Source organism: Carassius gibelio, chromosome B4 (assembly GCF_023724105.1).
Source record: "Carassius gibelio isolate Cgi1373 ecotype wild population from Czech Republic chromosome B4, carGib1.2-hapl.c, whole genome shotgun sequence".
In the NCBI taxonomy this organism is placed as follows: Eukaryota; Metazoa; Chordata; class Actinopteri; order Cypriniformes; family Cyprinidae; genus Carassius; species Carassius gibelio.
Window position 1 is genome coordinate 3,541,648 of NC_068399.1, and position 72,089 is coordinate 3,613,736.

The 72,089-nt window shown below is 38.6% G+C and overlaps 2 protein-coding genes across 2 annotated transcripts; one reads left to right on the plus strand and one right to left on the minus strand.

The window, feature by feature from the left end:
- Positions 1-15,085: 15,085 nt before the first annotated feature.
- Positions 15,086-32,744, minus strand: LOC127956323 (zinc finger protein 91). Its single transcript, XM_052554163.1, has 6 exons — positions 32,668-32,744; positions 31,758-31,909; positions 27,914-28,553; positions 24,822-24,846; positions 16,767-16,929; positions 15,086-16,510 (listed from the first exon to the last, which is right to left on the minus strand). The coding sequence occupies exons 2-6, from the start codon at positions 31,840-31,842 to the stop codon at positions 15,408-15,410; spliced, it is 2,016 nt and encodes a 671-aa protein (XP_052410123.1). The 5' UTR covers positions 31,843-31,909; positions 32,668-32,744; the 3' UTR covers positions 15,086-15,407.
- Positions 32,745-39,614: 6,870 nt separating this feature from the next.
- On the plus strand, positions 39,615-45,042 carry LOC127956036 (gastrula zinc finger protein XlCGF8.2DB). Its single transcript, XM_052553791.1, has 2 exons — positions 39,615-39,981; positions 43,269-45,042. Exons 1-2 carry the CDS (start codon positions 39,813-39,815, stop codon positions 44,006-44,008), a joined length of 909 nt encoding a protein of 302 aa, XP_052409751.1. The 5' UTR covers positions 39,615-39,812; the 3' UTR covers positions 44,009-45,042.
- Positions 45,043-72,089: the final 27,047 nt, after the last annotated feature.

Genomic DNA, 72,089 nt, shown 5'->3' on the forward strand with positions numbered 1-72,089 from the left:
TTAGGCAAATCAGGAAATTGTGATCTTAAGATTGACAGTAGTGCTGCTAGAGCTTCTAGAGACATGCAAAAGGATGTTGCCCATGTTTGCAAGTGATTAAGTTAATTGTTGCTACTACTTTCAGATTCTGAGATTCAGATTCATTTGGTTGGTCTGAATCAGAGAAACCACCAGGATCAGAGGGAGCTTCCAAATCACTTTAAAAAAAAATCAAAGTTTTTTTCGAGAACAGAGTTCTCACGTGTGGGCTCAAGACAGTCAACTATATTACAAAAAGATGAGAGATCACTATTTCCAGAGTTTTGATTCTTGTTATCAAGAAAACTAGATTCATCAGTGTTTTCAGTTTGTGTTTGGTATAAAAATAAAACGACGACACTAAGTGGAACTTAGTCATTTTCCAAAACCGCTAAGCAAATATACAGTATTGTTCAAAATAATAGCAGTACAATGTGACTAACCAGAATAATCAAGGTTTTTAGTATATTTTTTATTGCTACGTGGCAAACAAGTTACCAGTAGGTTCAGTAGATTGTCAGAAAACAAACAAGACCCAGCATTCATGATATGCACGCTCTTAAGGCTGTGCAATTGGGCAATTAGTTGAAAGGGGTGTGTTCAAAAAAATAGCAGTGTCTACCTTTGAGTGTACAAACTCAAAACTATTTTGTACAAACATTTTTTTTTTCTGGGATTTAGCAATCCTGTGAATCACTAAACTAATATTTAGTTGTATGACCACAGTTTTTTAAAACTGCTTGACATCTGTGTGGCATGGAGTCAACCAACTTGTGGCACCTCTCAGCTGTTATTCCACTCCATGATTCTTTAACAACATTCCACAATTCATTCACATTTCTTGGTTTTGCTTCAGAAACAGCATTTTTGATATCACCCCACAAGTTCTCAATTGGATTAAGGTCTGGAGATTGGGCTGGCCACTCCGTAACATTAATTTTGTTGGTTTGGAACCAATACTTTGCCCGTTTACTAGTGTGTTTTGGGTCATTGTCTTGTTGAAACAACCATTTCAAGGGCATGTCCTCTTCAGCATAGGGCAACATGACCTCTTCAAGTATTTTAACATATGCAAACTGATCCATGATCCCTGGTATGCGATAAATAGGTCCAACACCATAGTAGGAGAAACATGCCCATATCATGATGCTTGCACCTCCATGCTTCACTGTCTTCACTGTGTACTGTGGCTTGAATTCAGAGTTTGGGGGTCGTCTCACAAACTGCCTGTGGCCCTTGGACCCAAAAAGAACAATTTTACTCTCATCAGTCCACAAAATGTTCCTCCATTTCTCTTTAGGCCAGTTGATGTGTTCTTTGGCAAATTGTAACCTCTTCTGCACATGCCTTTTTTTTTAACAGAGGGACTTTGTGGGGGATTCTTGAAAATAGATTAGCTTCACACAGACGTCTTCTAACTGTCACAGTACTTACAGGTAACTCCAGACTGTCTTTGATCATCCTGGAGGCCAACAAGTGTTGGCTTCATCCTTAAATAGGGGCCACCTGATTCACACCTGTTTCTTCACAAAATTGATGACCTCAGTGATTGAATGCCACACTGCTATTTTTTGAACACACCCCTTTCAACTAATTCAACTAATTGCCCAATTGCACAGCCTTAAGAGCGTGCATATCATGAATGCTGGGAGAATCTACTGAACCTACTGGTAACTTGTTTGCCACGTAGCAATAAAAAAATATACGAAAAACCTTGATTATTCTGGTTAGTCACATTGTACTGCTATTATTTTGAACAATACTGTATACAGTTTCAGTACATACCACATAGAGACGTCGTTGCTGATGCTGCTCTTGTTAAAGGAACACTCCACCGTTTTTTGAAAGTGAAGTGAAGTGAAGTGACATTCAGCCAAGTATGGTGACCCATACTCAGAATTTGTGCTCTGCATTTAACCCATCCGAAATGCACACACACAGAGCAGTGAACACACACACACACACACACTGTGAGCACACACCCGGAGCAGTGGGCAGCCATTTATGCTGCAGCGCCCGGGGAGCATTGGGGGTTCGATGCCTTGCTCAAGGGCACCTAAGTCAGGACTTACTGAGAGGACTTATTCACATTATTTTCTACATTTAGATAGGTGGGCAAATGCATTTTTGTGTCAGTGCATGCATTGTTTTAGTTTGACTGGGTCGGCGTTAGCTTAGCTTAGCACAATGAATGGAATCCTTTGTTGCCAGCTAGCATGGCCTGAGTAAAAGTGATCAAAAAAATAAAAAAAACCCCACCTAATTACTTCTTGTGGCCTGCGTATTCACAGCGAGTACAAATAGCGATCCAGATTAACACTAGGCGATTTCCTAGGATTTTGAGAGAGACGAAGAGGGTGACTTCTCAGACAGTCAAGAACCAGAACCATACCTATTTGAACCAGAGTTTACAGAAGACGACCTGCGTGCTTTGGAAATAGAACGACAGGAGGAAGAGGTTGCGTTCGCTCAACAGCCTGAGGACGTGAGGATGAGAGCCAACATGAACTGGTGGTGTGAATGTGGGGGAATATACCAATCTATGCCGACGGAAATAGAGTGTCTGTGCTGTAGAGAGTGGGACATGTTTTTGCCATTGATGACCAGGCTCAACACGTCAGATCAAGATGAGCGTGCCCGAAGTTGTGTCACATCTACAGAGGATTTCACGGCGCTGATCCATTCTGCAGTACTCGATTTTTTTTTCCGGTGTGACAAAGTGAACTGGAAAAAACGCCCCACGCCGAATGGACCAAATGGACAGCTGTCCACAGAGTAAGTGATTATTTTAATCATGACGCATGTATAGATCGACCCATATTATACCTGTATTCACATAGAGGTGATGTTTTCATGTGTTGCGTGATATCTCTGCGCCGAAGTAGCAGTGCTTCGCCTGTGCTTCCCCATAATATAGTCCCAAGTCAATATCAGCCTAGGCAATCGCCTAGTGTTAATCTGGATCGCTATTTGTACTCGTTGTGAATACGCAGGCCACAAGAAGTAATTAGGTGGGTTTTTTTTAATTTTTTGATCAATTTTACTCAGGCCATGCTAGCTGGCAAAAAAGGATTCCATTCATTGTGCTAAGCTAAGCTAACGCCGACCCAGTCAAACTAAAACACTGCATGCACTGACACAAAAATGCATTTGCCCACCTATCTAAATGCAGGAAATAATGTGAATAAGCCCTATTTAAAAAAAACGATGGAGTGTTCCTTTAAATTTGAGCCTCTGGATCTGATTCTGGATCATAAATATACGTTGAATCTGACTGTTAGCCATGGTTTGTTTTGGATGTTTTTTTCCTCACGGTAATGTCACAGCTTCCAAACGCTCTCAACGCAAAAGCTTACTCGCGCTCGTGATTCTTTAGCTCCGCCCACACGTCACGCCTCCAGCCGGTCTTGTTTTTCCGGGAAAAATCGGTACAGACTATCTTTCTCTTATGAATATAATAAAACTAAAGACTTTTTGGAGTTATGAAGGATGCAGTACTACTCTATAGGTACTCAAGATTAACAGGATATTGAGTGAAAACGAGCATTTCACCCCCCTCTTTAAGTTAAGTTATGTGATGTTTTGTGTTTGTAATTATTACTTGCACCTAGTGGATGTTTTTTCTTTGGAAATGCAACTGAAAGACAATAATAAGAAAAATGAAGAACACATACACACACACAAAAATTGGTTTGTTAACAACACACAACTTCTTTTAAATCTTCTTAAAGCAATAGTCAACCCAAAAATGTAAATAGTAATAAAGTTGCTCCAATTCTAATTGGAAATGTTTAGGAATATATGAATGAATTTTTTTTTACAATTTGTGTTCTTTTGTGGAACATTACATGTGATTGTCCCACCTTGCATGAAATTTATGTTAAATCTTTCAGTTGGTGAAACTTCTACGTTTTATCATCACTTTTCGGGGCCATTTATCTTAATTTAAAACTTTTAAAGTCAAGTCAGCTTTATTTATATAGCACTCTAAACAAAAAATATTGTGTCAAAGCAACTGAACAACATTCATTAGGAAAACAGTGTGTCAATAATGCAAAATGACAGTTAAAGGCAGTTCATCATTGAATTCATTGATGTCATCATCTCAGTTCAGTTTAAATAATATCTGTGCAATCAAGTCAATGATATCGCTGTAAATGTGTCCCCAACTAAGCAAGCCAGAGCAGACATCGGCAAGGAACTGAAACTCCATCTGTGACAGAATGGAGAAAAAGCCTTGGGAGAAACCAGGCTCAGTTGGGGGCCAGTTCTCCTCTGACCAGACGAAACCAGTAGTTCAATTCCAGGCTGCAGCAAAGTCAGATTGTGCAGAAGAATCATCTGTTTCCTGTGGTCTTGTCCTGGTGGTCCTCTGAGACAAGGTCTTTACGGGGGATCTGTATCTGGGGCTCTAGTTGTCCTGGTCTCCGCTGTCTTTCAGGGCAGTAGAGGTCCTTTCTAGGTGCTGATCCACCATCATGTCTGGATACATACTGGATCCGGGTGACTGCAGTGACCCTCTGATCTGGACACAGACTGGATCTGGTGGCCACGGTGACCTCGGAACAAGAGAGAAACAGACAAATATTAGCGTAGATGCCATTCTTCTAATGATGTAGCAAGTACATAGGGTGCTATGGGAAGTGTTTCCGGTTCCAGTTCACCTAATTAATGCAGCCTAAAAATCCGTTAACGGATTTGGATATTAGAAGCGTATTAGTGTGTTATGTGTAAGCCAGGTTAAAGAGATGGGTCTTTAATCTAGATTTAAACTGCAAGAATGTGTCTGCCTCCTGAACAATGTTAGGTAGGTTATTCCAGAGCGGATCTGCCGCCCGCAGTTGATTTTGATATTCTAGGTATTATCAAATTGCCCGAGTTTTGAGAATGCAGCGGACATGGAGGATTATAATGTAACAAGAGCTTGTTCAAATACTAAGGTGAAAAAATAATTGAGAGCTTTATAAGTAAATAAGCAATATTTTAAAGGTTTTAACAACTGAAAATGAATCATAATAATTAATGCCCTTCATTGACCAGCTTGGCACTTATTTATCAGTAAATAAGAAATTAGTCTTTTACTGTAAAATGCAGTTGTGTTGAAAAGTGGAGCTTGAAAATAATGACATGGGTTTTTCAAAGATGCAGGATGATAGTCTTCAGAAGACTATATGCCAAAACTATTTTTATCAAGACATCTCTGTTGATTAGATTGCCGTATGATGTAGCTTTATATAGCTTTAATAAATATTTTAGTAATAATCAGTAAAAAAATATACTTGTGTTTGGATGGCTATTGTAAGAGTCTTTGCTGTTGACAGACAAAGGGGAGAAAAAGAAGAATCATCAATAAAAATGAGTTGGATGTTGCTTTATAAACTACAAACCATATTCCAAAAAAGTTGTGAATAAAAACAGAATGCAATGTTGTGGAAGTTTCAAATGTCAATATTTTATTCAAAATACATAGATTACATATCAAATGTTTAAACTGAGAAAATGTATCATTTTAAGGGGAAAAATACGTTGATTTTTAATTTCATGGCATCAACACATCTCAAAAAAGTTGGGACAATGCTGGCAGCCATATCACCCTGGAGCCCAAGTCCGGTTGCCCACTGAAGCTAAGCAGGGCTGAGCCTGGTCAGTACCTGGATGGGAGACCTCCTGAGAAAACCATGTTGCTGCCGGAAGAGGTACTAGTGAGGCCAGCAGGGGTGCTCACCCTGTGGTCTGTGTGGGTCCTAGCGCCCCAGTGTAGTGACGGGGACTCTATACTGTCAACGAGCACCGTCCTTTGGATGAGACATTAAACCGAGGTCCTGACTCTCTGTGGTCATTAAAAATCTCAGGATGTCTTTCGAAAAGAGTAGAGGTGTGACCTCGCCATCCTGGCTAAAATTCTCCCATTGGCCTCTGACCATCATGGCCTCCTAACAATCCCCATCTTCCAGTTTATAATGTCAAATGTTATCTATGGGTGAAAGATCTGGACTGCAGGCTGGCCATTTCAGTACCCGGATCATTCTTCTACACAGTAATTGATGCAGTATGTGGTTTGGCATACTCATGTTCGAAAGTGTAAGGGCTTCCTTGAAAGAGACAATGTCTGGATGGGAGCATATGTTGTTCTAGAACTTTGATATACCTTTCAGCATTGATTATGCCTCTCCAGATGTGTAAGTTTCCCATGCCACATGCACTCATGCAACCCCATACCATCAGAGATGCAGGATGGTATACAACTGAGCGCTGATAACAACTTGGGTTGGCCATTTCCTCTTTAGTCCAGATGACACGGTGTCACAGTTTTCCAAAAAGAGCTTCAAATTTTGATTTGTTTGACCACAGAACAGTTTTCCACTTTGCCACAGTCCATTTTAAATGAGCCTAGGCCCAGAGAAAACTCTTGTTCTTCTGGATCATGTTTATATATGGCTTCTTTTTTGACCTAGAGTTTTAGCCGGCAACGGTGAATGGCATGGTGGATTGTCTTCACGACAATGTTTTCTGGAAGTATTCCTGAGCCCATGTTGTGATTTCCATTACAGTAGCATTCCTGTATGTGATGCAGTGCTGTTTAAGGGCCTGAAGATCATGGGCATCCAGTATGGTTTTCCAGCATTGACCCTTACGCACAGAGATTATTACAAATTCTCTGAATCTTTGGATGGTATTATGCACTGTAGATGATGATAACTTCAAACTCTTTGCAATTTTTCTCTGAGAATCTCCTTTCGGATATTGCTCCACTATTTTTCACTGCAGCATTTGGGGAATTGGTGATCCTCTGCCCATCTTGACTTCTTGGAGACACTGCCACTCTTAGAGGCTCTTTTTATACCCAATCATGTTACCAATTGACCTAATAAGTTGCAAATTGGTGCTCCAGCTGTTCCTTATATGTAGATTTAACTTTTCTGGCCTCTTATTGCTACCAGTAAAACTTTTTTAGAATGTGTAGCTCTCATGAAATCCGAAATTAGCCAATATTTGGCATGACATTTCAAAATCTCTCACTTTGAACATTTGATATGTTATCTATATTCTATTGTGAATAAAATATAAGTTTATGAGATTTGTAAATTATTCCATTCCTTTTTAATCTCAATTTGTACAATGTCCCAACTTCTTTGGAATTCTGTTTGTAGTTATTAAATTCAGTGTAAACAATGTATTGTAGAATTTAAATTGTAAAATTAATACAGACCAAAGATTACCTGTTAGATTTATCCAAAACAAACTATATTTTATTTTTTACCACTAAAGAGACATCAGAGATTTTTTTTTACCCTGAACTTTCTCTAGTTCCTGGTTCCTGTGGTGGAAACACACAGAGTACCAGCCCAAAGTCCCTAGTTCCTGGTTAAAGTTCCAGCGGTAGAAATTTGGCTATTGTTAGCTAACTACAGTCATTAGTTCCATTTAACTCTATTGGTAATGACGGAAAGCATGACCATAGTTGCTTTTGGGAATCACACCCCTGATTGGTGCCCCCGTGGCATAAAAGTGGAGAGCAGACACCACTCACAAGGTGGTGGCCATGGGTCCCTGGTAGCAGCATGGAGTTTGTAAGTCACCCCCCACATTTTATAAATATTAGCAACACCCAAAAAATATTCACAATGTTCTCCTCTAGACTCTCCTCTCTCCACCTATTCTGAAGATAAATGCGATGGCAACCATCAGCTCAAGTTATGATGCAGCTGATCTGATTTACTGAGCCACAGCCAACACTCATTCCACGCTTCTCTTCCTCAAGCGGGATCAAGAGGTTATTGTATTGTTTAACACAGAAAACCTAATTTAGAAACAGCTGATGTATTTGATCATTATTACGATTTACTGAGCCACAGCCAACACTCATTCCACGCTTCTCTTCCTCAAGAGGGATCAAGAGGTTATTGTATTGTTTAACACAGAAAACCTAATTTAGAAACTGCTGATGTATTTGATCATTATTACAAGTGCATCTAAATAAATTACGATGTCATGGAAAGTTCATTAAAGTAATTAAACTCAAATTGTGAAACTCGTGTATTAAATTCAATGCACACAGACTGAAGTAGTTTAAGTCTTTAGTTCTTTTAACCCTTGTGCGGCCCTCATTTGGGAGTCACACTCAGGGTCTTCACGGTCATAAGTGACCGGACACCTAAAATGTAACTTTTTTGCCCCCCAGTAAAATCAGTGGAATATATTTTTATTCAATAATATTTTTTCTTTTGTATTTTGAGAAAATTTTAAGGTATTAATTCATATTTATGCAATAATTATGAACAATTTTTCTCATAGAAAATAGTACATAATTTTTTTTTTCTAATTTTTCTAAATTATTTTCGAATTAATGTTGTATTTCAGATTAAACCAGAGACTAGGCCTTTCAAATACATTTTTTTTTAAGATTTTTTAGCGCCACCTGGTCAGAGCAAAGAAAGAAAAACATGTAAGTGCATGGTGCAACCACTTATTACCAGTATAGGAATCTATAGAGAGGCTTGTGAATTCCCTTATTGTTTTTAGACATAATTGCTTACTCATATTAAGTAGTGGACTTGAATATATATTAATACATTCTAAAGAGTACTTTTTGTATATTTTTTTATATTTCTTCTGTTATAAATAATGATTTCATGCATTATTTGCATTAAAGTTTTTGCATTATGATTGCAATCAAACCTGAACATATTGTTCAGTGGCACAGAGCTCCTGCAAAAAAAAAAAAAAATAAGAATCCTCAGAATGGTGCAGAGGACCAAGTCTGAGTTTCTAAGTGCACTGACAAACCCAAGAGGCAGCGCTTGCTTCTCAACGCTGTTTTACAGACAGCAGGTCATAGGTGTGTGCGTGCGCGTGTGTGTGTGTATGTGATTATTTAGAGTGTCATACCTTCACTGCTGTTAGATTTTCTCTGCATTATGACTGAATTATTGAATGGATTTCACATTCTCAAAACTTTGCTCTGTGTTACAGACACAGTAGTTCATAGGTGTCTATGTGTAAGTATGTGTGTGTGTGTGTGTTTGTGTGTGTGTGTGTGCATCTGTGTGTGATTGGATGTGTCAATATCACACTCTTGATGTTTTATAGTGTTATCCCTTCACTGCTGTGCACTTTTTTTCAGTTTTGTGATCGATTTGTAGATTGTGTACACAAATATTCTCTGAATTGTTGTATTTTTGTCTATTTCCCATTCATTTCCTATGGACGGTCATTTTTGACCGAAGACCATGAGTGTTACTATTTTTTTTACGCCCACTTAGACTGTTCGAATCATGCCCTCAATTTTTTTGTGTGTTCACACCCCAAATGCCATGAAGGTCACCGCATTTCATATCATTCCGATGAAGCTGTGATTTTTAACATTTCAAAACGTAAAATATTCCGGTCAGAAATGACAGAAGACCGCACAATTGTGATGATTTTGGATCACACTAAACAAAAACCCAACAAATTAGAATATGGTGACATGCTAATCAGCTAATCAATTCAAAACACCCTCAGGTTTCCTGATCCTTCAAAATGGTCTCTCAGTTTGGTTCACTAGGCTACACAATCATGGGGAAGACTGCTGATATGACACCCTTCACAAGGAGTCACAAACATTCATTGCCAAAGAAGCTGGATGTTCACAGAGTGCTGTTTCTAAGCATGTTAACAGAAAGTTGAGTGGAAGAAAAAGTGTGGAAGAAAAAAAAAGCACAACTGAAAGAAATGCAGCCTTATGAGGACTTTCAAGGAAAATAAATATCTTTACCTGTTGAACCATAGACTAGAGCTGTAATCAGACCTTAAAAGTTAGGCCCGACAAGTACATTTTAATTGACAGCTTTTTAAAAGCCCGAACCCGTTTACACCCCGACATTATTCAAATGTGCACACAGCTCTTTGGCCTTTGTCAAAAATGAGTCATTCATTCATGTTTTAACATAATTTATTAATAACTAACGTAGACTACACCACTTGGAAGTTGAAATAAAGAAATAAAATAAGTCCTCTGTGACATCTTAACATCTCAGCACTCTAAATAATAAAAACTAGTCTTTTTTAACAAATTAAATTCATATAAATTTTAAATTAAGATGGGTATTTGGCAATAACGAAATTAAGATAAAGGCTCCGGATTTGCTTCATCACTAGCAGCTGACATTTAATAAAAGAATAATGCCAACATTAGCGTATATACTCTGTCCACATTATGCATTTAAGGCTCAATGAATATTAAGTTTTCATTTTAAAAACTTGATTACTCACTGCGATTAGGCTAAGCCTACATGTTTTTGGAAAATTATTGAATCCACTGTAGATGGCTTCAGCGCGTTCACTGATGGTACATCATTATTCTCATTATAAACATGATCAAAATTTTTCCACACCTCAGACTTTGGCGATTACGATTACGTTGCAACTAAAGCAGAGGCAAGCCTCCGTTACACCTACTGAGCATCCATTTTCGCATCTTTCTCGTGCTAATCGAAACACATCACATGACCACTCGTTTACCGTGCAAACTGGAGCGCAAGCCCGAGCCGGACCCGAGCCCATGTAAGATGATATACAGTATTGTTCAAAATAATAGCAGTACAATGTGACTAACCAGAATAATCAAGGTTTTTAGTATATTTTTTATTGCTACGTGGCAAACAAGTTACCAGTAGGTTCAGTAGATTGTCAGAAAACAAACAAGACCCAGCATTCATGATATGCACGCTCTTAAGGCTGTGCAATTGGGCAATTAGTTGAAAGGGGTGTGTTCAAAAAATAGCAGTGTCTACCTTTGACTGTACAAACTCAAAACTATTTTGTACAAACATTTTTTTTTTCTGGGATTTAGCAATCCTGTGAATCACTAAACTAATATTTAGTTGTATGACCACAGTTTTTTAAAACTGCTTGACATCTGTGTGGCATGGAGTCAACCAACTTGTGGCACCTCTCAGCTGTTATTCCACTCCATGATTCTTTAACAACATTCCACAATTCATTCACATTTCTTGGTTTTGCTTCAGAAACAGCATTTTTGATATCACCCCACAAGTTCTCAATTGGATTAAGGTCTGGAGATTGGGCTGGCCACTCCATAACATTAATTTTGTTGGTTTGGAACCAAGACTTTGCCCGTTTACTAGTGTGTTTTGGGTCATTGTCTTGTTGAAACAACCATTTCAAGGGCATGTCCTCTTCAGCATAGGGCAACATGACCTCTTCAAGTATTTTAACATATGCAAACTGATCCATGATCCCTGGTATGCGATAAATAGGCCCAACACCATAGTAGGAGAAACATGCCCATATCATGATGCTTGCACCTCCATGCTTCACTGTCTTCACTGTGTACTGTGGCTTGAATTCAGAGTTTGGGGGTCGTCTCACAAACTGCCTGTGGCCCTTGGACCCAAAAAGAACAATTTTACTCTCATCAGTCCACAAAATGTTCCTCCATTTCTCTTTAGGCCAGTTGATGTGTTCTTTGGCAAATTGTAACCTCTTCTGCACATGCCTTTTTTTTAACAGAGGGACTTTGCGGGGGATTCTTGAAAATAGATTAGCTTCACACAGACGTCTTCTAACTGTCACAGTACTTACAGGTAACTCCAGACTGTCTTTGATCATCCTGGAGGTGATCATTGGCTGAGCCTTTGCCATTCTGGTTATTCTTCTATCCATTTTGATGGTTGTCTTCCGTTTTCTTCCACGTCTCTCTGGTTTTGCTCTCCATTTTAAGGCATTGGAGATCATTTTAGCTGAACAGCCCATCATTTTTTGCACCTCTTTATAGGTTTTCCCCTCTCTAATCAACTTTTTAATCAAAGTACGCTGTTCTTCTGAACAATGTCTTGAACGACCCATTTTCCTCAGCTTTCAAATGCATGTTCAACAAGTGTTGGCTTCATCCTTAAATAGGGGCCACCTGATTCACACCTGTTTCTTCACAAAATTGATGACCTCAGTGATTGAATGCCACACTGCTATTTTTTTGAACACACCCCTTTCAACTAATTCAACTAATTGCACAGCCTTAAGAGCGTGCATATCATGAATGCTGGGTCTTGTTTGTTTTCTGACAATCTACTGAACCTACTGGTAACTTGTTTGCCACGTAGCAATAAAAAAATATACGAAAAACCTTGATTATTCTGGTTAGTCACATTGTACTGCTATTATTTTGAACAATACTGTAAATTAAGCCCGAACCCGTCAGATCCCATCGGGTTCGGGCAAAGATCTTAAGCTCTACCATAGACATTACATGCGGTGTTCATCTAATAAAAATCTTCATAACTATCAAACAGTAGCCTTTGCAGATTTGCTTTCAATTGACTGTAGATCCAAAACCACATCTTCAAGGCTCTTGGGTAAGTCATGGCCTAATGGTTAGAGGGTTGGACTCCCAATCGAAGGGTTGTGGGTTCTAGTCTCGGGCCAGACGGAATTGTGGGTGGGGTAGTGCATGAACAGTTCTCTCTCCACCTTCAATACCACGACTTAGGTGCCCTTGAGCAAGGCATCGAACCCCTAACTGCTCCCCGGGCGCCGCAGCATAAATGGCTGCCCACTGCTCCGGGTGTGTGCTCACAGTGTGTGTGTGTGTGTGTGTTCACTGCTCTGTGTGTGTGCATTTCGGATGGGTTAAATGCAGAGCACAAATTCTGAGTATGGGTCACCATACTTGGCTGAATGTCACTTCACTTTCACTTGATGTCCTTAAACTTTCTATTACAACTCTTACTTTCACTTCTTCCTCGAGTTCAAAGTCAATGTAACCCGTTACTACCCACCTCTAAGTAATATTCTAAAAGGTAACTTCTACTCAAGTCATTTTCTGGTAAGACATCTGTACTTTTACTTGAGAATGGCTTTCAGGTATTTTATACACCACTGCAAGGCAGAGCAGACATTTCAGGAGGCCATGGCAGAGAGCTGCTACCACCGGGACCGAGAGTGAAGTGGCTAGCGGTCTTTAGAGTGATGCGGCCGGTGAGCTTGAGTGCATAGCGGGTGGCAGGCCCAGGAACTAAGCGGCCAGCAGGTTAGAATGCATAGTGGCTGGTGGGCTTGACTGAAGAGCGGCCTTTTTGGAATCCAACTCCACCTCCCCCACGGTGAAGATCCTCCAAGTTGAAGGATCTATCTCCACATACTCACAAAATTCAAATTTATTTGTTTAGCGCTTTTTTAATGTATAATAATACATTTAATGTATTTTAAATACTGAATAATTGTATATAATACTTAATAGTAGTAAGTAACATTTTAAACAACACCAAAGATCATAAAAGTTGCTAGGCAGTTCAGTCAAAAGTACAAAGACATCACTCTGATATGCAGTATTCAATTTATATAAAATAAGTCATGAGGCTCAACCAATCTGGAATAATAGATTAATGAGACCAAAGACTGGCCATTAGATTTACGCAAAATAGTGTCATGTTTAGTCACTATAGAGACATCACAGACAGCGGCTCCTCTCGATGGTTTATGAGCGCTGACTGATACCTTAGTCTCGCGTAGACTGAAAGTCTGGAATCTTTGGCAGCTTTCATTGGGCAAGGTCCGCCCACGAGTCCGAAATATCGAACAACCAATCACAGTTAGTTTCATTCATCACCACATTTCAAGGTGTGGAAATGTCTCCACAATAACAAACCGGTGTGTAAAATTTTCTAACATATTTTAAAGATTCTATGCCACAAACTTTAAACATTTCACATACTTCTGAAAATCCAGTGTTTAGTTGATAAGCTGATAAGCACTCGTCATCACAGTTGTAAACATGATGGCTTTCTTCTTTCATGGGGGGGTATGGCTCCACGGTATCTGTTTCCAGACAGAACATTTAAAAACATGACACACACATCTCGTGGAAATCCTGTATAACTCAACCCATCTGATGATGACTTGGACACTCCTGAATTGTTTCCACGTTTGTGTCCCATATGCATCAGACGTTTAGCCAACGGTCCGAGGGCGTGACGACTGAGACTACTGATGCCCTGGATCTCACATCTATCACAAATGTTGAAGCAAATTTTCAGTTCAATTAGTAGGCTTTATCTTCATCGTTCTGTGACACAAAACAATCATATTTATAGTAGTAATATTAATTTGTTACATTTATATATCACTTTTCTGAGTACTCAAAGCACTTTAAATAGAAGGTGTGGGGGGGGTCTTCTTATCCACCACCAATGTGCAGCATCCACCTACATGATGCGACGTCAGCCATATTGCACCAGAAGGCCCACTACACACCAGCTTACTAGTGGAGAGAAGACAGAGTGATGAAGCCAATCAGTGTATTTATAAAATAACAATGGATTTGGGTGATACCTACTGTGAGAAACGCTCCAAGCAGAGTGATACAAATGGTTCTCAGATATAAAGAAAACAAAATACTCTGTTTAAAGTAAATCAGTTACACAGCTGATTTGTTATAAGCCACTTTCTAAAGTATGATAAGTGGAACATTGTTTTTAATCATGTTAATCTGTATGGCACCTCACAATCTCCTCTAATTATAGACCTGATACCAACACCATAAACTGTTTTATGAGGTCTGGCAATATCACAACATACTTAATACATATTTCAGGCATATTTGGATTTTTTTTTTAAAATAAATTGTGTGTTTTTAAGAATGTTACAATAGTTAAAAGAAAAGGGTTTATTGTCTAGCAACTTTAATAATTACCACAAAGCCAAACTGCAAAGGAGATCAAGAAGTCACTTAGCTACTTTTCTGCAACCTTAGATAAAATCGGAATTATTTGCAATAGTCAACGATAATTGCTGTAAATGAAGTGTCCCCAACTAAGCGAGCCAGAGGCGACAATGGCAAGGAACCACAACTCCATCGCTGATAGAACATAACATAACATGTATTTAATAGGACATACAAAGAATCATTATGTAAGGAATAATTGACGATGGGTCATTAAATTATTTTTAAAATAATGCACACCCGAGGTGGTGATGCAGCCACGATGAACTGTAATGCAGTCAAGAGAGCTGCCTGGAACAACGTTCACCATGCATTTCCCTGAAAATAACTGCACACCTCAGAACATTCTCAGCCAATCAGATTTATGCATTTAATGGCCCTGTAGTATGATAGATTATAAAACATTTGTTTCAATCACATAGACATCCTTTGCATTAGAGCTAGCTATTTAAAACACCTCAAAAATATTATATACTTCTAATTCACTTCCTCTTTGAAAACATTTTGGGAAAAAAAAAACATGACCCCAAAATAGGAACAGAAGTGGTCAAAAGTGGACAAAAGAGACTGTGCTACGAAGACTGCCTACTTGTGATCCAATCAGTCATTTTATCTGGGTTGCTTCTGTGAACCTCAAGATTGTTTCTCTCTGGTGTCATTACATGATTCATGAGATGTTTCTTGTCTGTGAATATATCCACAATGATGACATGTGCTTATTAAGGGATACTTTATATTTGAAACTCTTTCCGCAGTGACCACATGTAAACGGCTTTTCTAAAGTGTGAACGCTGATGTGCCGGCTAAGGTTTCCTTTTCGGCTGAAACATTTTCCACATTGTTGGCAGGTGAAAGGCTTCTCCCCAGTGTGAATTCTCATGTGGTCGTTAAAGTGATTTTTTTGACGGAAACTCTTTCCACACAGATCACATGGGTAAGGCAGCTCTTCATTGTGAATTCTCATGTGTTTGTTAAAGGTTCCTTTTTGAGTGAAACTTCTTCCACACTGTTGGCAGGTGAAAATTCTCTCTCCAGTGTGTATTGCCATGTGGTAGTTGAGATTTCCTTTTTGACTGAAACCCTTTCCACACTGTTGGCAGGCATAAGGCTTCAGTCCAGTGTGAACACTAATGTGGCTTGCAAGGTTTCCAGGATGAGTAAAACTCTTTCCACACTGAGGGCATACGTAACGTCTCTCTCCAGTGTGAATACTAATATGTCGTTTAAGAGTTGCTCTTTGACTGAAACTCTTTCCACAGTGTTGGCAGTCAAAAGGCTTCTCTCCAGTGTGAACACTAATGTGGCTTGCAAGGTTTGCAGGATGAGTGAAACTCTTTCCACACTGAGGGCATACGTAAGGCTTCTCTACAGTGTGAATTCTACTGTGGTTTCTAAGACTTGCTTTTTGACTGAAACCCTTTCCACAGTGTTGGCAGGTATAAGGCTTCTCTCCAGTGTGAACCGTCATGTGGTCTCCAAGGTTTGAAGGACGACTGAAACTCTTTCCACACTGAGGGCATACATAATTTTTTTCTCCTTTGTGAACTCTCAAGTGTTTTTTGTAACCTGTTTTACTGAAACGCTTTCCGCACTGTTGGCAGGTGCAATAACTACTCCTTCTTGTCTTTTGATCCATTTTTCTTGATGTTATTTCTGCCTGTGAGCAACTAAAAGATTTTTCTTCAGTTTTAAAATCATGTTCATTCTTATATTGATTTTTATCTTCCATTTCCTTCAGTTCTTGACTCTCCTCTTTCAGCACCATCAGGTCTAAAGGCAAAAAAAAAAAAAGACAGCACAAAGCAAAAGATGTCATTCAGCGTCAAATACAACATACTACTAGATCCTATACACATTAAGCAACTAAAAGAAGTATTACATGTGATCCGAGAACCCCTTCTAAACATACTTTCTTTAGGATATCTCTCAAAAATAGTGTTTGTATTTTTTATTATTCTTTCCCCAAATCTCCCTCCTTTTTTACTTTCACTATCCTAGTAACATCCCATTGGTCCACTGTGCACACCTGATCCCTGTGTTCCTGTGACATCATTGGCCAGACCTCCAATCTGCGGTGCGTTTCCCAAAAGCATTTGCCTCGTTTCCACCAGAACAAGTGAACCAGGAACTTTTTCCCCCAGACCTGTTTTCTGCGCCAAAAAACGCTGAAAATTAACGTGATTTGCGCATCTTCTCTATTAACAACGGCTCTGTGTAGTAACAGCTGCTCTATGTGAAATCACGCACCTGATGGAATTAACCGCTGATTAGAAAACCGGCTTTACTGACGAGATGCGCATAACGATCGGCCGATCGTGATCGGAGCACCCCTATTGTTAGCTAAACTACAGTCGTTAGTTCCAGTTAACTCTGGAAGCTACGGAAAGCATGACCATAGTTGCTTTTAGTAAACACACCCCTGATCGGTGCCCCTATGGCATAAAAGTGGAGAGCAGACACCACTCGCAAGGCCCTGGACCAGTGGTCTCCAACATGGTGGCCATGGGTCCATGGTAGCAGCATGGAGTTTGTAAGTCTTTGGTTATTTTAATTGTGATGATTTTGGCTAACATTAAACAAAAACCCAACAATTCACTAGCTCAACCAACAAATTAGAATATGGTGACAAGCCAATCAGCTAATCAACTCAAAACACCTGCAAAGGTTTCCTGAGCCTTCAAAATGGTCTCTCAGTTTGGTTCACTACGCTACACAATCATGGGGAAGATTGCTGATCTGACAGTTGTCCAGAAGACAATCATCGATACCTTTCACAAGGAGGGTAAGCCACAAACATTAATTGCCAAAGAAGCTGGCCTTTCACAGAGTGCTGTATCCAAGCATGTTAACAGAAAGTTGAGTGGAAGGGAAAAAGTGTGGAAGAAAAAGATGCACAACCAACCGAGAGAACCACAGCCTTATGAGGACTGTTAATGCAAAAAAAATTGATTCAAGAATTTGAGTGAACATCTCAAGGAATGGACTGAGGTTGGAGTCAAGGCATGAAGAACCACCACACACAGACGTGTCGAGGAATTTGCTGAAACACAGACAAAGTCAGAGGCGTCTTACCTGGGCTAAGCAGAAGAAGAACTGGACTGTTGCCTAGTGTTCCAAAGTCCTCTTTTTCAGATGAGAGCAAGTTCTGTATTTCATTTGGAAACTAAGGTACTAGAGTCTGGAGGAAGGGTGGAGAAGCTCATAGCCCAAGTTGCTTGAAGTCCAGTGTTAAGTTTCCACAGTTTGTGATGATTTGGGGTGCAATGTCATCTGCTGGTGTTGGTCCATTGTGTTTTAGGAAAACCAAAGTCACTGCACCCATTACCAAGAAATTTTGGAGGACTTCATGCTTCTGCTGAGCAGCTTTTTGAAGAAACTGATTTCATTTTTCCAGCTGGAATTGGCACCCGACCACACTGCCAAAACCACCAAAATTTGGTTAATGACCATGGTGTGCTTGACTGGCCAGCAAACTCACCAGACCTGAACCCCAGAGAGAATCAATGGGGTATTGTCAAGAGGAAGATGAGAAACAAGAGACCAAAAAATGCAGATGAGCTGAAAGCCCCTGTCAAAAAGACCTGGGCTTCCAGACCACCTCAGCAGTGCCACAAACTGATCACCTCCATGCCACGCTGTCATTGTAATTAAAGCAAAAGGAGCCCCTACCAAGTATTGAGTACATGTACAGTGAATTTATATAATTTCCAGAAGGCCAACCATTTTTATTGGTCTTATGAAGTATTCTAATTTGTTGAGCTAGTGAATTGATGGGTTTTTCTTAAATGTGAGCCAAAATCATCACAATTAAAATAACCAAAGACTTAAACTACTTCAGTCTGTGTGCATTTAATTTATTTAATACACAAGTTTCACAATTTGAGTTAAATTACTGAAATAAATAAACTCTACATTTAGATACGAAGTGACAATGTCATGGAAAAGTTCAAGTGAGAGTAGCTACTAGAGTAGCTTTCTAGAAAATGGCCTTTTATGAGAACACGAGGACAAAAAAAAAATCCAACCCGTTTGTTCCTCAGTATCTTCATGTTGGACTCTGAATGTTTCTTCAATCTTCATGTCTTCACTCTCCTCTTTAATAAATGCCATCTTTATAATCCTGCGTCATGTGTATCTCAGCTGCTTCAGGAGTTTTTCCTGTGTGTTTAAACTCTGTCTTGTTTAAGAACAGAATAATTAACAGATTGAAAAACACATGTAAACTAAGTCTCTGGGTGCGTCTCAATCAGCTCCCGAGTTCAGTAGTCAGTGCACTGAGAAAAGAGTCAGAGAGAGTGTTAATGGACTTAAATGATCAGATGAAAACTTATACAAGTCAATATTAGAGATTTAAGATTTATATTTGCTATTCAACTATTTGTATACATAATATTTGATGATAGATTACATTTCATGAAAACATTTGAAGCTGGTTTGTAAAAGTTTTTCTGAAAGATAATGAAACAATACAGAATGTAAAGAAAATATTAATGAAGCAACAATAAGAAAAAATAAGTTCTGCCAGAGGAAAAAAAAGAAGAGGAACAAAATTTAACCAAGTAAAAAAATAAATAAATTGATCAATAAAAAGCATTATTTAGCATAAAATGAACACAAAGAGATAATGTTTTCATTGCTTTGACATTTTTTGATACAGAAAGTGTTTTAAGGGATTGGTGAAAATTCGCTAAGAAAAACTTTGAATAACGGCTTATGATTAGAGAATTGACATTTATGAATATGACATTCCGCTATTAGTAGTAAAATAATAGTAGTAGGAACCAAACAAAACATATTTATGTGCAATCGTGTTTGTTGCGCTCCTTTATCGTCATCATGAGCTGATTCAAACGCTTCGAATCACTGAATCATTTTGCGAATGGCTCGGTTCAGATGATTCGGATTATCAGTTTCTTTCACCTCTGTCCAGCACTTGGACAATGTATTGATACACGATATACTTGTTTAAATTGTCAGAACATTTTGCACTGATTTGAAAACAAAATCACAAACCTTTCTTCAGGTGAAGCGCAACAGACGCAGGAGCGCAGCGCAGCTTTGTGACGTCACCGAGTCAGACCAAAATAAAGGTCTCTTCTTTTTCCTTCTTCTTCTTCTTCTTTTTTTAAATTGGCGGTTGGCAAACAACTTGTAAGTGTACATTACCGCCACCTTCTGAAATGGAGTGTGGATCCTAATAGCCTTCACTCACTACTCTTTAAATAAAGAAATAGATAAATACATAAATAGATAAATCCAATAAAAAACTTCATAAACATCTAATATCCAATAAAAATATTAATTTTAATACCTTACCATTCACATATTATTAACTCCAATATTTTAAGACAACTAAATTCATATCTTACTAATGAGCCCTGTTTTATTCAAATAATCAAATATTGCACTATACCCCACATGCCCTGAATTCAGTTGTAAAATTCATTCATTCATTTCAAATCTAATTTTTTCTTTACTTAACCTTTCTATCAGCCTCAACCTTTCCTCCTTAAACCTATCACAATTAATAATTACATGTTCTATGGTTTCACTAATATTACAGACCTCACACATCCCACTTTCATGTTTCCCTATTATTTTAAGCGTACTATTTAATCCAGTATGTCCAAATCTCATTCTCGATATAATGTCCTCTTCCTTTTTATTCCTATTATTTTCTCTCATTCCTCCTACCTTCTTCTGGATATTGTAGTACATTCTCGCTTTTGTTTCCATATTCCACTCTTCCTGCCACTTCTTCCTCATTTCTTCTTTGATTATACTTTTAACCTCCGCCTTACCATAACTTATTACCATATCTATCTCTGTTTTTTTCAGTTGCTTTTTTGCATATGTGTCTGCCAACTCATTTCCGTCTACCCCTATATGAACTGGAATCCATATGAATTTTACTATTACTCCTACTCTTTTAATTCTGTAAATAGTTTGGGCTATTTCCAACATAATGTCCTGTCTCACGTCCGATTGCATGTTCTTAAAACTATTTAATGCACTGCTTGAATCTGATCCAATCAACACTTTGCTTGTTTTACTATTTTCTACCCACTCAAGTGCTAAGTCTCTTCTTCTTCTTCTTCTTATACGATTTAATGGCGGTGGCAAGCCAACTAATGGGTGTGTTACCGCCACCAACTGGACTGGAGTATGAAGCATTAACAGGTAGGGAAAAAAACACATATAAATAAATAAATAATTAATTACATAAATAAAACAACTGATAGTATTCATATGAAATTTATATTCCACTTTCTAATCCTGTTAATACCTAAGAATTTCTCTCATAGTACTTGTCTGCCCTGAGGCACAACTTAAAAGATTTGATTTGGTAAAATTAATTATTCCTATGTTTCTCAGTTTCTTAAATACCTCCTCTCTTTCTTTGTAATATACTGCACAATGTAGAAATACATGCTCAATAGTCTTTGCTTCACTGCATATAGTACATAAGCCTGATTGCCCATACAGAAGTCACATAGAACAAAATATATTTAAAAGAAATACATTTTTATACATTGAAATATATTACACAAATATATTAAAATATTTGATTTTGATCGCTTTTTTACATTTTCCACATATATTAAACATATGTAAATATATTTTTATTGGAAATATTCACATATATTTATTTCCCATATATGTAAATACATTTAGATATCAGACTATGTAAATATACTCATTTGGAATATATGTCTATGTATTAATTTCTAATATTTGTTAACATATTACATTTCACTACATGTGTGTGTGTGTGTGTGTGTGTATATATATATATATATATATATATATATATATATATATATATATATATATATATATATATATATATATATAACATTCAAATACTGAAGAGAAATTGGAGACTGAAAAATGTAAATGCCCAGACAATGCAACATTCAGATGACATAACACCTACTATAGAAAAACAAGACTTTTATTGATATTGACAAAAGAACAGAGGGCACATAAACTGCACAATTAAAACAAATCAAACCAGCAACTTTACTGAAATTGCTATTATTAATACTAAAGGATGATGCTAAAACCTTAAAAGTAATTCTTGAAGAGAAGTTTTTTAAAAAATGTTATTAATGAAAAAGTCTGTAAAAAAAAAAAAAACTCTTTCATTTGTCTTTTTATGGATTTATATAATGTTTTTTTTCATATAGTAAAGGCAGTGGCAAAATTAACATGACAAGACTTTGATTTTTTTTCTTGCAAATTCAAACTGTATCAAAATTGTTGTTTGCTGGAGTGTGTGTGTAGTTTAATTTGTAGAACAAAATAGTATTGTCATGTTAATTTTGCCACTGCCTTTACTTTATGAAAAAAAAAAAAACACCATTATATAAATCCATAAAAAATCTTGAAGGGAGCAGGGGCAGGGTTTTGGTGTTACCAGATTTCTTTAAGTTCTTTAAAAACTGAGTACCTGCTCAACTTCTTGAAGCATACAGCGCTATGATTTCCACGATGCAAAAAACGCGGATGGAATCTCAAAATCCAGTCATGAAAATTAAACAAAAATTTGTAAAGTTAGCATAAATTAATCAAATCAAATCTCCACATGGACCAGTATCTGTAAATGTTAAGCCACAAAAGTTGGTTGAAATCTGAATCCTGCATGTTCTGCGCATCTCTGAGTGAATGAATGAAGACGTGCGGATTTGTTTACTACATAGACTGAAGCGTGTGAAGCTTGCAGTAATTTCAGCATCTGCTGTCTCAATGAGGACATAAACACATAAACAACATCACCAGAACTGTTCTGAGTCACTTCACAAGCATTTTAACGTTTCATTTGAGTAAAACCAGTGTCAGAATAAAAGTTAATTTTTAGATAAAGGCATTGTGCTAGAAATATTACTATTATTTAGTACAATGTATGTGATACTGATACTACAACTTTATTTTTTAAAGAAATAAATAACAACATTTTGTTTGCATATTTTTGTGTTTTGCTTTGGTACCGAAATTGGTACCGAGAACCATGGATTTTCACTTGTATCTTGTATCGAATACCGATACTCTGGTTGTAGTGTCCTCATTGCAGTGTTAAACAGGATGGCCTTGTAAGACATACAGAAAACATTTTTGATATTTATTTGAAATATTTTTTAAATATCTGATAAACTTTTGAATCTTTGCGGTTTTTCTTACTAGTCAGATGGTTCATTGTGTCTGGAGAAGTTCTTCAACAAGAGGTCCACTCCAAACTCTGCTGCACGGTCTTCAACATGGAAGAATATAGGAACATAATTTGTCACAGAGCCAACAATGCATAGTATACAATGTCAGATTGATTAGAAATAAACTACAGAAGAGGTGAAATGCAGACAAGAGAAAGAAAAATCTACAGAACATCCTACGAAAAATATTAAGAAAACAGAATTTACGTTTTTAGGTTTTAAAGTTTGCCTAGGAAAAGCAATTATTATACCAGCAAACTCAAAATTGGTTTAAAAATGAACAAAATAGGCTATAAATTCTTTGTATTGTAGGCTTGGATTATTATATTATTATATAGCCTAGTGTTTATTTACTGATAGAAAGTCAAAAAGACAAATGAATCAATATTTTATTTAAAGCAGGATTTTATTTATTTATAAAATAATAACACACCACAGAACCTGAAGAAATGGTAACAAAAACACAGTGACAGAAATGTCAGAAATAGCGTATGGGGCTGTCACGTGATTAAGGAACGACTCGACCCGAAAGACTCATGAGATGAACTAATCAATTTTCTTTCCGGCTCGGACTGCATGGTTTAGCGTATCGGTCTGTCACGTGATTAAGGAATGACTTGAACCCGAAGACTTGTCAGACAAGAGATGAGGTGAGCTAATCACAGATTGAAGACCCAGGTAAAAAATTAATTTCTGTATCTTATAGCATTTTAGCTTTGTATTGTTTTTAGTGTGATCAACATTTGCGTAAGTACTAGATGTGTTGGGGAAGTAACACGTAACATTTTAATTACATTTTGCTAAAATGAATGAAATTAATGAAATAATTTGAAAAAAGATTAGTTCATTTTGCTGAACGTGACTCAAAAGTCAGAGTCGGTAAAATGATCCGAACTTCGCATCACTACTGTATAATTTAGTATGGAAAAAATAAAACGAGGATGGGAAATCAATTTTTATTTTATGTAGCAATGGTTATCTTATCCTTTGTGCAGTGTTCAGATTATTTCAGGACCCCAAATTAAATTAAGGGGAAAAAAAGTGTTCCCTTCATCTAAATGACATGACACTTAATGACTTTATCAGGATGTCTGATTGTATATTAGTGTAATAAAGTCACTCAAAAATGTTCATAAGGTGCTTTTGTTTAAAATTGTCATTTTAAATGTGTTTTCCATTAAATGGCAGAAATCTGCTACTAAAGTACGGCACATTTTTCATATGACATATCTGCATGCATTGTGAGCGTTTTTTCAATGGAAAAAGCTCCGCTCTCGTTCGTCTCTCTTCTGAAAGAAAAAAATAAGGCAGCCATCTGCTTCCCGCGGTTCAGGACCTGTCCGCGCTGAGGCGTGGAAGTGAATGAGCTCGTGAGAATACAGGTGGATCTGTCTGAATGGTTTAACGAGGGACTTTCCCTTTCGCGCTCATATCTACTCGTTCCCTTTGGGGATTTTTAACCCTCTGGAGTCTAAGAGGTTATCAGGAGAAAATAGCCTCATACCGCGTGTGTTTTTATGGTTCTATGTTCATAGCAACCACCTGACTGATGGTCCAGACTAAAAAGAGGCGCCCCTTGAGCGGGGCTCCAGCGCAGGAGGGTGGGTGAGTAAATGTAACCCTCTCTGTATATACTTGTATGTATTTAATTGCTGGTGGTTACATGTCTACTAATAAACTCTGAGTTTCCTTAGCAGTGCTCATTTACAGTGTTTACTAAACACTCACCAGCACCAGCCATCCGGCATCATGTTCCAGTATTAGGCGGCTGAGATCACAGGTTTCTGAGGGAGCCTCCTTGATCATCAGGCCTGGCACAGCACTGCAGGGAATTTCATAGATGTCTGGCCAGGTCACCCCGAGGGGTCTACTGGCCGCTTAGGGGTGCTGTCGCATCTAGTGGGAAGTGGAGGTGACAGTTACAGAAGTCTTCTTGTATATGCTGCTTCAGGTGATGCTCCCCTCGCCCCGAGGTTTGTAAAATTGAGTCTGCCTTTCCCGTGAGATTCAGCGCCTCTGCAATGCTTATGAACCTTTAAGTACACACGCTTAGCTTTGTGTACTTTCTCAAAGCCTGATGGTGGTCAGTGTGCATGTGAACACTTTGCGCACTTTCTAAAAATCCACAAGTGGTAAGTTTGCACGCAAGACTCTGCAAACTTTCTGAAATCCTGTACGATAAGGGTTATGCGCTCCGCTTTGTTCCCTTTCTTGAGATGATTAGACCTTGGTTCCTAGGGCTCCATTCAGCCAGTGTGTATTTGTTTATACACCTCAAGCATCACTTCCCTCAACATGAGGGGCTATTTGGATGATTCTCATGGTAATTTAGCAGCGCTCCCCTTTTTCCAAAAAAGGGTCACCTATGAGCGCGCTACTCTGAGCTCTGAGTTCTCTTCTCATATGAGACTGAGTTCTCAGTTTTTTCCCCAGAGCGCTCCAGTATTGTTTCCATAGATCGAGCTGATGACTCTCAATCATACTGTTTTGAGATGCAACATTTCATCCATGAGCTGCTCTATCAGAGTGCCTCGAGAGCCCCTTCTTAGAACAGTATTTGAAAGTCCATGCTATGCTAAGTGTGCACGTGAAATCTTTGCACACTTTCTGAAATCCACACTGTGGTAAGTTCGCACGCTAGTATTCTGTGTTCTTTCTAAAATCATATATGGTGAGGGTTTTGCACGGTTGCTTCGTGCCCTTACTTGAGTTGGTAAAAGCCCAGTTCATCTTGGGCACCAGTCCACCTATGTATCCTCAGATACCTATCTAAACAGGGTGTGCTACTAGAGAACTGTCGAGACAGCTCTTTCAGCAAGCTTATGCGTTAGCTAGCAGTAGCCCCTCTGAGACAGGCAAGACTTGGCTTTTTAGCTTTTTAGGTACTTTATACACCACTGCATGGTGGAGTAGACAGTTCAGGAGGCCATGGCGTAGCAAATGACCACCACAGCAGAGTAGATAGGAGCAGAGATCCCCATGGTGGAGCAGATGACCACCAAGGCGGATCAGGTGTGACAGAAGCAGATATCACAGAGGGGTTAACAACGGTCCTTTCGACTATTACAAGTCAAGCAGGGAGTTCACAGATGGTCTCCATAGCTGTGATAGGAAAGTAAGAGAGTTCACATAGGGCCTCTATGGCCATTACGGTATAATCAGAGAGCTTAGAGGTCTACTTGGCCGTGGCTGGACCGGCAGAGAATTCACAGACAGCCTTCTTGGCCGAGACATGGCAGACAGAGGGTTCAGAAACAGGCAAGGTGTGCAGAGCCCAAATGCACCAAATGGAGAACAAAACGTCTACCTCCAAGACAGATGGTGCTGTGGCCGCTGAACTACAGAGAGCTGCTACCAGCGTGCCAGAGAATGACATTGCTGGCGGTCTTGAGAGTGATGCAGCCGGTGGGCTTGAGTGCATAGTGGGTGGCGGGCCCAAGAACAAAGCGGCCAGCAGGTTAGAATGCATAGTGGCTGGTGGGCTTGAGTCCATAGTGGGTGGAGGGCTTGTCTGCTGAGCAGCTGGTGAGCTTGACTGAGGAGCAACCTTTTTTGGAATCCTAGTCCACCTCCCCCACGTTGAAGTAAGATCCACCGAATTGAAGGTCTAGCTCCACATAATCAAAAAATTTAAGTTTATATGTTTAGCACTTTTTAATGTATAATGTATATTACATATAATGTATTTTACATACTATACTATAATTTTGTTTTACTATAAATGAGTAAAATGTTACTTACTAAATCATTTTATTTAATAAACAACACCACCCATCATAAAAGTTGCTAGGCAAATCAGTAAAAAGTACAAAGGCAGCACTCAGAGACTTATTTGCTCTGGAACAAATAATAGATTAATGAGACCAAAGACCAGCCATTAGATTTACCCCTAATTGTCAAATTTTTTGTCATTATAGAGATCACAGTCAGCGGCAAATTCCAGAAGATCTGGCCAAGGTAAGACTCCTCTCAATGGTTTATGAGCACTGAATGGTCACTGATGGCCAAAGTATCTTTGTTTCCAGACAGAACATTAAAGAACGCAACCAACTCATCTCGCGAAAATCCTGTATAATTCAACCAATCCGATGATGACTTGGACACTCCTGAAGTGTTTCCACTTTTGTGTCCCATATGCATCAGACGTTAAGCCAACGGTCCGTTGAGTGATTTAGCCAATCAGTGTATTAGTTTATAAATTTATAATCAGTTTATAAAATTGTAATGGATTTGTTTATCATGAGACCTACTGTGAGAAATTTTCCAAGCAGAGTGATACAAACATTTTGTTTGCTTTTTATTTATTTGATATAGACAATGTATGCTAATGAACATTTGTATAAAATAAAGAATGCAAGAAAGCTGGAATATGGCAACATTGCTAATTTATATTCACAGACCTTAGGCAGCCACACACAAACACATTCTCAAATATACATACAAACATCATTAAAGAAAACCAAATACTCTGGATAAAGTAAAACAATTACACAGCTGATTTGTTATAAGATGCTTTCCAAAGTATGATAAGTGGAACATGGCACCTCATAATCTCCTCTAATTATAGACCTGGTACCAATACACTGTTTTATGAGGTCTGGCAATTCCACAACATACTTAATACATATTTCATATGCATATCATGTATTTAATTGGGCATGCTGAAGAATCATTATGTAAGGAATAATTGACGATGGGCCATTGAATTATTCAAAAAAGAATGCAAACCCGAGGTGCTGATGCAGCCACGATCAACATTAATGCGATCAAGAGAGCTGCCTGGAACAACGTTCGCGGTTCATTTTCCTAAAAATAACTGCACACCTCAGAACATTCTCAGCCAATCAGATTTATTCATTCAACGGCCCTGTAGTATAATAGATAATAAAACATTTGTATTTTTAACTCCATCTTGGTTGCTTCTGTGAACCTCAAGATTGCTTCTCTAAAATAGTTATTTCACATGTGAAACCTCATGTGCTTATTAAGGGCTCCTTTATATTTGAAACTCTTTCTGCAGTGACCACATGTAAACACCTTCTCTCCAGTGTGGACTTTCATGTGCCGGTTAAGGCTTGATTTTCGGTTGAAACATTTTCCACATTGTTGGCAGGTGAAAGGCTTCTCTCCAGTGTGAACTCTCATGTGGTCGTTTAAGTTATCTTTTTGACTGAAACACTTTCCACAGTGTTGGCAGGGAAAAGGCTTCTCTCCAGTGTGAACTCTCATGTGACCTCCAAGGTTTGCAAAATGAGTGAAACTCTTTCCACACTGAGGGCACACATAAGGCCTCTCTCCAGTGTGAATTCTAATGTGGTTTCTAAGAGTTTCTTTTTGACTGAAACACTTTCCGCACTGTTGGCAGGCATAAGGCTTCTCTCCTGTGTGAACTCTCATGTGTTTTTTGATACCGGTTCTATTGAAACGCTTTCCACACTGTTGACAGGTGCAATAACTACTCCTCCTCGTCTTTTTATCCATTTTTCTTGATGTTATTTCTGCCTGTGAGCAACTAAAAGATTTTTCTCCAGTTTTAAAATCATGTTCATTCTTATATTTCATTTCCTTCAGTTCTTGACTCTCCTCTTTCAGCACCAACAGGTCTAAGGCAAAATAAAATAAAAGACAGCACAAAGCAAAAGATGTCATTCAGCGTCAAATCCAACATACTACTAGATCCTATACACATTAAGCAACTAAAAGAAGTATTACATGTGATCCGAGAACCCCTTCTAAACATACTTTCTTTAGGATATCTCTCAAAAATAGTGTTTGTATTTTTTATTATTCTTTCCCCAAATCTACCTTCTTTTTTTACTTTTGCTATCATAGTAACATCCCATTGGTCCACTCTGCACACCTGTTCCCTGTGTTCCTGTGACATCATTGGCCAGTCCTCCAATCTGCGGCACGTTTCCCAAAAGCATTTGCCTCGTTTCCACCAGAACAAGTGAACCAGGAACTTTTTCCCCCAGGAGCTAGTTTTCCCCCAGACCTGTTTTCTGTGTTTCCACCACGGTCTAACGTACTGTGAAGATTAGAAAAATAGTCTGGTGATGTAGGTCTGTGCGTGTTTCTCATTACAAAGTAGGCATATTTCAGACTTGCATCCTCGGTAGTTCGGACTTAGCGCATTCGACTCGGGAGTGTGATGTCTGCGATGACGCAAATCCGGTAATTCTGCAAACAGCAGCGTGCTTCATAACATCAGTCAACTCACCTTGGCTAGGGCTTTACACATATAGTCATTACAATGAAACAAAACATTATATCAATTGCCTATTTTTATTTTCATTTTAACATTTAGATAAGTTTAATACAGACCAACGATTACCTGTTAGATTCAAAATAAATTATATTTTATGTTTTACACACTAAAAAAGACATCAGAGCCAGCGGCACACATCAGAAGGTCTAGCCGAGTTGATACTTTTCTCGATGATAATAAGCATTTCTTGAAACAATAACAGTAATATTTTGAAAATGATCCAAATAAATGGTGGTTGAAATCAATCACTACCTCGCCAGCAGGGACTTTCAGCGTGGAATTTCTTTTTACCCTGAACTTTCTTTAGATCCTGGTTCCTATGGTGGAAACACACTGATTACCAGGCCAGAGTGCCTAGTTCCTGGGTAAAGTTGCGGTGGCCATTTTTAGCTAACTACAGGTGCTGGTCATATAATTAGAATATCATCAAAAAGTTTACTTATTTCACTAATTCCATTCAAAAAGTGAAACTTGTATATTATATTCATTAATTACACACAGACTGATATATTTCAAATGTTTCTTTCTTTTAATTTTGATGATTATAACTGACAACTAAGGAAAATGGAAAATGAAAATGTTGTTAGTTCCATTTAACTTTATTGGTAATGGTGAAAAGCATGACCATAGTTGCTTTTGGGAATCACACCCCTGATCGGTGCCCCCGTGGCATAAAAGTGGAGAGCAGACACCACTCACAAGGCCCTGGACCAGTGGTGGCCACGGGTCCCTGGTAGCAGCATGGAGTTTGTTAGTCGCCCCCTACTTTTTATAAATATTAGCAACACCCAGAAAATATTCACAATGTTCTCCTCTCTCCACCTACGCTGAAGACAAATACAATGGCAACCATCAGCTCAAGTTATGATGCAGCGGATCTGATTTACTGACCCACAGCCAACCTTCACCTACACTTATTCCACTCTTCTCTTCCTAAAGAGAGATCAGGAAGTTAAAGTAATGTTTAACACAGAAAATCCAAATTTGACTCTAGTAGCAGCTCATGGATTTGATCATTATTACAAGTGCATCTAAATAAATTACAATGTCATGGAAAAGTTTATCAATTTCAGTAATTCAACTCAAATTGTGAAACTTGTGTATTAAATTCAATGCACAATGACTGAAGTAGTTTAAGTCTTTGGTTATTTTAATTGTGATGATTTTGGCTCACATTTAACAAAAACCCAACAAATTAGAATATGGTGACATGCTAATCAGCTAATCAACTCAAAACACCTGCAAAGGTTTTCTGATCCTTCAAAATGGTCTCTCAGTTTGGTTCAGTAGGCTACACAATCATGGGGAAGATTGCTGATCTGACAGTTGTCCAGAAGACAATCATTGACACCCTTCACAAGGAGGGTAAGCCACAAACATTCAATGCCAAAGAAGCTGGCTGTATCCAAGCATGTTAACTGAAAGTTGAGTGAAAGGGAAATAGTGTGGTAGAAAAAGATGCACAACCAACCAAGACAACCACAGCCTTATGAGGATTGTCAAGCAAAAAAATTGATTCAAGAATTTCAAGGAATGGACTGAGGCTGGAGTCAAGGCATCAAGAGCCACACACAGACATGTCAAGGAATTTGCTGAATCACAGATAACATCAGAGGCATCTTACCTGGGCTAAGGAGAAGAAGAACTGGACTGTTGCCCAGTGGTCCAAAGTCCTCTTTTCTGATGAGAGCAAGTTTTGAATTTATTTGGAAACCAAGGTCCTAGAGTCTGGAGGAAGGGTGGAGAAGCTCATAGCCCAAGTTGCTTGAAGTCCAGTGTTAAGTTTCCTCAGTCTGTGATGATTTGGGGTGCAATGTCATCTGCTGGTGTTGGTCCATTGTGTTTTAGGAAAACCAAAGTCACTGCACCCATTACCAAGAAATTTTGGAGCACTTCATGCTTCCTTCTGCTGACCAGCTTTTTAAAGAAGCTGATTTCATTTTTCCAGCAGGATTTGGCACCTGCCCACACTGCCAAAAGCACCAAAAGTTGGTTAAATGACCATGGTGTTGGTGTGCTTGACTGGCCAGCAAACTCACCAGACCTGAACCCCAGAGAGAATCAATGGGGTATTGTCAAGAGGATAATGAAAAACAAGAGACCAAAAAATGCAGATGAGCTGAAGGCCACTGTCAAAAAGACCTGGGCTTCCAGACCACCTCAGCAGAGCCACAAACTGATCACCTCCACGCCACGTAGAATTGAGTAATTAAAGAAAAAGGAGCCCCTACCAAGTATTGAGTAAATGTAACTCAACAATTCAGAAGATTAACAATTCACTAAAAATGTTTTTTTCTATTAAAAGAACCAAAGACTTTATTTATTTAATACACAAGTTTCACAATCTGAGTTGAATAACTGAAATAAATGAACATTTCCATTACATTGTAATTTATTGAGATGCACCTGTAGATTCGTCACTTTGTATCTAAATGTAGAGTTTAAGTGAGAGTAGAAAATGGCCTTTTATGAGAACACATGAAAAATCTTTGAGAAAATACAGGACAAAATAATTCAGCTTTGAAAAAAAAAAACCAACCTGTTTGTTCCTCAGTATCTTCAAGTTTGACTTTGAATGTTTCTTCAATCTTTATGTCTTCACTCTCCACTTTAATAAATGCCATCTTTATATTCGTCTGTCACGTGTATCAAAGCCACTTCAGGAGTTTTTCTGTGTTTGAACTGTCTGTCCTGTTTAAGAACCGAATAATTAACAGATTGAAAAACACATGTAAACTAAGTGCATTGGGAAGAGAATCAGAGAGAGTATTAACAAAGTTAATATTACATATTTAAGATTTATATTTGTATTTCAACTTTTTGTACATAATATTTGATGATAGATTACATTTTCATGAAAACATTTGCAGCTGAATTGTAAAGTTTTTAAGATAATGAAACAGTAGAAAATGTAAAGAAAATATTCATTAAAGAAGTAACAGAAAGAGAAAATAAGATCTGCCAGAGGAAAAAAAGAAGAGGAACACAAGTTAACCCAGTAAAAAAAAAATTATCAATAAAAGCATTATTTAGTATAGATTCATGTTTTCCTTGCTTTGACATTCTTTGATACAGAAAGTATTTTGAGATTTTGGTGAATTCAGGTTTTGGAGAAAAACTTATTCTTAAATGTGAATTATCTAATCATAATATGAAATTTTGCTAGTAGTAGTAAAAATTTTATAAGATAAAATAATTTTTCACGCTTTTTCTCAATATTAACGAAACCAAACAGAACATATTTATGTACAATCGTGTTTGTTGTGCTTCTTTGTCGTCATCATGAGGTGATTCAAACGCTTCGAATCACTGAATCATTTTAAGAATGGCTCGGTTCAGATGACTCGGATTCTCAGTTTCTCTCACTTATTTCCAGCACTTGGACGATGTATTAATACACGATATAATTGTTTAAATTGTCAACAGTTTGCACTGTTTTAAAAACGAACCTTTCTTCAGACGAAGCACAACAAATGCAGGAGCGCAGCGCAGCGTCAAAGCGCCAGATCAAAATAAAAGTCTCTTCTTCTTCTTTGGTGTTTTATTTCGGGTGGCAAACCAGCTTATATGTACATTACCGCCACCGACTGGACTGGACTGTGAATCAAGCTGTATGCCTTATCTATAATGGGGAGAGAGGAGAAGGGGACAAAAAAAAACTTCCTCTCTCTCTCTCTCTCTCTCTCTCTCTCTCTCTCACACACACACACACACACACACACTTTGTAATGATATTTCCTTCTCTTTGATTCCTATTCTACCAACATAATACAAATGTCTACCTGGTCATCCCAATATATCTGTCATACTGACTGTGTATATGTTCTAATGTATACTTTGGCTTCTGCTTTACTTAATGGAATATGTAGATCTACTTGCTTATTCTTAGAGTTTGTTTAGCCAGCATATCCACCTTCTCATTTCCCTCCACTCCAACATGAGCAGGAACCCAAATGAATTGTGTAGACATACCCTTAGCTTTTATTGCATACAACCTGCAGAATATTTCATTAATAATATAAAAATACTTCTGGACTATATACTATATCGGAAGCTGATTATAATTCTCTTTCAGTTCCTGCTGTATACTAAGGTCAACATTTGGCAAGGGAATAACCAAGGAGGGATTGAGGAAATTGACAGTGTATTACTCTTCTGTAATTGATGTTTCATTGTGTTCCCAGCATTCTTTTAATATGCTTTTGACAGGTTGTTTTTCATTTTGTCCTTGGAGATTGACGCAGTATGCCATCATTAATTTTATCCTTCTAATCTTTAATGCCATTTCTCCCATTTCCAAGTGCATTTATAATACTGGAGATACTCCACTTTTCCTCTTCATTAATTCCAGCTTGCATTTTTGTCATGATGAGGAAAAAAAGTATATATAAGTCACACTGGACTATAAGTCGCATTTATTTAGAACTAAGAACCAAGAGAAAACATTACCTTCTCCAGCCGCCCTCTAACAGCTGTAGATGGTAATGTTTTCTATTGGTTCATTTCTCTTGGTTCATTTCTCTCGGTTTATGTCAAATTATTTTTGATAAATAAATCGCACCTGACTATAAGTCGCAGGACCAGCCAAACTATGAAAAAAAGTTTGACTTATAGTCCGGAAAATACGGTATGTTGAACAATAATGAACTAGACATGCTAATTGTGGAGTACCATTCTCCGTATTGTATAATCTGGAGTATTCATGACCTATCCTCACTTGTATTTACCTGTTAAATAAAAAGTCCAAAACCCAGTTATATGTTCCACCGTCAATTTCTTATGCTTTTAATTTGATCAGTAATCCTTCTCTCCAGAGCATATCATATGCATTCTCCATGTCAAAAAAGACTGCTATTACTACTTCTTTGTTGGTCTGTGCTTTCCTTATGTCTGACTCTAGGCACAATATAGAATCCAATGTATTCCGACCCCTTTGAAACCCAATTTGACATGGAGATAAAAGAGTTAAAAAAGATAAAAGATGTTATTTGTGTGATCATTTGTTCCATGATTTTGCATAAATGTGAAGTCAAAGCAATATGTTTCAACAGGAAGCGTGTAGATGTCGTGCCGACAAAAACAATCTGCATCTACCCCAACCAAAAACCATGGATTAATAGCGAAGTCCGGGTAGCCTTGACAGCGCGGACATCCGTTTTTAAATAAGGGAATGCTTAAGATCACAAACAAGCCAGTTGTGATCTCAGAAAATTCATCAAAGCCGCATAAAGACAATATAAAGACAAAGTATACCAACGATGCAAGAAGCATGTGGCAGGGCATCAATAACATCACAAACTTTAAAGGGAATAAACCAGCTACTGTGAACATCGCCACCTCTCTTCCGGATGAGCTTAATAACTTTAATGCTTATTTTGAGGCTCACAACCCCACCACACAGAGAGCACTCCCACGGCTGCTTCAGAAGAAGACTCTACGTCTCTGTCGCGGATGTAACCCGATCCTTCTGACAGGTAAATATCCGTAAGGCTGCGGGTCCCAATGGAATCCCAGGCTGTGTGCTCTGAGCATGCACATTCCAACTAGCCAGTGTTTTCACAGACATTTTGAACCTCTCCCTCTGTCTGTCTGTGGTTCCTTCGTGCTTCAAAAAATCTACCATTGTGCCCATAACAAAGAAAAACTAAATTACAGTATACTGCCTGCCACACTTGTTGCGAAGCTCCAGACTCTGGGGATAAACAGATCTCTGTGCAGCTGGATCCTGGACTTCCTGACAGGCAGAAATCAGTTGGTGAGAATGGGAAACAACACTTCATCCCCGCTTACCCTCAACACTGGTGCTCCTCAGGGCTGTGTCCTCAGCCCACTCCTGTACTCCCTGTACACACATGACTGTACAGCCACACACAGCTCCAGCGTCATCGTCAAATTCGCTGATGACACAACGGTGAAAGGCCTGATCACCGACAATGATGAGACGGCCTACAGAGAGGAGGTGGACACCCTGATTAAATGTTGTCAGGAGACCCACCTCTCACTCAGCATCAACAAGACCAAGGAGCTGGTGGTGGATTTCAGGAGACAGAGCAGAGAACACACACCCATTACCATCGACAAGACACCTGTTGAGCGGGTAAGCAGCTTCAAGTTCCTTGGCGTTAACATCAGTGAGGATGTCACCTGGTCTACACACACTGATACAGTGCTGAAGAAGGCACACCAGCGCCTCTTCTTCCTGAGACGGCTGAGGAAGTTTAGAATGAGCCCCAGCATCCTCAGACCATTCTACACATGCACTATAGAGAGCATCCTAACGGCTACATCATTGCCTGGTTTGGAAACAGCACCGCTGGCAACCATAAAGCTCTGTAAAGGGTTGTATGAACTGCCAGCCACATTGTTGGGAGGTGAGCTTCCCTCCCTCCAGGACATCTACACCAGGAGGTGTATAAGGAAACTCTGGAGGATCATCATTGACTCTAGCCACCCATCCCACAGACTGCTCTCTCTGCTGCCCTCAGGAAGACATCTCCATAGCATCCGATCCCGCACTCACAGACTGAGGGATAGCTTTTTCTGTCAGAACTAATACACTCTACAGCACACTACAGCATGCTCCCACAATATGCTATGCCACACACTGCACTTTAACTCCAACAGTTCAACACTGGACTATACATGCACACTGCATTAATACTATACCCTACCCATTACTGCTGGATACCATCCAATGCACATCCATGACATTTCTGTATCCAGTTTACGTACACTCTGTTGCATCTTAGCATATTTTTATGCGCATGTTTACATAATGTAGAACGTGTACATTCTGTGTATAGTGTATAATGTGTATTGCTAACTGTATGTATGTACATATTGTGTAGTGTTAACTGTAAGTATGTCTAATAGTACAATGTGTGTACTCACGATATGTATGTGCATATTGCAAATTTTCACCTGATGGAAATCTGTATGTCTATATGGTAATTATTTCTGCAGTTTATATAATTAATATATTCCACCAAGGTACACTCTTGGAAAATCTAACACCTGTGCTTTTAGGGATTGTTTCCTCAGCTGACTGAACAATTTCATTAACTAGTTTATTGTTTAAAAAAAAAAAAAAAAGATATCTCTCTGATTTTTTTTATCCTAGAGCCAAAAATAGTTTTCCACAAATTTCTGTAAAAGCATCCCAATTTGCATTTTTCAGTTTCCATCTTGGATTTCCCTTTTCCTTCACAAAACACCAGTGGTTTTGGCACTGTGAGCAGCTGCCAGGTCGTGCTGAAAAACGAAATCTTCATCTCCATAAAGCTTTTCAGCAGATGGAAGCATGTAGTGCTCCAAAATCTCCTGATAGCTAGCTGCATTGACCCTGCCCTTGATAAAACACAGTGGACCAACACCAGCAGCTGACATGGCACCCCGGACCATCACTGACTGTGTACTTGACACTGGACTTCGGGCATTTTGGCATTTCCTTCTCCCCAGTCTTTCCTCCAGACTCTGGCACCTTGATTTCCGAATGACATGCAAAATTAGCTTTCATCCGAAAAAAGTACTTTGGACCACTGAGCAACAGTCCAGTGCTGCTTCTCTGTAGCCCAGGTCAGGCGCTTCTGACGGTGTTTCTGGTTCAAAAGTGGCTTGACCTTGGGAATGCGGCACCTGTAGCCCATTTCCTGCACACGCCTGTGCACCGTGGCTCTGGATGTTTCTACTCCAGACTCAGTCCACAATCTTCCTCAGGGTCCGGTCACCTCTTCTCGTTGTGCAGCATTTTTTGCCACACTTTTTCCTTCCCACAGACTTCCCAATGAGGTGCCTTGATACAGCACTCTGGGAACAGCCTATTCATTCAGAAGTTTATTTCTGTGTCTTACCCTCTCGCTTGAGGGTGTCAATGATGGCCTTCTGGACAGCAGTCAGGTTTTGAGTAATGAACCAGACTGGGAGATTTTAAAAGCCTCAGGAATCTTTTGCAGGTGTTTAGAGTTAATTACTTGATTCAGATGATTAGGTTAATAGCTCGTTTAGAGAACCTTTTAATGATATGCTAATATTTTGAGATAGGAATTTTGGCTTTTCATGAGCTGTATGTCAAAATGATCAGAATTAAAACAATAAAAGACCTGAAATATTTCAGTTGGTGTGCAATGAATCTAAAATATATGAAAGTTTAATTATTATCATTACATTATGGAAAATAATGAACTTTATCACAATATGCAAATTTTTTTAGAGAAGGACGCATGCAGCAAAGGGTTAAAAAAGAACCCTTTGGGACATTATTTCAGCTTGGCACCTGGCAGATTATGAAAATAGACACTTTAAAGATTTTAAAAAATCAGGTGGCATAAAAAAGCCGGGGGGTGTGCGTGGACCCCTATTTCCATCTAGACTAATATTCATAGTCAAAATCTGTCAGTAGGTTAGTATTGTTAGTACTGTTTATGTGCAGCATTTGTATAGTTTGTATTTTTTAGTTTATGTTTAGGTAAACATTTATATATATAGTCTATTTAAAGTCAAAATCTGTCAGTAGGTTAGTTGTATATAGGTATAGTATTATGTGAAACATTCGTGTAGTCTGAATATTTTTAGTTTATCTATAGGTAAACATTTATATATAGTATTGTTATAGGCAAAATCTTTCAGTAGGTTAGTTGTGTATAGGTTTATACTGCTTTACTTCTTTGTTGTATGTCTGTATTTGTGTAGCACCGTGGTCCTGTGAGGCAAGACGTTTCGTTCCACTGTATGTCCACACATACAGCGGAATGACAATAAAGCTCAACTTGTACTTGAGGCTTGTGAGGCCCTTGTCTTTAAAGGGTAACTAACCCCTGGTCAGAGCCTGACTCCACCCACTGGCAATATTTGAAAAATGCTGGAAAGTTAGCAGAGCACAGTGGAGATAGAGGGGATGAACCGAGGGCGGAGCTGAGTGCGTGGGGCATGAAGCTGAGACCCGCAGTGACGGATTGATTGACAGCTGCTGTCAGAGTCGTTAAAATGGAGAGTGACTGTAGTGACGCAAGTAGCTTTGCAACAGAGCGATCATTTGAAGTAGAGGACTTTTCTCCCCCACCTTCACCTGAAGTGGAGGATGTCGAGGTGTCTGTGGACACAGGGCCAAGGTCTGAGCCATATCAATTCGAGCCGCTGGCTCAAACTGCGGTCTTAACATCGCAATTGGCACTGCGTCGCTTTTCAGCGCGAGCTGTTTGGAGAAGCCCATTTCCACTTCCATTGGGTTGGAGAAGCAATCCTGAGTAAAATGCAGTTTGCACACTCCAGCTGTAGGCGGGAACTCGTGGTCTTCCAGGCCAAGTGCATGCAACCACTGGCGCCTAATTTTAATGTCTACTGGAAAACTATGCAGTCCAGCAGTGCTGTTGCAACCATCAACACTACACATACGTACCATCCTGACCACTATACTAAATACAGATAAATCTATGCCAACTTGAAGCTATCGTAACTGATGCAATACTATGCTACTAACTAACTATGCTTCTAACAATACTAATGTTACACTAACACATATGCTAATTAACTACATAGGCTACACAAAATAATCTAAATAAATATATAAATGCTATGCTAAATAGATGCTATAATGGTCTATCCTGGCCGTTTTCAATACTCGCAATTCCAACTCCTGACTCAGTAATTTTGATGGCACAAGATGGTTTTATACTACCAAGGGCGTGGTGAGCTGGAAACTGCTTACGTCACTTGCCACTTCAACATCCAATAGGAAAAATCAACTGCAGTAGCCTCCGTTCAAATAAATGATCAGCACTAATAAAGCCCCATTCTTACAGATCATTAACTAAAAAAAGTTGGTTTAGGGTTTAGTTACTCTTTAATTGGATTCAGGACCATCATTGATTGCGGTATGTGGGCCGAGGGAAGTGTGGTTGTGTGGACTGGAGCTGGGCCAAAAATAAATTGCTATGTGGGTGTGTCTTTTCGAATTTGAAGCAAAAAAACACAATAACATCCTATATCCTTGTAAACACAGTTGGCTATGTTTTAAGTCCCAGGTATTTAGAAAGGCACATAACCCAAGCATGTTGTTTTTCAAGCTAAATCTGTAAAAAAAAAAAAATTGGGTTTGATTTTTATTATCATTTATAATTAGGCTACATGTTTTCATTTATCTTAATGTGATATTTTTTTATATAAAATATTTCAGTATAATTTGCTCGTTTTTCTCTAATGCTCACTCATGAAGATTGTTGATGTTGATCAAATACCATGTGAGACTCATTTTAATAACTTTTTGTTTATTTGTGATTTTCCCCGTGTAATTTCCCTCCTCTCGTCGCTTCTCTCTCTCTCTCTCTCTCTCTCTCTCTCTCCAGTCCAGCGTGTGGCGCTAAAACACACGCGTGTCTGTCAAACACCGTTAGACCTCAGAAGAAGAAGATTAGTTTCACCGCGCTCTCTGTTGTTTTGTTGTGGTGCTGGTTAAATACAAACTGTTGGAAATAACGTATAGTTTCTGTAAACAGAAAATTCCAGTTTTTGAATCAGGTCAGTAAATGTCTGTAATGTTTTGAAGCAAGCAGGGAAAAAAGCAGGAGTATCATCTGAACTGAGATCTGCTGCTGTGAAGATGGAGTTTGTTAAAGAAGAGCGTGAGGAAAACAAGAGTGAACCAGAAACCTGCAGAATAAAACAAGAGGAACCAGAACCCTGGAAAATAAAAGAAGAGGAGCCAGAAACCTGGAGAATAGAATACGAGGAACAGGAAACCTGGAGAATGAAACAGGAGGAACAAGGAGGTTGGTGTTTATCCTTCATTCATCTTCAATTACTTTTCCTAAATGTAGAAATAAGACCTTAACTTACAATTTCAAGTTTCAAATTTCTTAATGAAATGTGACTGAACCGAAACAGATTTAATTAATAGACTTAATTTTCGCCTTTTGGAATCGTAAAACAGTTGAGACTTAATTTGTTTGAACGTTAAAGGCATATTTTAAAGGGATTTAAATATTCTGTAATAAATAATAGATTACATTCATGCCATTAGGAGAAACAAGGATAAGTTTGGGCCCTGGCTTGATTTGCTAACAGACAGGGACACAAATTGAAACATTTTGAGACAAATAAAAGTGAACTTTAATACTTTAATCATGCATTATAATAAACAAGGTTACTTACATGTTTGTGACTGCTGTCAGGATTAAACCTGAGAGTAAAAGCCTGCTGCAAATCGTGAAATATACCGGTCAAGCAAACAATGCGCTTCTGAGACATTCACATATAGTGAGTTTACAGAGCAGCTGAACCTGATATAATATGTAAATATATGCTGCATGCTTTCCTCTCAATAACGAAATAAACAAGAAAAACTGGCAGCATTATTACTGTTTTTTTTTCTGTATTTTTGATCAAATAAATGCAGGCTTGATGAGCAGAAGAAACTTCTTTCAAAAACATTAAAAATAGTAATGTTTCCAAACTTTTGGTCTGTACTGTATATATATATATATATATATATATATATATATATATATATATATATATATATATATATATATATATATATATATAATTTTTTTTCTTATCTTACATTAAAGTTAGGTTGTCTATATTTAGCATATATTATATCTATATGTTAGATTGTGTTTAACACAAAAGAGTGATGATCCACACGATATGACTTGCAGGAGGAGATGTTAGGCAGAATAATGTGTCATTCAGTTACTTTTTTAAATAGCCTAGCTAATTAAATGATGAAATGAGAGTGTTTCTCTGTCTGTCATCTATTCTGTGTGCTAAATATATATTTGTATGAATCCATTTAATAACAATTGTAATTGAATAATATGATTTTTAAAAGCTGATGTGATTGCCGTTATATATAGTTATAAATAGTTATAAATATATATTTTAGAAAATATGTATTACTGAACATTTTAACTCTGAGGTCCCCAACCACAGAGTCACATGAAAGTGTGTATATATATATATATATATATATATATATATATATATATATATATATATATATATATATATATATATATATAATATATTTATAAAATGACACTCATGTATTAACCGTTGGTTATTGATCTAATTATTCTTTATTTTTGTTTGTTATTTGAGATTGTGATGGAGTAACAATTTGATGATTTCATTTAAATCAAATGTTCAATTAGTACATGAATGATTATTCTATAGGTTATTAGGGGTTAAACAGATCTCAGTTGATCCGTGATATGCACCAGACAATGAAGATTGTGCTCCGCTCGCTCTACACTCACTCGCTCAACCCAGAATGCCCTTTGGTGATTTGCTTTTTGAGAATGTATCTTAAACTAAATTCTAAAATCTGGTAAACATCAAGAGATATTTTAATAGACCACAGTTCCCCGCAGGTAATGGTCTATTTTATCTTGACTCAAGCTTTATAATCCAAATGTATCTTGTAAAGATCTATGCACATTTCATCTCGTGTGCGTTTGTGTTTTAATGAGCCTGTTTTGAATGGTCTATTGCACAGAAATGGCAGCTATTTTCACAGAAATAAAGTTAACGAAAAGGTAGGTGTGCTAAGGTTAGATTCATTTATTTAATACATTTTAATTAATACATTACAATATGGGTGTAACAGTACACAAAAATCATGGTTCGGTACACACCTCGGTTTTAAAGTCACAGTTCGGTTCATTTTAGGTACAGTAAGGGAAAGAAATGCAAACATTAAACTGCACGTTGTTCATTACCATAAACTTTTTTTTACAATTTGTTTACACTTTTTTTTTTTTTTTTTTTATATATACTTTTTTAATAAAATATATATTAAATTAAAAAAGAATAAGACCTAAAATACTGCTGCAAAGTTCTCCACTAAATAAAATACTCTCAGTCTCAAACCAATATCATATAATAAAATATAATGAAAAATGTAAATGAATAACTATGATTACAGTGCAGCATTTACCAATCCCAGCTTGTAGGCCTGGTCATACTTAAAAAATATATATAATTTTTACAAAGTGTAAAGTGCAGCATCAACAATTTCAGTTTTTAGACCTGCTCAGATTTCGTTATTGCGTTGGCCCGATCGGAATTTAAGAGCAAAGGTCTGTTTAAATGCCAATGGGAGCTCCGTTTGAATTACAATCGTTTTTTTTCCTAGTTGTAGTGATGTTCACACTCACGTGATGCCTTTTGAAAACATTAGACCGGTGACACACTGGCATACTGGCATACCTGTCAAACATATTCTATTTTGCCGTCAATACTGCTGACGATATTCTTTATCAGTAGGCTTTATATTTATGCTCAACATGAAGTATAGATATTGTTGTCGTGAAGACAAGATCCTGGTCAGTCGGCGCATCGGCGGCCTCCCTCTATGTCCCCTACAGTAGTAGTAGCAGCAGCGCGCCAGCCATGATTCTGGTGTGTAAAGACACAGAAAATGTGAAGCAGCCGTCACGCAACTAACACGCAGCAGAAACGCCATGCTCACGCCACGCAGCCAGTGTGTCACCGGCCTTAGAATCAGCTGCAGGGTGGGATTAGCGCTGAATGCGGAGACTTCCGCCACTTAATATGTTCGTTTGGAAACACGAAAATGTACTTATGTTCCACACACAAAATATTTCATTCGGTCATTCGGTACACACGTACACCGTACCGAAAGCCCTGTACTGAAACGGTCCGGTACGAATATACGTACCGTTACACCCCTACATTACAAATAATAAAATTAAAAAGAAGAATGTAAGAATTTAGCTCTGACACATGATAATTGCTATTTATCAGCATGCTTAATTCTAGACAGTTATCCAAGAATTAAACAATTAGACACTTAAGTAAACAATTAGGCCTACTGGAGCAATTTTATGTTGAAGCTGATCCTGAGCGGGAATTGGTTTAAGGAGACCCCTGTTTTAACTAATTTCAAAGGCTTAATAATCAGTCAATGTCTACTGGTTTATCAGTGAAATAATTGATGCTTTGTTTATTAATCATCAATCGTTGCAGCCCTAGTGCACAAATGTTTTCCTTTTTCCAAATGTCCCATTTGATTCTCGTTTATTCATTTTAGGCCTGATGAAAGTGAAGGAAGAAAGACAAGATCTGAATGAGGTGGAGGAGAAACATCCGTGTCAGAATGATCATGATGTCAGTGAAGAAAAATCAGCGAGTTGCAGCATTCAGATAACAGAAGTCAAAAAGCCCTTCAGCTGCTCTCACTGTAAAAAAGCTTACAGACACAAAAAAGGCCCTGGGAAACGCAAGAGAAATCCTAATGCGGAAAAGCCTTTCAGCTGTTGTCAGTGTGGACAGACTTTCATATGCAACAAAAACCTTAAGAATCACATGTTAATTCATACTGGGATAAAGCCTTTTACCTGCTCTCACTGTGGAAAGAGGTTTACCAGGAAAAGTCAACTTAAGGATCATTTGCTTAATCACTCTTCAGTAAAGCCTTTCAGCTGCTATCAGTGTGGAAACTCATTCACTCGTAAAACAAACCTTAAAACTCACATGTTAATTCATACTGGGTTAAAGCCTTTTAGCTGCCCTCAGTGTGGAAAGAGTTTTATACAGAAAACACACCTTAAGGATCATTTAATAAGTCATTCTTCAGAAAAGCCTTTCAGCTGCTCTCAGTGTGGAAACACTTTCATACGTAAAGCAGACCTTAAGAAGCACATGTTTATTCATACTGGGTTAAAGCCTTTTAGCTGCCCTCAGTGTGGAAAGAGTTTTATAGAGAGAGCACGACTTAATAAACACATAAGAACTCAAGTGTGTGGAAAAGGGAATAGCTGTTTTCAGTGAGGAAACACTTTCACATGTAATGAAAAGCTTAAGAATCACATGTTAATTCATGCTAGGATAAAGCCTTTCAACTGCTTTCAGTGTGGACTGAATTTACATTCATGTTTATATTCATTTAGCAGACACTTTTATCCAAAGTGACAATTGGGGAATACATGGAGCAGTTATTCTCAAAGAGGTAAAACAGACACAGAAAGTGCTCGTAAAACCAAATTTCATTGTTCAGATAAGTACAAGCTCGACTGGGAAAGTTTAAAGATAAGATTTTTTTTTTCTCAAATGGTAACAAAGAAGATACATTTTCAGCCATCGCTTGAAAATTGTCAGGGATTCAGCATTCCGGATTGGGGTGGGAAGATCGTTCCACCAGCCAGGAATGGTGAACGAGAATGTTCTGGAAAGTGATTTACAGCCTCTCTGTGGTACCAACAGGTGTCGTTCACTAGCGCATCTCACACTTTTGGATGTAGATTCGTAATAGTGAGTGGAAGTAGACTGTTGCGGAGCCTGTGGCTGTTCTATATGCAAGCATTGATGGTCTTGAACTGGATGTGAGCCACAACTGGACTGGACTCTTTTGGACTGGTTGAAGACCCATAGTGCCACTGCATTCTGAATCATTTGTAGAGGTTTGACTGTGCTTGATGGAAGTCCAGCCAGAAGAGCATTGCAGCAGTCCAGTCTAGAAATGACAAGAAATTGTGCTGCATGCTTTGTCTGATGTTGTTTCACCTGTAAATGAGGATTTGATAGTCACATGATAATTCACACTTCTGGAAGAGCTGCCTCACCAGAAAATTCACACAAATTAAAAGACTCACCTCTGTCCTGCGGGTTTTTCAAATTCACGAAACAAAGTGTGGAAAATTGTGAACTGTGTGTGGACGGATATTGTTAAGGTATTGAAGGCATTACTGTTACTCCTGATTTATCTGGTATTATCAGTTGTTTTTGTTATTTGGCTGAATTTTGTTCTTGTTTTTACATGTAACACACCACTACATAAATAAATGTACTGTATAAATTCAAATGTGCGTATTCTTTTTCTGTGTACTGTAATATATACTTTTTCAACTAAACTTTTACCTACCTTTGAAATCAACCTGTGAACACACATGTGGGGCCCAAAGTGGTTGCACCTAGGGCCCGGTCAATTTTGTCCCATAAAACAATATGTCATCTGCTGAGAATCTTTTAATTGCTGGCAATTTTCATTATGTTTTACTGTGCAAAGAACATGCGGAAAGAATGAGTCAAGCACATGTTTAGTAGTCTCAAGGCGCTCATTGTATTCTGCACTCTGTCAAATACTACTGTCATAAACAATAGTGCAGAAACAATGTAAACAGAACACACGACTTGGTTTCAAGTAAATGCACAAATTACATTATTTGGGTAACACTTTACAATAATTCACTAATACTTAAACAGAAAAGCAAGCAGGTGCATTATTTGGCATGGCAGCCAATACAAATAATAACCGTTTACTTACCTAAATCCTGCATTTGTACCAGGATTGGTTGCAGAATCACATCCCTCTGTGCTTCTGAAATTATCTTTATCTATATAGTGTAGCTAGCCATCTCTGCATGAAAAACAAGTTTGATTTAAATTCTGAATATAGTATACAGCATGCAAAGAGCGATCCCTTTAAATTTATGAAAAACTCACTCATTTATCATGATCTTGCAAAGTTGCATTTTAACCAATGAATGTGACTACACAATGAAACTTTTTTTTAAATTGAAGTTACTCAGAACCAGACAAAAAGTGTTGAGTGCCTGGATTCCAACCTAAACCTCTCTGATTGGCCATTGCTTTGTAGAAATCAACAAACAGGTTTGTGATCGGCTGGCTACTCTGCAAAAGTGCATTGTAAAATCATTTGGGGTCAAAGCCTCCCTCTGGAGCTGGGCCTGTTACGAGTATCCAAGAAGTTAAACATATATCTTAAACATAAACAGTTTCGAAAATATTGGGTGTGTGTCAGTATAATGGATCCATGCATTTTTTATATTAGGGTAATAATATTAATCAAACAAAAGAAAAACATGAGAATCACTCACTGCTCTTAATAGGTTTAATTACTTCATACAGTAATACAGTTTCCATAGGGACAGTAAAATACTGTATATTTAGGACATTTGTATAGTTATATCCCCCTAAAGATCCGCCTCTAATCTTCATCCTTCCTGTTGTGTGGTCATCCCTTCAGTATTTGTGTTCAAAGCAAACTTGGCTGAGGACAGGGTTCAGAAGCTGTTGTGAAGACCAGCGTTGGTGATCCCGAGAAGACTGCAGGTTTCTAAAAGTCATTGACCATTACTGGTATGGGCGTTCTTGATAAGAAAAACACAGCAGCTGGGCTGACCACCTCACCACTCTCATTCCAGCATGGCCAGTTCCTTCCGTACACAGCAACGTGGTGAATGCTTTGTGGTCAATTCATAGCAAAAAAATGTATGTCTTCATTTACTACAGTTAGCATGCAAACTAATGCCTCTTTGTTCGCCGTGGAGTACTTATTTTCATCCGCAGTGAGCATTTCTGCAGCATCTGCATGGAGTTGTCAAATCCCTGCCAAGACCATAGTAAGATGCATCAGTCAGCACTGCAGTTGGAAGAGAAGGTTTAAAGAGAGCTGTACTGGGCTCTCCACCTGCACTGATTTCACTCAAACATTTGTCTGCTTCTGCAGTCCATTCAAACTAATTGCATTTCTCACAGGAGCACGCAGTGGCTCTGTGCCAAAGTTCATTAAGAATTTGCTCACAACAGAGTGCTCCAAGGTAGCATTCCTCATTTCACTCCTTTCTGGTCAATAATTGTTCTTGGCGAAGGCAATATGGAATGCCTACAGTGTCATAATGAACTCCTAAGAAGCTTTCACTAACCATTTTAAGGAGATGTTTAGCTTAGCTACAGGAGTACTCTCCATGTTTGAACTGCTACTGCGGTTGCACCAGGGCGCTTCTTTCACCAATGAATACACCTTGAGGTTCTGAACTCTGGCGCTGACCAGTGCCATATAGAGGGAGAGTAGCGACAACTCCATTGACTCCAATGGAATGCTTTTTTTACAGCAATGGCGGCTTGTTGAGCCTCTCAATAGTTCCCGGAAGTAGCAGCAAACTGATCCCGTGCCGTAGAGATGCAGCAGAACAAGCCGTTGATGACGCATGTTTAAAATGTAAGACGTTTAAATAATAAGATACATTATCAGAATATCTAAATAATAAATTGTAAATTTAAACCTTCTAGTAGATTATTACTCATTAAATGAGTAGATTTAAGGGATGTTATCAGATAACTAACAGATTAGGCTAGCATTGGAGCTGAATAAAATTAGTAACGAACACCCTATTAATTGTAAAATCAGTTTTCTTAATTCAGTTACATATAGTGTGTTTGGAATTAGAGAAAAGGATTCTAAACAAAGTTTTTTGCAGGTTGGGAAAGGTTAGCTAATGTTATATATTAGTTCAATTTAACATTTGACCACATGTGACAGCGGTGAGTGGAAGAGGTAAAAATTAGGTTATAAAGTTTGTTCCTTATTACACGTATTAAATAAATTCCTTAGTAATAAAATGCACCCTATTTGTCATGGTTCGCAGGTTTGTCTGTTCATTCTGTTCTGTGTTCACTGCTCTGGTCTGATTGTATGTCAGCGTCAGATGTGCTGACGAGAACTCAGATCCACGGCATGTGCGTCTTGTTCTGTGGGTCTACAAATAGTCCTGTGTTTGTCTTGCTGGTGTCAGATTGTTGTTACTGGTTCTCTGTTGTCTTGCGCCGGGCAGTTTCCTCCAGTTCCTGTTTGTTTGGACATTTCTGCCACCAGTGCTAGTGTCTTGGACTGTTGTCTGAGTTTACTTCTCGCATTGTATTTCCTGTCTTGGTTCCTGTCTTGGAGGATTCAGCCCACTGCAGTCCCTGCGGTGCCAAGGAACTTCTGCCGACCAGAAACTTTGTAAGACTTTTAAGTGTCTTTTCGGGGGATTTTTTTTTTTTGCCTCAACCTCAGCCGTATAAATCTTTTGGAGATTTTTCCTTCTACTCCACACCATGATGGAAGCCTGCTGGATAGTGACTGAGCTTGTTTCTCCAAAAAGCACCTGCCTTGAATTCTAAGTTTGCTAAGATGCTGTTATCTCCAGCAGGATTATCATCAGTTTGCCATGTTGCATTTTCCACAGATGCTGGCAAACCTGATTAATTTGTGGACAATGGAGCCTACAAAATGTAAGACCATACATTTCTCTGTTTTTGTGAGGTCAGGTGCTGTTCTGTTCTCCACCATAAGCTGATGGAGTGACATTTTGTTTTACTGTGTCCAGGAAGTCTGCCAAAAAGCTACTGTCATCTTCCTGGTAGCTCCCAGACCTGATGGTGGTGAGGAACTGCCCAACTGATATGATTCTCAATGCATGATGGGATTCCACTGGAGTTGGAATGGGATTTTTAGACCTCACACAGCTGAATGTATTTTTAAGGCAGCCTTGTGTGAACCTTAAAATTTACACAAACGTGTGTCCTCGTTTCAGCATCTCTTCCTGTATGCCCAAATCTGATTTGGTTGCCATTATAACCCCGTTTTGAACAGGCTTCCAAACTCTCTTATGACCGATCTTCATCCCATGGAATAGATTGATGAGATCCTGTAGGAAGATTATGGCCTTTTCATACTCCTCTATCTTGACCCTGCTCAGTGCTGTAATTGGATGGCGAGATGACATAAGATCAAACCAATGATCCACTTGCTCCAGGAACCACGCTGTAGTCAGGTAGGAGAGAGGGCGGTTTTCTTGATACACCATATACTTCAGCCCAGCACTTGTTGCTTTACTAAATACATTTAGGACCAAATGTATCAGGACCAACCTTCATTTTTTCAAAGTGCCTTGGCTCGATGGCTGCAGCTGATAGATGGGGAGCTACTTTTAATGCCATCCCTTCTTGAAAGGACAATAAGTCCTTAATAGGGACCACTGATCACAAAGGATTTCCACATGGCCTGGTTAGGGCTACCCATATCAGTGGTGACAGCAAGCACATGTAGCCCTATGGATGCTGCTCTCTCTATCAATTCTGTAATTATTGGCTTGTATTCTGCTCCATTGGTAGAATTGCCACTGTAATGATATGCCTCTACTTGTTTCCACCGAGTTTTGTTTCCAGCCAAGATAAACACACAAGCAAGTGTTGCTACTCCTGTGTGACCTGGCAAAGTGACATCACCATAGAGTTTGCCTGTGAGCATGTGCAGCTCCACAATTGGATTGGCCATGTGTGTGTGCACTTTGGATGGGTTAAATGCAGAGCACCAATTCTGAGTATGTGTCACCATACTTGGTTGTATGTCATGTCACTTGCTGACTGGCTACTGGCTAATTTGTAAACCGTACTCACGGATTCATGCAGCAAGCTACGTGTTAACAGAGTTTTATTGGATATTATTATGTGGAATAGGTTTACAGCAAAGTGTCTTAAGATATTCTCTTTTAAGTGTAGTAAGAGGTGGAATACAACAATTTAATAAGAAAGATGTGCATCAAAATTTTGCTTAATTTGTGATAATCTTAGAACTTTGTTCTTCTTTTCTAATTCGTTTTGGATAAAGGTTTCTTATGCATAACCTGTATAATAATGATAAAAATAATATTTATTTATATTATTATCATTTTAATTTATAGGCTAAAAAATGAGTGCACTTAAGACTGTGAAAAACTGTTTGTCATAAAATAATTCATGAATGCTTTCTTTTTAAATAACCTTTTGAATTTAACCTAAAATGTATAACTCTACGTGATGAAAGACCGAACACGCAGGTAACCTTCATCCAGCACTGGATACCTTCCTTGGGCCGAGTGCCTGGACTTCACATGATACTGTAGAACGTCCATGAAAATGCATTTTCTAGGAACTGGGCAAGCTCACTTAGGCATGCATTGCTTTCGTATTTTGATTTGATTTTATCAAATATCTCAGCGCACACAATAGTGTCTTTGTGTCAGGTGAGGCTCACTTTATATCAGCTTTTATCAGGTAAGATATCCTTCAGTGCTCTTAAAGCCGAGTTCAGACTGCACGATTTTCAAAGCAGTCGGGTCACTGTTCTTTTCACACCGCATGACTATCTTGGCCAGCATTCAGTCACTGCTGTGTTCACACACTGCCTGATGGATCGGCGACAGAAGGTTTCACACTGCATGACTTTACAATAGGAAGAATCTCAGACAGCTCTGTCTGGCACACAAACTACGTTTCACAAGCAAACACACGTTTGATATTGCGTTGTTTCCTTGTCATATCACGCGTGTGTTTGGTTGTGAAACACACTTGGCATGCCAGACAGCGTAGTCTGCAAGACCCAAGTTCTCATGTGAGACTGGGATTATTATTAAAAATGATAGCCCGCAAGAAGCTTGCAATACGAATTGCCTCTTCGCTGATTTGCAGCGAAAACAAGAAAAAGAAAAGAAGAATATGAAGGAGGAAATGTTTTGGGGAGATGAGAGGATATTGTGGTCTATAACTCCTCCCCGAACTCCCTGCTGCTCTGTATCTTGCTCTCTCATTGGTTATCAGTCATCTCCGATGTAGTTTTCAGTCAAAACACTTTTCACACAGCAGGCAATTCTCTCAGATTTCATCTTTGCTCATTACCACTGCGTGATTTACTTTCGTGAACGAGCACCGATTTGCCTGTGATTTCAGGAATTGGTCTGCAGTTTCTCAAAACTAGATGTTTAAAGAATTTAGAGATGAATATTTATGACTTATTCTGAGCCTTTATGGATCTACAGGAATTTTCATGTTTTACAAGCTTCATGTGATTCTAAGACGATTCAAGATCATTTTTCTCCCCTGTTTTGGCTTATACTTTTTAATGACCCTGAAAACATTTAAAATCTGAAAGAGAATCCTTCATCCTTTATTGAATTATTATTTGACAGTAAATTATTAAACCTCTCCTTATTTATAACTTTTAACATTTAAATGCACATGCAGTCAAAATTGGGATTGTTTGACAAAAAAATATGGAGAAAAAAAACAGAAATCATGCATCAGTGGCAAAGCTCATTTGTAAAATGAAGATTTTAAATGTAACATTGTTCAAGGGATCCGAGCCAAATCTATAGAGAGCAGAACGTCACATTCTCAAGGGTTCAGGACTCTTTTATTAGACCACAAAGTAAACACACAGCAATGCACTTAAACATCATGACAGTATTTAAATTTTTCTCAATATAATGCACTTTTACAAGTTGTTTGAACTGAAATGTGTGTTGGCAGTGTGTGTACACAACCATCCTATAATGCTAAAAATCCACCAAGTGTTTTTTCTGTAGTCTCTTTAAATGTTTTCCCCTTTCTCAAGTCAAGCCGCCTGACCGTGGGACGTCACACAGTCGGAGGCCCCTCCCACGATTGTTTGATTGACAGCAGTATTTCAGCACAGACTGGACTTGTCTCACGTCAATTCAATTCAAGTTTATTTGTATAGCGCTTTTTACAATACGAATCGTTACAAAGCAACTTTACAGAAAATTATGTTTCTACAATATTTAGTAGTAGCTTATGGTGGTGACTGTCAGTTTGTGCACGTTTGACGTCAGACCCACCCTGAGTGAGCGGTCATCAATCCGAGATGTAGACGAGCATGACTCCCAAGTAATTGAGGGTTTTTTTTGTTGGATGTAATAATGAACATAGCAGTAGTCATTCACTCCCAACATCTGAGCGACTGAAATTGCAGAGGATTAACTTACGTTTGGAGAAATGCGCCCTTGATCTACTTAAATGCGTTTGCGTTCACTCAAGTCCTTCATGATCCAGCCTCCAGCAGTGAGTATAATGTATTTAAATGAATCATTGAAAACCACCTTTCCTAATAATGTGCTAATTAGAAAGTTTCATTATGCATGTGGCTAAAGTAAACAAGGCGTTTCTCAATACCAAGTACGCAGCGTCCAGTAATTATTCATTTTCCAAAAGCAGAGGAAATGGATGAGGTGGGGGGTGGCTTTGCTCACATTAATTTAGAATTTCTTAACAAGTTTTTCAAACAGAGACTGGTGTGATGCTGCCCTGTCTTTCTTCTCTCGCCACTGCTTCTCTCTCCCTCTCTTCTTCCCTCTCTGCCTGTTCTTTTAGAAACTCAACAAGGACCTGGCTGTCCCGTCGCCTCTTTCTTGACTGCTGGCTGCTCCTGGCTTCCACAGAAGGGGTAGAAGCTGGTGTGCTGACTGAGCCACCTGTAGTGGCAGTCAGGTTTGATGCAACAACTATGGGCAGAGTTACTGAGTGCTGCCCCTGGAGTGCAGCATCCATTGCAAAGTACCACTGCCAGGGGGAAGCAGTCACACCGCCTCTACCCCTTTTCCTGTGGGTGGGTCCCTAAGCTCCTGAAATAAAACAGAATGCAGTCATTTGCTCACCTCACGTTGTTCCAGTCTTTTAGACATTTTTTATTCTTGCTCTACGCAGAGGAAGATATTCTTAAGAATTTTTGAATCTAACAGTTTGAGGCACTAAAAAAGTACACAAGTCAGTGGTGCCTCAGAACTGTTCCAAATTTGTACATTTTAAATTTGATGGTTTCTCATGAGGCGGCATGCTCTGCAGAAAAGGCAGAAGGCTGTGGTGGTGGTGATGGTGTTGATGTCATGGCGGTGGTGGTGTTAGTGGTGGTGTTAGTGATGGTATTGGTGATGGTGTTGGTGGTGGTGGTGGGGCTGGAGGACGCCTCAGGAGCTCAAGCAGCATCTGCTCCACCTCCGACAGACCATCATGGGGCCGCCAAGTGCCTCTCCTCTGTTGGCCTGTGAAACCAAAAACACAACACACAGAAAGATGATAATTGAAATAACAAAATTGTCTAGATATTGGGAGAATTACAATTTTTCAAGAGTGACATGCACATAGCCAGTGCTTAAATACAAGGGTGAAATTGTTTTGAACTTGCTCTAACATATTTTTCATAATTAAAGTTATACTTTCGGTGGCACACATTGCAATAAAATTGAGTCTGCATATACAAATACAATGATTATTAGTAAAGGGATAAATTCAGACATTTTTTGACTATGTGAATGTTAAAGCTATGAGTGGATACTGTACTGATGTTTTCTGCACGTAACATGTTCAGATATTGTTTGTAGTATTGCCTTCACACAGCTGTGGGTGCAGCAGCAGCGGGTGAAGGAGACAGGAGAAGCGGCAGGGGATCTCGGATCAGCATCTTCATCATCTGTATGCTCTGTCAAGACAATACTATATGTTAACACGTTGGTAACAATAGTCAAAGAGAGATTACATTATAATCTTCATCTGTAAACAGTGACAGCATATATGCCTTGTAAATTGGCTTAATTGGTGACTCTGTGACCTGGGCCTCAACAATCAAAAGTGAAATGTGTATTTACAACTTACCAGGTTGCCCAATCTCCTCACTGACACTCTTCCAAGCGAGGTCCTTTTTATTCCTGTCTCTATAGAAATATGAACTTGTGTCATAAATTTCTGGATGACTGCTCACTGATAATATCAGTCGTTCCTCCATTTTGAATGAGTGACTCCGGACGGTCCTGCCGCCACAGCAGCAAGCAGGCTCCTGATTGGTTAATGCGGCGCGAATTTACACCAAAGTAAAAAATTTTCAACTCGGGCGACAGACGCGAATTTGTGTTAAACGCATAAATGCAAAGAAAGCACCATTAGCGCGAAACATCTTCTGCGCCGCGCTAAACGCCTCATTCGTGCCGCGAGACCCCAGACTCGCCTTTGCATTGACTTAACATTGAAATCATTCGCGTCAGACGCTCTATTCGCATCTGAAATGTGGCCTTCCTAATAATGGTTTTCATGAAGAACACCGTTATCCAGCATCCGAGTCCGTTTTCATCTGTTATTGTCACAGTTGCTTTGCAGCCAGTCACTTCCAATTAGAGGTCGACCGATATATCAGATCGATATTTGTCATTTTTTTTATATATCTGCATCGGCCGATATCCGTGTTTAGTAGCGCCAATTTAAAGTCAGTCACGTCGGCAGGCTGCCACGTGTTATTGGTGCGGTGGAAAGTGCTGCTGCGCATGTGAAGGACCCCAAGCCAAAACGTTTGGAAGATTCAACAACAGTCCTGGGAGATAAAGGCAGTCAGAGAATTTCACTCTGTAAATGGATAGCAGATGGTAGCAGTAATGCATATAAATGAAGTTGGCAGCTCTTACAAACACTGCAGCGTGATTGAGGGCTCCGTTACTCCGCCCCGCTCACAGACAGCACTGTGCTCGGAGAGACAGCTGTCCTGGAGCTGCCCAGAACCGTGAATCACATTTGTTCGGAATCATGGTTTGATGCAGACAATAACCAGGTTTCCATCCAACTCATTTGCATTTAGGGAAGTCAATATTCGATAATTTCCATGATTGATCGTCGTTTAAATTAACAATCAATTAATAACCTTAATGCTGCAAAATGCGTCTGTAGCAGTATTATTATTATTAAATAATAAAATCTAAATCAATAATAAAAAATGTATTCATGACCTTATTTAATAAAAATACAATATTTATGGCATTATTTGTAAAAGCATCCTCAATTTACAATAACTTTTTTTTTTTCTTTTTTAAAATTTTCAGCTTTGCATGTCGATTTCTCCAAAGGTCTTGGAGATATTGGCACAGTATGTAGCCTGTCCCTTTTTGTTTCTGGTCTCTTCATGTAATCCCTGTTGGACTCTGATAGTGAGATGAGATTTTTAGGCTCGTCATAGGTGCCAGCACAATGTTTATGTCCGATCAGACATGGCTAGTCAAAGGTGGCTGTCAAAAAATACATGTTAAGAGGCAAAATTTGTTTGTACCCTGGTGAAGACTACAGACAAAAGGGGGAGGAACTAGTAGGGGATTAGTAGGAGCAATGATCCCCATATACACCAACTTCTGTGCATTTCTACAATGTACATAATCATAACGTCTATGTTGCGGAGGCACTGAGGCACAAGGATGTAGGGGTCAAGGCAATTGAAATCCTGACTCAGTTATTTGAAGTTGGGCACAGCCCAGACTGTATCAGAAGTTGAATAAGCAGGAGTTTGGAGAACAAAGTGGGGAGGGAATGCTAGCGGCTTCGGAAAGGCAGGTAGAAACCTATAAAGCTGCCTGTAATGACACCTGCAGCAAGCTTAAAATACCTTCAGCAGGAACAAGTGGTAGCTTAAATATTTAAGTAGTACTTCTGATGCTCCTATTCCGAGGGCTTTATTGTACTGTATTTATTCTTTCCAATTTATTTGTGTTACCCATTTAGCCCGGGACACACCAAGCTGACGATCCATCGTTTGCCATCGTCGGCCAGACAGGGAGCGACGTTCAGACTTCTTTATTTGGTGTGTTCCACTCATCGGCTCTTGTCAGGCTAACATCGGCGACAGTTTGCCCAATTCAACACACCAGGAATCTTGACTGGTGGAATGCCTCCCAATAGCTAAGTGCAACGTCTGTTACACATACTTCATAGTGCATCTCTAGTCGGGTGATAACAAGGTTGAAAAATTTAGGCAGGTTGAATGCTTTTGTCCTGTGAAGTATTTTGTCTTTCAAGACACGTGTTGGAGCCTCCACATAGTTATTTGTTTAGTTGCCACGTGTAATGTACGAGTCGAAAACGCTAGGCACATAAACGTTAAACTTTAGGTACATTAACTTTCACTTTATTTAAACAATTCTTTTTTTTATTAGAGGTTAAGAAATAAAAGATATATACAACTATAACAAAATAAAATATAGTATATGTAAAGAGAATAAATTGGATTGCAAGACAAATTAATGTATAATTAAATAAAATGAATAAATGTATGATTAATCAAAAACAAAGAGAAGAACTGCATCTAAGGATCAATGCTACAATACAACACACATGCTCAATTTTAAATCACATAAATCTTAAGCAAATTAAAAAATATATATTATTTTTTTTCCGGGTGTGGGTGGGTCAAGCAAAGCAGCTGTGCTTTATTCCGATAGTAGCTCCTGTTGGCTTCTAACCTAAAACATTGAAAGGAGCACATTCATGTCATAAAACATATCTAAAATGCAATGAAACCACAGCAAAAATCTGCGTTAATACTGAAAAGCATCTACTCAAATATTTTTTAACTTCGTTTTATTTGTAAAGGTCATCATCAAGTAAAATAAAATGACATTCAAGCGAAAGTCCCCTAAACGTCCATGATGGCTTTCTGACCGTCCTGTGAACGTCTGGAGGACATCTTTGCAAACATCCACTTGACATCAAGGGAACACTAGAAGCTGTCGTTGAGCTTTGCATACTGTATGCCACAATAATGGATGACATTGGTGTGGACAGTCACTCAAACCTTAAAGTGGGAAAAATCTGTTAAAAGTTGTGTGTAGCCTCGCCTATGTGTAAATGCAAACGTCATTCTTGGTGTTTTCACGTGAGCTCATTAAGCTTAATTTCCATAATGACTTTGCCACGCGCTTATACATCTAAAGCATCATGAATTCAGTGGGGTCCAGAAACTGTTTGATTACCATATTGTTTATAACATAAAGAATTAAATTTCATAATGCACTCACCTGATTAACTGTTTTTTCACGATCCAGGGCATGTTTTAGGGTGACCGCAATCATCTCTTCCACACTCTGGGATTTCTGGTTTAGGTATGCCTTGCTGCAGGCATCTTGATTTAATACAGATATCACCAATATTGAAATTAAAACTAGAAATTAGAATGACAAATTTCTATTATAAGAACATCAAACATTAATCTTATTTCTGCTATGAATATAAATAATACATGTATAGAGAATAATTACACCTTTTTTTTTTTTTTTTACGACATTTACAACCTACCAAATATTATTTGCAATTTATTAACAATGCAAATAAATTGACTTGCAGATTATTAAATAGAAAGATCATTAGTGGCAAGTTTTGAAACGTATGCGTATGATGACATCATTGATGAGGAGCTGGTGAAATTAAATTTTTCCCTTTCTCCCTTTGTAACTGTAATATCCCCAGAAGGAATGATCTCCAAATCTCCCAAGCTGCCTCCACTCTGAAGACAGAGATAACGAATCTACAAAAAAAACAACAATCAGCAAATAAACACAAGAGCAAAATGATTTAAATTAGTAATCACTAATGTCACTAATGTTGCTTGTGTTAAGACACATACCATCATCTTCCTTCGAAGTTCAGTAACTTTCAGTTTCACACACAATTCCTCTCCAGTCTTGCATGGTTTCTCCAGCACCTCTGTGAGATCAGAGACAGACGTACTTGGCTGGCTCATTGATTGCTGCAGTTTCAACCACTGATGTAATGTTGTTTTGGATTTGCTCCAGTTTCAACATGATTCTTCTTTCTAAATTCTCAAATAACTTGTAGATTTCAGTGTACCATTTATTTTGAAACATAAATGACATAAAAAAAACTACAGCAATAAAAAATAATAATAACACTGTCATAAGACAACATAATAATTGAATAATTATGATTAAATAAATTGTTACTATCCCGAAGAGACTGTGGATTAATCACACTTCCTAAAGAAGTCACAAATACATTTTTGACAGATAATGAATACATGTAGAGCTGGGTAGTAATGGATTACATGTAATCAGATTCCAAAACTCAAGTACTTGTAATTAGAGTAAACTACTTTTTAAAATACTCGTAATCAGACTACAGTTACTTTTTTATGGATTACATGATTACAGATTATTTACACAATAGTAATAAGTTGTTCACAATTCACTGACTCTAACGTTATATTTTTTCCTAATAAACCTGCCACTTATATACGTTCGTGATTCTTCAAGTTTTTCTGTCAGAGAGGGGGAGGGGTGTCAGAATCGCGCTCAGATGAAATCAGCAACAAGATAATGGAAAATGAAGGGGAACATGGACTTTAATCACTGAATGTACAGACATCATTTCATTTAAAAGAAAAATTTAAATACACAGGAAAAATGTCACTGTTAAGTGTAAGCTCTGCCTACCAAGGATTCATTTGCTGTCCACCGCATCGGATTTAACGGTGAATCTAAAGAAACATTTAAGCTGATTTTTCTCAACATTACATATAATTAACACATTAATTATTCTTTTAATGATTGGTATGCTTTGGTTCATTCAATGTATTTGTATTTGCAACTTAATTGCCACGTATAGGCCTGCATTTAACCGATTAACTTACCTTTGTGCGGTAAAGTTAGTTTTAGTTTTGTAAAAAAAAATTTGTTCTTCGCTTTCAGACGTACATGAATGCGCCTTACTTTTTAAGGCTTTATTTGTGGCATTGATTAACAAATATAACTGGTCTTAACTATTAACATGTGGGGAAGGAGACTGTAATGGTGATATTGTTTTCACCTGTCCATTAGTTCTAGAAACTCTTCCACAGGAAATGCATTGGGCTCAGTAGTGTGAATATTTCACTTGCATTTGAGAAATGTATTTATTTAATCACATTAAATCTGGGGAAGGAAAAATGGGAACCACGAAAGAGCCACTTTTGTAATACTTAATGCTATTATTAAACCAAAAAGGTAACGTTAAATGATTTCCTAAGACAAATGTGAGCGCTTCACATTTTAATTTCAAAACGGTGGCAATATCCTAAAAAGGCAAAGAGGAGTAGTCTTTCAGATGAACATTTTGAGCAGGGGATACTTTTCCATTAGAACATTTGCACTTCAGCTTTGAATAGATTATGAACTATACTTAAAGGTACAGAGAAGATTCGATTCTGTGTTTCTCGTATCACAGACCGTCAGGCTTCAGTGGAACGTGAATGACACTGTTTTATTTCATCTCAGCCAGGCCTTTGATACGCTTCGTTTAAAAGCAGGAGACACAACTTTTTTCATCTGGCACTTTTTCATATTTTAATATATATATATAGAAAAGCAAAGTTTGTTATATTAATTTTTGTAATGTTGTTATTGTCTTTTCCTCATTGTTACTATTTGCTAAAAATGTTTTGAGATAGATATAAATGTCATTGCTTTATGAATTTTTCAATATATGTGATGTGTGGTCAAAATGCTAAAAAAAAATAAAAAATCATTGTGTTGGAGAAGGCACTCCTATTGTTCCCATTATGATCCACATTTTATTTTATTTTATTTATATTTATTTTATAGTATATCTGTGATATCATATGTGTGATATCAAATGTGTCATTTAAGAGATTATATTGATGACTACAAATTTTGTCATGTAATCTGTAATCAGCAACAGATTGTGTGTGTGTGTGTGTGTGTGAGTGTGTGTGTGTGTGTGTGTGTGTTGGCAGAAACTGACTGATGTGGCTGCAGTTGTGGTGTTAAAAGACACATTAATCATTAAATAAAAAAAAAATGTATGACCTATTGTTAGTCCAACAGACACACGCTTGAGCTGTACAGCCATAGAACAATATTATTAGTATGTTGTTTAAATCATAACACAACATCTTTAAAAACAATAATATTTTCGTGTAACAATTATAAGAGTTTTGCATGTTTTTAATGAAAATGTTTAATTTAGTAGTACTCACCATTATAACACAAATATAGTAGACCAACTTTAACCTCGAATATTTCCTTAATTCCATTGAGATTTTACTCACAGCAAGGTGTCCCAGACCCAGGCAAAATCACATTAGATCCTTTGTTTTTGTTTTTTACTGGTTGCTTCTCATCTAACTTTGAATTAAAAAAAATATATATATATATATCAGTACAATTTCAGACTGCAGCAAACAAATGAAAGTGAATCATAGCGACTCCTGACTCAAATCAGGCTCCCCAGCTGAAAACAAAACCAAATATCAGCAGCCTAGCAGGGACTTTTTGACATTTCTTAACAGTAGTTTGCCCAAAAAAGAAAAATTACACAATTTTCATTTTTTGGTGAACTATCCCAGCTGTTACGGCCTCCATGAATAATTTTTTCACAACATAGAAAGACTATTTCATTTTAGATTATCATCAACAGTTTTTGTTAACTTTTTACTTACACTTTGATGCAATTGCTGTTGATCTTGGAACTGGAAATCTCATCTTCAGGGCCAAACACAACAGGGCAATAAACAGTATTTTATGTCATTTAGACCAGGGGTTCTCAACCTTTTGGAAGCTGGGCCCCCCAAAGCTGGCTCATTGCAATTTTTTACAGAAGCTTGCAGGTAGGTGATGTTAATGTGAGATCTGAGCCTGCTTTGCCTTGCAAAGATCCTCAATTCTTGGCTCAATGATTGATAAACATAGCCTCAAATCATCCTCAATTTGTGCACGATTGCGGTATTTTGTTTTGAGTGCAGTCATTTTTGAGAATCCTGCCTCACACAAATATGTCGACGCGAAAGGAAGGAGAATCTTCAAGGCAATGTCACAGAGTTGAGGGTATTCCTGCATCAATGCTGCCCAGAATGACGAAAGAGGGCAGGAGCTAAAGAGTTCCTTCAGTCTACTGTCACTCTTCAGCTCAATAAGCTGTTCCTGCATATCGATTGATAGCTCATTTGCTGTGCACACAAATGGATCTCGAACCCACGCAAAAGAGCGGTAATCCTCTTTGAAGTATGTTGCAAATTGTTTTCTCATTGCTGACAAGTGCTCAGACGCTGATTGAAATAGGGAGGAGAAATCGTGTGACGTGCCTGCATCAGTGATAAAGTCTGCGAGGCTGGGGAACATGTCGCAGTTCCCTCGACTGATGCGGCCATGCCAGAGAGCTAGTTTTTGTGTGAAGGCATGCACTTTGTTTGCAAGGAGCAAAATATGAGTTTTGTGGCCTTGAAACCACTTCACCTCCTCCCGCAGTTCATACAACCGCTGTAACACCCGACCCCTGGAGAGCCAGCGAACTTCAGTGTGCAGAAGCAGCTGCTCGTGCCCTGACCCCATCTCCTGGCAGAGGACCCCAAACAAGTGAGAGTTTAGCGGCCGTGATTTGATTAGATTTATCATTTTCACGAACTGGTTCAGCACGGAGTCAAAGAGAACTGGCATTTTTTTAGCAGCTAGTGCTTCGCGATGGACCATGCAATGTGTCCATTTCACAAGTGGAGCTACTTGCTGAACGCGAGCAGCTAGGCCACGCTCACGCCCCGTCATTGCCTGCGCACCATCTGTGCATAGGCCAACGCATCGGTCCCAAGCCAAACCATTTTCAAGGATAAAAATATCAAGGACATTAAAAATGACTTCTCCTGTAGTGTGCGACTGAAGAGGACTGCAAAACAGGACATCCTCCTCAATCGCCTTGTCCCGCCTTGTTACCTGACATAGGTGAGGAGCTGTGCCTGCCCAGCAATATCAGTGGATTCGTCCAGCTGCAGCGCGTAGTAAGGACTCTTTTTTACAAACTCTATCAGTTGCTCTCTGATATCATTGGACATGTCTACAATTCTCCTAGCGACTGTGTCCCTTGTATGCGATTTACCCAGTTTACCAATTCTTTTGGCCACTACATACGATGCCTCCAAACACTGTTGAGACACAGTGCTGTGCACTGAAATGGTTGCCTGTTGCTGATGGAGGCCATCAAGCTTTCTTTTAAAATATTCAGCCGGTTTATTTTTAATGCCAGCATGCTTTGTTTCGAGGTGCCTTTTTAATTTGCAGGGCTTCATACTGTCGTTAGCCAGCACCTCGGCACACACGACACACTGAGGTCTCAGATCAGCCGTGACTGTAAACCCAAACTGCAGGTATGCTTCATCGTACCTTCGAAGCTTTTTTGCAGCTGGTGGTGCGTCGGTTGGCTTGTTGGTTCTCACAAGAAATTCCATTTTTATTATGTGTTTTCAATAAAGTTTAGGCAATATGTAACTGTGTGTGTGGCTATGTTGAGAGATGTATCGGGGGCTTATCAGTCGGGACTTAGGCACGATTAAACAAACAAAATAATTATTTTGCAGACAATTCAGATTTTATTTTAATACTAAATGATTGTAGTCCTCGTGTATGTGTGTGTGTGTGTGTGTGTGTGTGTAAGTGAGTGAGTGTGTGTCTTAGTCGCGTGTAGCTATTGCCTAGCAGTTAAAAAAAATTACTGGCCAGGGCTGAGATTTGATGTAATCTTTAAAAAGAATGTTTGTGGGTTTAAAAAGACTGTTGGGGTTCTGTAGTAAAGGCCTATGTATGTAATTCGAGATTGATAACAGACTAGCGAGAGCTGGCACAAGCGAACTTGGCAAGAAACTAGACTAGAGTGAATGGAGAGCTATGTCGTGAGTCAATTTAAATACATTGATTTATTTTTGTGTGAGAGTGAGTGAACATTTACATTTACACCAGAGACAGTTTATAAGAGACATGTCACTTCCTCAATCCTCAATACAACTTTATAAGGAAAACCCGTAACGGCAAACATTTAAGCCTATCGTCTGGTTCCAATGACGTATGCGCACAGTTGAGAAACCCTTGCGCATGCATAGTAAAGCTATAACCTGTGGGGAAAAGGGCGTTTTAAACCTTATTTTGGGGCGATTTTTATCATATTTCACTGCTGTTTCTATACATATAGTTTCTATGTCCCAGTGACCAGCTTCCCATTCATTTAGATAGGAGCTGGTCTTGTTATTCTGAAATAGCTGCCTGGAGGCGTTGCCAAGATGGCGGCTGAGTGGCACGACTTGCCTGAAAGGACTTTGTTTACAGCCCGCTCTGTAAGCCAGGGCGGGAACAGAGGTGGCCATGTGCATGCGTGATTCATTTGCAGCCTGGACGCGGAGGGGTGTGTGTGTCTGCTCTCTGCTCTCACTGCAGGCTGGGACTGCTGCGCGAGGCTACTGAGAACGCCTGTGAGTGCTTTTGGACGGGAGAGGGGCTCACGGCAGCACCCGCTGCTCGTTGAGCACAGTAGGCCTAACTGCGGAGTGATTCGTGCTTTCGAGTCTCCAAACACCACAAAAGTCTCCAAAAACACTAGTCAAAGTCGCTGGATTTGTCGCTTTTGACAAAAAAAAAAGTCGCCAAGAGGGTGATTTGTTGGTGTTATAATCAGTGCTTGAGGTCGGGGGGAAAAGGTGGCACTTCTCTCTTTGCAGTGGCAAATCATGACATTTTTACAGTGAAAAACAAAACTTGGAGATATTGCTGTTACAACAATTTATTGTTATTTATTTATTAACAACATAAATGTATTTAAACATGTTTGTGTGAGCATTTCCAGAAACTAAAGGAAAGCTTTAACTGTAGCCTATATTCTGACTAGTTTATTTGTTCATATATCAACCAAAAGACCAAAAGTTTGGACACACCTTCTCATTCAAAGAGTTTTCTTTATTTTCATGACTATGAAAATTGTAGAGTCACACTGAAGGCATCAATGGCTATTTGACCAAGAAGGAGAGTGATGGGGTGCTGCTCCAGATGACCTGGCCTCCACAGTCACCGGACCTGAACCCAATCCAGATGGTTTAGGGGTGAGCTGGACCGCAGACAGAAGGCAAAAGGGCCAACAAGTGCTAAGCATCTCTCTGGGAACTCCTTCAAGACTGTTGAAGACCATTTCAGGTGACTACCTCTTGAAGCTCATCAAGAGAATGCCAAGAGTGTGCAAAGCAGTAATCAAAGCAAAAGGTGGCTACTTTTAAGAACCTAGAATATGACATATTTTCAGTTGTTTCACACTTTTTTGTTATGTATATAATTCCACATGTGTTAATTCATAGTTTTGATGCCTTCAGTGTGAATCTACAATTTTCATAGTCATGGAAATAAAGAAAACTCTTTGAATGAGAAGGTGTGTCCAAACTTTTGGTCTGTACTGTAAAACTAAATACGACCTCACTTTTTATACGTTTGCAGCCTCTGAAACTAACGTCCGTCATAAAAATGAATTCGGATGTTTCGATTTTCTGCATTTTTCGCATCCGTAGCAAATATTTTGAGGGGTGTTTTTGACCATTGACAGCCACCAAATGACGAATATGAACAAACGAGTACGACAATTTCGGACTCAGTCAGGGTGCAAGGACCTTAAACTTTTAAGGCTTGCGAAGCTTCTCGAGGAGAAATCAAACAAATGCGCGCCATTTTCTAAAGTCTATGAGTGCAGCACACACACAAGTAAACTAAATTGACATACTGCAGTTACATTTCAAAATGTGGTGTTTTTATGTTTATAACATTTGAATACAGTTCAGCAACATACATCACACGACCTGACGATCAAGAGAGCTGACAATTGACCATCACTTAATTTACCATCACCTCGCGATTGAAAATGTGACACTGATATGACAGTTCAACAAACAAGTTAGATGAAATATTGACTGTTTTGGTCTATTTTAGCAGCGAAAATAGATCCGATGAATCCAAACAAAGATCACAAAATAGCGCATCTCACAGAAACACTCTCAATAGTGTTTTGAATGATTCAGTGTTTTGAACAAATCGTTTTGAGTCAAAGATTCAATGACCCATTCACAAACATCATTCTTGATGAATCGGCCGTTTGAACGAATCATTTAAAATGAACGACTCAATGACTCGCTTAATAAAAACGCATCACCTGCATCTGCGCTCACTATCGACAAACCAATCAAATTTGTTCAAAACTTTTTTTTTTTTAATCAGTCCAAACACATTTTCATTTTTATTCAGGAGTTATGTATATACACAACTACAGATTTTATGACAGTAGTTTAGGGATAAAAAAAAAATTGCTATTTTTTTTTTCAGGTTTTTTTCCCCCATCATTCCAATCTGCCACAGTTGCTCTGGACTTCGATTGCCCTCTGAATAGAGTGGATTATGATTCCAGGCTTCTGAAAATGTGTGCAAGTCTTTGGAGAAAAGTGTAGTGCCCACTGAAAAGGTCCTCGACGACTGATAAGTCCAGCAATCTTTCTGCCTCTAGTGAGTGCAGTGTGTCTGAGTACTTGTTAGTCACTATGGTTCTAACATCACGCCAGAGGCACTCAATTCTATTTGAAACCGTAATTAGGTTTAAAAGCAATGCAGTGAAAGGCATTTGAGATCAATTACTAATAAATTTTAGCTGTACTGTGCATTTATAGGCAATAATATTTTCACCTCTTTAAGTGTCATTTTCAAAAGTAGTTCTCAAATTCTCAAATTCCGAAGGACAAACTCATGACAAAGCTTAATGTTGAGCCTTGTATCACCTTAACAATATCAAATGATCCAAATGGATCACACAATATGAAAAATTATGTGCACTGGAGAAAGGAAATCAGATGGTTTATCTAAAGGTTTTTGAGATTTGGCAAGAAAGACACTGTTATAATACAAAAAAAGATGGTATTTTCCTTGTTAAATGTTCTTAGTGACTTGAATTATTTGATGTTTTGGAAAAGCCATGGTACTAATAGCCAAGATGTTTACTTATCTGGCGGCTACACTGGCTACCTCATGTTCAGCGTCAAGCTAAAAAGCTGTCAAAGAAACTGTTCAGAACAGGCCACTTGCACTTTAACTCTCCATTGTTAATTGCAAATTGCAGAGTTGCAATGTTGCACTTTATTTACAAAGGCTCTCAAAGGCTTGTAAGTTTCAATAAATGGAACTAATTTTCTCAACACATCTTTGAGTAATTTTGTCCAGCATTTATTTTGCAAGCTGTCTGATGTTTTTTGAGTTTTTATTTCAATTAATTTAATCCAAGTAAATGAAACGCTCACAAGATGTCACCAAAATCACTCTGTCCCCTTTTGTAAGCGTATAGATTTTTATGGAATCGTATTGAATTATATCAAATCATATCGTTGGCTGAACATCATGATATATTGTATCGTGAGCTGAATATCGTGTATCGTGAGATTAGTGTATCGCTACAGCCCTACAATGCACTTAGCTTCTCATCAAATGGAAAAAACATGTTTTTCAATAACATGAAAAATTCAGAACCATGGATAGAGACAGTTCTGCAAGACTGAATATAGATTATGATGTTGAGTGGAAAACAGCATAAATATAAAAAAATATATATTTGTTAATTCAACACCTTGTCAACAATGTTGCATACATCATAAGGATCACAGCTATGTATCACACAAAATTACAAAGACAGATGACAAGACAAGATAACCTGGATTGTAGTTTATTTTTTAAAATATTTATAAAGATTTCCAACTTGTTTAGAGCAGTCGGTCACTCCTTTCAAATCTTCTTCTTCATTGACTGTTTTGTTTGAAGCATGCATCTGAGAAACGACCACTGTAAGAGCAATCTTTTTCTGTTTATCATGGCATCCACTAGAAAGCCGTTTAAACTGTGTACATCTGTGTTGGCGTTATTTGAAACCTGTTGAGATACACAGTCTTTGCGTTTCATGTTTGGACAAAGAGCACGTGCGCAATGTCCTTAAAGGGGCGATCTGCGTGCATTGCGAGCATTTTTCTATGAAAAAGCTCCGCTCTTGTTTTTCACTCTTTTCGAGGAAAGAGGGACAGCCATATGCTTCCCGCGGTTCAGGACCCGCCGCTGCTGAGACATGGAGGAGAATGAGCTCGTGGGGATCACAGGTGGATCTCGCTGAGGAGATTGGAGAGTGATTTCCCTTTCATCCTCTTCGGCGACAGACAAGAGTGAACTTCAGGAGTTAGATGTGTCGTCATTAACGCTTTCTGATACTGAAGTTAGTGCTCTGCTAGGTTCTGCCCAGGAAGAGCAGATGTTGTCTGAGGGTGGCAGGCAGGGGCAAGAGGAATCGTGGGTCACGAGGAGATAAGCAGGACCTGAGGAATGTGATTCAGACGAGGCCGTGTTCTCGTCTGAATCGAAACGATACCTAGGTAACTACTCATTCCCTTTAGGTGATTTTAACTTCTGCTTTTATCCAGGGTATCTGCACATTTTTAACAGCAAACTTAATAACTTTTAAGACCTTTTTAAGTCCTCTAAAAGGAATATGTAAGACTTTACCTCAATAAAAATAAACAGGAAAATGTTCAGTGCGACAACACAGAGTGATGTGGCGAAGCATTAGTGTGGCACAACTCACCAGAGCCACGCTCAAGACAGGTCACTATCAACTTTTATACCAAGTGCTGATTGACTTTACAACCCTGACATGGTTGACTATGTTTAAACTATCAGCCTTTAAGGTACTTCAGGTAATTTCTAAATTCTGGCCCCTCATAGCAGTTTGAAAAAGACATGGAAAACAGCCCCAGGACATTACAAAAGCCCACAAATACACAAAAGTTAAAGTATTCATCATACTTGATCTAAATTATGAGTAAATGTTGCTACCAAATAGCCTTGAGATAGGTTTGGGGGTTCTCCCCCAAGAAAATGTTGTTCAGGGTCTGTTTAGTGTTTTCTATGTCATTTCAGACACAGATAAATGCAAACACATTCAATAATCTATGCAAAGACCTAATGAATGAAGATCCAGTCAGACAATTGTAGGAAAGATCAGGATCAGAAATGTATTGCATGCTCCAGTTGTAGGAGATCCATTAATTTCCAATTTACTGCAGGACCATCAATTGACACAGAAAGCATGTTCCTTAAATTAATTTCCTTGGTGCCCTCCTGAAATTATATATTTTTTAAAAATCAAAACGTCCACCTCAAGAATGATAACATTTTCATTCATGTTCACTCAGATTAGATGTTTTGTCTAAAGTAGTGATTCTCAAACTGTGGTCTGGGGACCACTGGTGCCAGATTGGCAGGTAATATGCCAGATTACCAAAGAGGTCTGTGAGTAAAAGTCATCAACCAAAAATGACTGACATGGACTGAGAGACTGTTGAACATTTCCAATTCACTTCTCATCACTTGTTTTCTAATCATGCACATTATAAGCATTTAAAGTTAGCCATGGTTTCAGAAGACTAAAATGGCCTTTTTTTTTTTTACATGCATAGGGATGATCATTAAGCCAAGTATGTCAAGATTTTTTTTTTTTTTTATTTGCTAATTGGTCCTTGATTTGAAAAACAAAAAAATGATTGAGAAACACAAGTTAAGCCATAATAGTGTATGCTCACAAATTGGGGCCTATGTGATATGGTTCAGTGTCAAAATTGTTAACTTTAAATTGAGAAACACAAAACAGATTTTTGGAGTCTAATTACGAACTGGGCTACATTATTTAATTCCATTCAATTTTACTTTTCACATAAAAAATATGCAAGAAGGATAAAGCATATTGAATGCTTTATACAATAAAGTTAATTACAGCACTGCCTTCCATCCAGAATGCAGTAGTCCTATGCCTAGATGTCACCCACAACTTTTTTTTACTGATTGGCTGGGACTATATATCTATGCATTGTAAATCGAGAAATTATTCTGGATCGATTCCAATTTTTCTGAATGCATCGTGATTCTCTCTCGAATCAATTCTAAGTTTAGTTTTTAACAGCAGATGGCACTGCGTGCTTTAGATGCCTTACACACACCGCTTGAACCTACAATAAAACAATAATTCATAAAGTTCAAAAAGGTTGAAGCGAAGTACAAGGGTGTTTGCAGTGGGGTGTTTACATTAATCTCGTGTCATAAAAGCATTATATAAATTACATTCTCAGACTCAGCCGAACGCACGAGCGCTGTTCTTCATGAGCATTTGAGTGTTCGGTTAAAAAATAGCCTAGAGCGCCATCTGCAAAAACTAAGATCAGAATCAATTTAAGTTAAGGATGTTTAAGTTTTCGTTAGTGTGTTCATGGACTCATCGAACATTATGATAAAAGCGTCCTTGTTTGCCCGTGAAATTAGTTCCTTCTTTAGGTATGGGGCAACATCGAGCACCATCGTGCTAAATATGCAATTTTGTCCCTTCCACATGTGAACATACTCACACACTCAGGGAGTCAAGGAACATTGCTTGAAAAACTAGGTGGATGTCCTCATTTGAGGTGTATGAGTGGTTCCTTGGGCTCTATTCAGCCAGTGTGAATTTGTTTATACAGTTCAAGCATCGCTTCCCTCAACATGAGGGGCTATTTAGGCGATTCTCATGGTAGTTTAGCAGCACTCCTCTTTTCCAAGAAGGGTCACCTATGAGCGCGCTAATCTGAGCTCAAAGTTCTCTTCTCATATGAGACTGAGTTCTCTGTTTTTCCCCAGAGCGCTCCAGTATTATTTCTACAGATCGTGTTGATGACTCTCAATCATACTGTTTTGAGATGCACCATTTCATCTATGAGCTGCTCTGTCAGAGTGCCACGAGAGCCCCTTCTTAGAACAGTATTTGAAAATCCATGCTATGCTAAGTGTGCACGTGAAGTCTGTGCACACTTTCTGAAATCCACACTGGGGTAAGTTCGCACGCTAGTATTTTGCATTCTTTCTAAAATCCTATATGGTGTGGGATTTGCGTGGTTGCTTCATGTCCTTTCTTGAGTTGGTAAAAGCCCAGTTCATCTTGGGCGCCACTCCACCTATGTATCCTCGGATACCTATCTAAACAGGGTGTTGCTACTAAAGAACTGTTGAGACAGCTCTTTCAGCAAGCTTATGCGATAGCTAGCGGTAGCCCCTGTGTGACAGCCAAGACTTGGTATAAAATGATAGGTTCTTAGCCGTATCCCATTAAATGAATCTTTCCTGATTCCAAGCCTTCAGCTCTAGGCCGAGGCCCTAACAATTAAATTGAGGTGTGTAGCTTAGGCCTTTGGCCGTAAGGGGTACTGTCACAGACAGCCATCTAAATGTCCCAGGGGCAACTCCCATGGAAAAACCAGAGTTGGTACTTAGTGTTTGCCATGATTATGTCCTGCACTTCCCTCAGCATGGCGGCGTGGGTATACTGTTCCCCATAACGCCCCTAGAGGATGCAGTTTGAAGTTCCCTTAAATGGGAACATCTCAGGTTACGAGTGTAACCATGGTTCCCTGAGTAGGGAACGAGACACTGCGTCTTCTAGCTCTCTGCCATGCTTCGGACGCAAGCTTCAGACGAAGAAGTGAATCACATGTTCTCCCGCTACCTTTTTATAGTCGCCCCAGTAGTGACTTCAGAGGCTGTAGCCGGCCAAAAAGTTTGTGTTTTTTCATTGTATGCTTAAGACACGGGTCACGAGCAGGTGTTCCCCATAGTGTCCCCTAGGGGACACAGTGTCTCGTTCCCTACTCAGGGAACCATGGTTACATTCGTAACCTGAGATGTTTTTCCCAAGCATTCTAAGGAATAGGTGGCTAGGAAAATTTACTAACCCACAACCCAGAACTTTAGAGCAAGAATGTAGTTAAAAATTCAAATCTGCGGTTTATTTACAAAGAAAGCGTCTATTTAAAAACGTGTTTCACTGATGTCGGAGACGGTCAGCGCCACACGATCAGCTGGAACTCAGAGCTCATGTATCTGCAGAGAGCAGTCCCTACTCTAACATTGCTACAAAACCCAAAATGAACAAAGCAGCAGCAATTGAAAAGCATCTTTCAAGGTTTCAAAAGTTCTACATCATTCCTTTTGAACTTTTCCCCCCCGTTTTCTACAATTTTGCAGCACATCATTTCGAGGTATTTTTGTAGGATACATTTCACAATGTAAAAAAAGAGTGCTGAGCGCACCAGAGAACTGCATGTAAATATCTAAATACATATCATAAATAAAAAAACTTTTACTATGGATTGACTCTGACTGAAGTTGAATGTGCTAATGTAACAAAAGATTTTGATTTATAACCACATAAATGTTTTTTTTTTTGTTTTAAATATTATAAAATAAACTGTCCACAAGGGTTAGTCTTCAGTAACAAGAAAAATATAACAAATATTTGTAAAAAATGTAATCACACCAGAAGCTTCTTCAGCTTCCTTTAAACCCACGTATGTTCCAGATGATGATGGGTATCTTTCACGTATGCTCCGCACCACACGCGATGGCAGAACTTTCCTGTTGTGCCTTTGCAGTTTTTCTCCTTTGAGAATCCACTCCAGTACAACACAGTATGCCACCAGTCTACACTGACTGTAAATGATAAAGAAGATACATTGTTACGACAATGGCTGTATGTGTAACAAGTCATTGAAACAAAACAAAAAAGTACATTAAATAAAAATACTTACTCTACAGTTAGTGTGCCATCTGGTCCTTCAAGCCTCAGTCGTCGCTTCCAATTCACTTTAGGTAAGTGAAAAAACACGTCTAAAACACTGTGACTCAGCAATGGTGCTGGTATCCTCCGTTATACATTGCGATGCAAATATCATCTCATCTGCTGAATGTTCCACATGTTCCAGCTGCAGCATTACTATGTCCCACTCAGTGCAGCACAAGCTCTCCAGTTCTGTAGGCATCGTATGGCAATGAAGACATTTACACCACCAGGTCTCCATTTCTCTTTGCCTTTCCGAAGCTTGTGACAGCGGTTGCTGCTGTGTAGGAGCTTCTTCCATTGCTCTTCAAAATTAATATGGCTGGGCAAAAAAATGCAAGACTTTCTTTGTGTCAAAACCCTTGGACATGTTTGCAAAGATTGAAGCGAAGATTGACTAAATCTAAAATATCTTAAACTGTGTTCTGAAGATTAACAGAGGTCTCACGGGTTTGGAACGACATGAGGGTGAATCATTGATGACGTCATTTACATTTTTGGCTGAACTAACCGTAAAAGTAAAGGTATGTACAGTATTGTTCTGAAAAATAATGCCTCACGATGGTTTTACATTAATATTACTTCTGCACTTCTGTGTATGTTGCAGTTTACTTATAAATAATATCCTTTTCCTATTTGGCGCCTAAACTCTGGAATAACCTACCTAACATTGTTCGGGAGGCAGACACACTCTTGCAGTTTAAATCTAGATTAAAGACCCATCTCTTTAACCTGGCTTACACATAACATACTAATATGCTTTTAATATCCAAATCTGTTAAAGGATTTTTAGGCTGCATTAATAAGGTAAACCGGAACCGGAAACACTTCACATAACACCGTACTTTCTACATCATTAGAAGAATGGCATCTACACTAATATTAGTCTGTTTCTCTCTTATCCCGAGGTCACCGTGACCACGAGATCCAGTCTGTGTCCAGATCAGAGGGTCACTGCAGTCACCCGGATCCAGTACGTATCCAGACCAGATGGTGGATCAGCACCTAGAAAGGACCTCTACTG

Excerpts from the sequence above, each read along its gene's own strand:
- LOC127956323 (XM_052554163.1), bottom strand. The coding sequence starts at position 31,842 with ATGGCATTTATTAAAGTGGAGAGTGAAGACATAAAGATTGAAGAAACA. Across the intron at positions 24,847-27,913 it reads AAGCACATGAGGTTTCACAT|ATGCGACAGCACCCCTAAGC; the intron begins GTGAAATAACTA and ends ACTTCCCACTAG. Across the intron at positions 16,930-24,821 it reads ACAGCACCCCTAAGCGGCCA|TGCGCAAATCACGTTAATTT; the intron begins GTAGACCCCTCG and ends TAATAGAGAAGA.
- LOC127956036 (XM_052553791.1), top strand. The coding sequence starts at position 39,813 with ATGGAGTTTGTTAAAGAAGAGCGTGAGGAAAACAAGAGTGAACCAGAA. Across the intron at positions 39,982-43,268 it reads GAAACAGGAGGAACAAGGAG|GCCTGATGAAAGTGAAGGAA; the intron begins GTTGGTGTTTAT and ends TATTCATTTTAG.